Source organism: Girardinichthys multiradiatus, chromosome 19 (genome assembly GCF_021462225.1).
Source record: "Girardinichthys multiradiatus isolate DD_20200921_A chromosome 19, DD_fGirMul_XY1, whole genome shotgun sequence".
Taxonomy (NCBI): domain Eukaryota; kingdom Metazoa; phylum Chordata; class Actinopteri; order Cyprinodontiformes; family Goodeidae; genus Girardinichthys; species Girardinichthys multiradiatus.
Window position 1 is genome coordinate 981470 of NC_061811.1, and position 57801 is coordinate 1039270.

Genomic DNA, 57801 nt, shown 5'->3' on the forward strand with positions numbered 1-57801 from the left:
ATGCAAAATTGGAGAGTAGTATGAGAATGTAGCAAAGAAGGTGAAAGTGGTCATTATGTCCTCCAGCAGCCTAAGCCTATAGCAGCATAACTACAGAGATAACTCAGGATAAACTAAGCCACTCTAACTATAAGCTTTATCAAAAAGTAAAGTTTTAAGCCTAGCCTTAAAAGTAGACAGGGTGTCTGCCTCACGGACTAAAACTGGGAGCTGGTTCCACAGGAGAGGAGCCTGATAACTAAAGGATCTGCCTCCCATTCTACTTAACAGAAGATAAACCAGGAAAGATCGCAGAGACAAATCCTTAATATCTGGGTTGTTTCAAATGATAATTTGTTAAAACAATGCCACTCTTTAACATAAAGTAAAACACTCTAACCTGACAGTGAAGTCTCAGAAACGTCCTCCTGTTACACCCTGAGCCTCAGACAACGAAAACACTGACTAAGCTCCAGAAGCAGCAGAGGAAGCCTACCTGACTTCAGGAAGTTTCTGCAGGGCAGCCTGAGGAACCTGGATGGTGTAGTCCAGAGTGATCATATGGGGCTTACTGTTGACCCACAGAACCGAGGTGGTGATGTCCTGAGTTAAGTCGCTCTGCAACACCATAACAGATTGAGTCAGTGCAGCAGGAATCAGAAACAGGCTGGCTGCAAACAGCAAGAGGTTCTGTTTCAACCAGTTTCTGTGCAGTTAAAGTTAATCAGACTAATTAAACTAGTTCATCCAAATAAATAAGAGGCTGTAAGAAGTTTATGCAGAAGGACAATAATAACTGAATCTGACAAAGGTTACGGTCAGCTAACTTAAAATCCAACCAGATCTTTTCCTGTTTGGTAAATGCTGATTTTCTGCAGGAATCTGTACGTTTGCATTTTAAACTGTAAATTTGGAAAATGATATCATCTCTCTCAGTATGGATCAGTTGGTGCCACATACATTAACAGGTCGGGTCCGTTTCTAAGAAAATGTATATTACATCAGACTAATCACATGAATTGCTATGAATCAAAATTAATAAACCAAATATAACAAAATAACTAAAAAAAACTAAATAAATAAATCAAATTTGGTGGAAAAATTAAAGTAAGATTTATTACAGAAATAAAAAATCTGTAAAGATGCAAATAGAGAAAAACGAGTAGCAGTGTAAAATATTTACGGACTGTATAACAATTTAAAAGATAACTATTAAATAAACAATAAAAATATGAATATAAATAGCAATTCAATCCTGTAGAGACAATAAGAAACACAAAATGCGATTAGAGAAGTTACACGATGGATGTTTAATTGTTTGGCGCTCAGACACCAGAGGAAGACATGAATGCTGATAATGAATGAACTGATGAACGTCTTAGAATTAGAATTATCTTCCCCCCGGATCTGGTACCGGTGATGGAGAGGAAGCCTGATAATGGTAATGGAAATGAGAATCCGATGGAGGCGATGTGGTGGAGGAGGGTCGAAGCTCGGCTGATAGCTGAGAGATCCATGAATGGGAGACTTGAAATGTGGAGCCTTGAAGGATCATTGGCTGAGGATTACTGCAGACTTGAAGCTGATTGGTTGACGTGGAGATGCACAGAGAAGCCATTGGATGAAGCTGGAGGAGGGGTGAGTCTCCCAGATTGAATTTTCGTCTTTACTCCATTAAATAAAAATGAAATTATAATACTACATAGAAATAAAAACAGAATTTAACATTTTTGTTAAATTTTATCCATTTATTCTAATTTCTAAAACATTTAGCATAAATGTATTCCTTAAATGCTGATTAACAAGAATGACAAAATTATCCAATAAATTTGGTCTTAATAATAATTCTTTTAATAATCTCCTTTATTGTCAAAAAATAGCTATACAGATTTATTAAAAGTACAAGTGGACTAGAGATGAAAACACTTCCTGCTTGCCTCTTCGTCGGCATCCTTCTCTGATAATAAGTGAAAATGTGAAAAAATGTCCATCAGAGACTATTTTTCTCACACGGATTAGATTTATTAGGTTGATGGAGTGTTTTGTTCCCATCTCCTGAAGCTTGATGAGATGTGATGCATGAACCAGGTGGTTGAGGCGGTTCTGCTGAGCAGGAACAGACTCTGGACTTACAGCTTGTTTACATACTTCTTATATTTAGGCCCTCCAGATGGAGATTTCTGGCTTTAGCTGAATTAGAGAATATGAAGTGCTTTGATTTTTAGGTAAATATGTCTCAGAGCTCTTGGCTCCTGCTGTTGCATCCTAAACATATTTTATTGAAATATGTGTATTTTAATGCATATTTATGAGTAGAAATTCAACTTTAAAACTCCTAAATGTCCATGAAGACTCACTTTATGATTTTCTCAAAATGCTTTTAATCTTTAATCTACTGCGATGGACTGGTGACCTGTCCAGGGTGACCCCGTCTCTCGCCCTTAGACTGCTGAAATAGGTACCAGCTGCCCCGCGACCCATTATGGAAGAAGCAATAGAAAATGACTGACTGGCTTTTAATCTTTGCTTCTGTCTATTTTGCAAAAGCAGCCTGGAAATCTGGAATCTCGGATGGTTCTGCAGAACCATTTCCCACTCAAAATCTCACAATATCCGTCCGGCTCTGCGGAGATTAAGGTCTTACACTGAGCTGCTGCGAGAGATGGAGCGAGTAAAGCATTTCTAAACACCACTGTCTGCCTTTCCACCCAGCAGATGGTTTTCTGTAGAGTTCACGCCGATCGAAGTAGAAATAAAACTTAGGTCTCTGTCTGTGCTAAATGATGCATAAATACTGGCAATAAGATAAAAAGAACTCAAATAAATGCAGAGTTTGGAAGAAAAAGAAAATAGTCTTATATTTACAACAGAAATAAAATAAATAAAAAGTAGTTTAAAATCAACTTCTATGTTAAACAATAGAAAATAAATTAGATGATCTGCACTTAGGAAACAAAATAAGTGTTGAAAATGTTAATATATATAGAGTTTTAATAACAAACAATTGTGTTACTGCTGTACTTCATATTTTTAATGATGGGAAACCTGATATTAATCATCATACTATATGGTTTAACAGTAACCACTCGCATTAAATAGAAAGCACATTTATGTTTATCACAGCCTGCATTTTACAGAAATGACTAAATGAATGCAGGAAAGGTGAAAAAACATGTCAAACCAAAGGACAGATGGCTTGTTATGTTGCAGTTTAAAACTTTGTTTGACAAGAAAATGGTTTAAAGTCCTGCATCAGCACTTATTTATATAATCTCTAAAATCCAGCAGCTCACATTTATGGAGAATTATTATGCTGCATTTTCTTAGAGTCAGTTATTAACTGTTGCTGTTGATGTTACAATAATATTAAGGTTAGGTTACTACCACTAACCTCACAGCCTAAAGAAAGTCAGCCGGCTAACAGGTTAGGTTAATAACAACTAATACACCTACGATGAGATGGAGCTGATCCAATGCTGGAGTATCTCATCATCTTTGCTGTTTGATGGGCTTATTTGTCAGGTAAAACAACTGAGTAAAAATAAAAATTCTGTATTGAATCATTACACAACAAACTGTTTTATTCAAAGAAATCCTTTGCTTGTCTGGATTTCCTGTCAATAACCTTCCAGTTATTAATATTGCTGAAAAGCCATGTTTCTGTGGAGCTGGAATACCTTGTAGTAAATATTTTTGCCCTGCGGCACTCGTCCGGATTCCAAGATGTAGTCATAATTGCGGTGGTCAATGATAAGGATCCCACCGGGGCGCACCATACTGGCAATGTTGCAAAGAGCCAACTTTTGCTCACTCTGGTCCCCTACGAGGAACAAAGCAGGGAAGCAAACACCAGAATGTCAGACATGCATCTGTTTCCAGTTTTTACCACTATTATGGCTGCAAAGTATTAATAATGCAAAGGACTGTTTAAACTTAGGCTGTGCAATAAATCACATTTTAGTTTGGTACCAAACATCACATCAGCAACTTAATTGTCAAAAAAATGCTGCAGCTCCATCATCTGTGGGCAGCAGATGCAGCTGCAGCATTCAGGTCCAGTCAGATCATCTCCGTGGAAACATTTTGGTTTCTGGATCAAAAACACATGATGATGTGAAGATGTGCTGCTTGGTGCAGATCTCAGCAACAGAACTCTGTTTAACCTGCTGAAATATAAATCTCTCAACAGATAATACAGAAGCTGACTGGAAGTTACTAAACATATTTTCTCCAATTGTAAATACATATTTCAGTACCTCAATGCACTAAAATATGAGCAAATATATTTACTTAGTTTTCCTAGCTTATTACTTTATGCTGTGCCCAGCCATGAGACAAAGTGACATCATGACATCAGCGTATAAAACTCTGGTACACTTTTTATCCCGCTGACTAGAGCAGCATAAGAGGAGACATCGCAGGTGAGGCTCAGAAACTCGTGGCAGAGTTAGACTCTACTTCAAGAATCCTTGGATCCAACATAAAGTACAGTTAGTCGCCTGCGTACCCAGCAGCTCTATAGCGGCCAAAAACAAGACAAAGCTCCAGCAGGATAAAATTTGAAGGATTACAGATTCTCCAAAAAGATGTTGACAACCGGTTTTCTTTCTACTGCCCTGAGAGAAGACGGCGCAGGAACCGAAACCCTGCTCGCCTGCTGCGTGCGTCAGGTCTCCGCCCACCAAGCCAGGTCCCCGCCCACCAAGCCAGGTCCCCGCCCACCAAGCCAGGTCCCCGCCCACCAAGCCAGGTCCCCGCCCACCAAGTGGCTACACTGAACGCCGCCGTGTCCCCGCCCACCAAGCCAGGTCCCCGCCCACCAAACCAGGTCCCCGCCCACCAAACCAGGTCCCCGCCCACCAAGCCAGGTCCCCGCCCACCAAACCAGGTCCCCGCCCACCAAGCCAGGTCCCCGCCCACCAAGTGGCTACACTGAACGCCGCCGTGTCCCCGCCCACCAAGCCAGGTCCCCGCCCACCAAGCCAGGTCCCCGCCCACCAAGCCAGGTCCCCGCCCACCAAGCCAGGTCCCCGCCCACCAAGTGGCTACACTGAACGCCGCCGTGTCCCCGCCCACCAAGCCAGGTCCCCGCCCACCAAACCAGGTCCCCGCCCACCAAACCAGGTCCCCGCCCACCAAGCCAGGTCCCCGCCCACCAAACCAGGTCCCCGCCCACCAAGCCAGGTCCCCGCCCACCAAGTGGCTACACTGAACGCCGCCGTGTCCCCGCCCACCAAGCCAGGTCCCCGCCCACCAAGCCAGGTCCCCGCCCACCAAGCCAGGTCCCCGCCCACCAAGCCAGGTCCCCGCCCACCAAGTGGCTATACTGAACGCCGCCGTGTCCCCGCCCACCAAGCCAGGTCCCCGCCCACCAAACCAGGTCCCCGCCCACCAAACCAGGTCCCCGCCCACCAAGCCAGGTCCCCGCCCACCAAACCAGGTCCCCGCCCACCAAGCCAGGTCCCCGCCCACCAAGTGGCTACACTGAACGCCGCCGTGTCCCCGCCCACCAAGCCAGGTCCCCGCCCACCAACCCAGGTCCCCGCCCACCAAGCCAGGTCCCCGCCCACCAAGCCAGGTCCCCGCCCACCAAGTGGCTACACTGAACGCCGCCGTGTCCCCGCCCACCAAGCCAGGTCCCCGCCCACCAAACCAGGTCCCCGCCCACCAAACCAGGTCCCCGCCCACCAAGCCAGGTCCCCGCCCACCAAACCAGGTCCCCGCCCACCAAGCCAGGTCCCCGCCCACCAAGTGGCTACACTGAACGCCGCCGTGTCCCCGCCCACCAAGCCAGGTCCCCGCCCACCAAGCCAGGTCCCCGCCCACCAAGCCAGGTCCCCGCCCACCAAGTGGCTACACTGAATGCCGCCGTGTCCCCGCCCACCAAGCCAGGTCCCCGCCCACCAAGCCAGGTCCCCGCCCACCAAACCAGGTCCCCGCCCACCAAACCAGGTCCCCGCCCACCAAGCCAGGTCCCCGCCCACCAAGTGGCTACACTGAATGCCGCCGTGTCCCCGCCCACCAAGCCAGGTCCCCGCCCACCAAGCCAGGTCCCCGCCCACCAAACCAGGTCCCCGCCCACCAAACCAGGTCCCCGCCCACCAAGCCAGGTCCCCGCCCACCAAGCCAGGTCCCCGCCCACCAAACCAGGTCCCCGCCCTCCAATCCAGGTCCCCGCCCACCAAGCCAGGTCCCCGCCCACCAAGCCAGGTCCCCGCCCACCAAACCAGGTCCCCGCCCACCAAACCAGGTCCCCGCCCACCAAGCCAGGTCCCCGCCCACCAAACCAGGTCCCCGCCCACCAAACCAGGTCCCCGCCCACCAAACCAGGTCCCCGCCCACCAAGCCAGGTCCCCGCCCACCAAACCAGGTCCCCGCCCACCAAACCAGGTCCCCGCCCACCAAGCCGGGTCCCCGCCCACCAAGTGGCTACACTGAACGCCACCCAACCAAGCAGGCAGACCGAGACGCCTCCTTCACCAAACAAACTTTACTTCATTGAGTGGTTTAAGCACAGATCGGCCTAACACGCTGCCGGCACTCATTCATATTTTTTTATTAAAAGGTAGCTAAAGGTACATGTGTGACTAAAATGAGTGGTGAATAAGCTACGAGCTTTCCTTTCTAACCCGATGTGATGTCATCAAGCCTGCCAACAGGAAGATCATATATTTATATCCAGTGTGAGTGTCAGCCGATCCAAAATCACCCACTGAGGGCCGATCAACACTGAATTAAGAACCAGTTGTCTAAAACATTACAGATTTCCAATTCAGCAAATCATTCTTTAAAATATTTGATGAAATGCTTTATTTAGCCTCTGATTTGCATTGTGACTGATTGTTTGAACACATACCAATAATTGTCCTAAATTAGTTTTAAAACTAAATTCTCATTTCCAAATTCCTTTTAAATAAACCCTGGTTCTCAAACATAAATATACATAATTATTGGTTTTCTTGTTTATTTATTTGTATATAGTTCATTAGTTTGCTTTAGTCCTTCATTTTGTTTAGTAGTTTTAATTGAATTGTTTCCAGCCTAGTTAAAGAGTTGACTGAAATATGTTTAACATGGAGTTGGATTATTTTTGTTAATAAATTCTTATATTTTGGAGAGAACTTGTTTGTGTTTATTCCATATGTGTGCAAAGCTTCCTGTTTGAGAAAGCCAGAGTCTAATCACTCTCTGCTTAATAACTTTATTAATATTATTTGAATTATTGCTACAAATAATTAATAGTTGCTAATAGCTAAAAACACTATACTGCACATTTGTTTTTATTGTTTAAATTCAAACATATATGAATATGATTTGAAAACTTAATAAAATGATATATTTTGACATTTTTTTCCCCAGATTGTTGAAGTAGAATATGCTGCTGGTTTCATTTGTGTTCACTGTATATTTTCCAACATTTGAGTAAATACTGTCAGTTATTTTAGGGCAGGTTTCCCAGCGAAGTACACAGGAACATTTCAGGATCTAAGGTACGTCACTGCTCTCCAGGTGAGTTATCGCTTTAAATATTGTGATGAGATTTATTTCCATATCTGTTTGGACTGAGTCTCACTACAGCAGATGCCCACACCTGACATACAGCAGGTGGTAGAGGCAGAAAGGTTAAAGGTCACAGAGGGAGTGAAGAAACTGCTATCATCATCAGAATATTCATCACACCTGCAGTCCTGAGCCACACAGATTAAACCAGAACGAGGTGGACATGTCCAAACCTTTAAAGTCCGGCAGGTGGGCGAATGAATTTCCGAGGCAGATGACGGCGTCGTAGCCATCTCCAGGTTTAGGGATATCTTCAGGCAACGTCAGCCAGTTGGCCTCTTCGATCACTGACGGTCAAACAGAGGAACATGAGAACATGTGGAAACATCCATGTTGGAAGGAGAAAGGACTGAAGTCATACCCCACTGATCGAAAGCTGCTTCTTTTCTTCTGTCCCAGCGGGCCTTCAGAGCGTACTTCAGCATTTTATCACTGGCGTCCACGCTGACCATGCTAAAGCCCTCCTCCACCAACATGATGGAGTCAACTCTGCAGAACAAAAACAACATCAGCCGAATAGCACTGGAAGAGGTGTAAACGTCTTCATCCACAGGTTTTAGCCATGCTGATCATCAGCACAGAGAGGAGAAGAGACACCTTCATGGTGTCCAGGTAAAAATACACATTTGAAACATTTGAGACTCCTCGTTCCTTGAAAGCTTGGCAGAGTAACATGAACTGAGGCCAAACTGCAGCCTGGATGGACTGAGACCTCACCAACATCTGGAGCTGCTACAGAAGAAGATACAACTGACCTTAGAATCATGCTGGATCCAGCTAAAACTAAGAAAGCCAGAATCTGGATCTGCACATGCATGGTCAGGGTAACTCAGAAATCCACTCATTATTGGCATAAATCTCATAGTTTGGGTTTTATTGACACATTTCAAGCATTCTTGTTTCAGGGAGGAATAATTACAGAGAAAATACAGTACCTGCAATGACTTTTAATAACAAGACCTGGTAGGAAAAGCTCTAATTTATCATGGACACCATGGATCCACAGCTAAATGGTTGGACCCTAAACACAGTTGGGTTCTCCCGGTTTAAACCAGTTGGGCTTTAATGGATAAAACAGGAGGAAACCAAGCTTCTAGAGCAATCTTCCTAAAGTTCTCACCTGAACCCTGTTGATTATCTGAGGACTAAAAGCCAGAAAAGCAGAAAAGTCAAATGAACTCTACCATTTCTGCCAAGAAGAGCAGTGAAATAATCAGGGAGAACGATGCCAGAAGCTTGTTGACGGCTGCAGAAGAAGTGTGGTCAAGGTGCAACTTGATAAGAGACCTTTAAAAAAAGTTCAGTTTAGTGGGAAAAATATTCAAACTTGTCCACCCAATCCCTGTTTTTACATCCTTGTGGTTTTCTGTTAAATTAATTTTCTATACCGAAAAAAGGAGCAGTTCAAATAAATCATTCAAACAGTAAGAGATAAAAGAGGGATTAATGCTGATGATGAGTGTGCTGAAGCTTCCAGTTGGAGCAGAGAGGTCCATTGATGACAGGACAGCTGGAGACACGAGGATCAATCATGAATCCTTCAGGTGGTCCAACATGAGTGTGTTGATCACCTGGTTCACCTCCACTGAGCATGTGCAGACATGTGCAGATAAGCAGCTGCATATTGTTGATGTTTCAGGAGAGTGCTCATAATAATTGACAGAATAAAACTGAAGAATAAAAACTGAGGTATCTGAGGTGACATAAAAGGAAAGAACGTAAGATCCTGATTCCCAGCAGTGGCCCTAATGTTGTCCCACAGCACTGATAGGATATCAGCCTGCTGGGAACCAGTCAAAACTCCCAGAAACAACCTGAGTGTGGTCCCAGCTGCACCGTCGCACCACAACAAGTCCACATCATAAAGTCCAGCAACGGCCCACCTCTGACCTCAGCTGCAGCTCTGCACTTTCATTCATCCTTTTTCAGCATAATCTGGATTTTGTCTGGAATTACAAAAGCTCAGCGAGCAGGAATTCCATGTAGGTGAAACTACATTTAACTTTTCTATGAAACGATCCGACTCAACGCGTCCTTTCAGGGTCCAACTTGCAATATCCCTCCGGCAGAGACAAACAGGAACTAAACAGGAGCATTGATTGTTTAACTCCACTGCTTTTACAAATGGTGAAAAACAGAGAAAACTTTAAATCCTAACTTTTCTCTCTGCAGATTATCTAGAGAGGCTCAAACTGTAATCCTGTGAGACGACGCTCAGGGAACCAATCATCTGACTGCTTAATGATGCAAATCAGATTTTAATTGAATATATTTCCCTCAGTTAGAGACGGATTCTGGGAAGCAGGGATGTTTCATCCAGTGGGTGATAGATCCATGTGGAGGTGGCTTTCTGGTCACTTTTCAGGCTGGGCCCGGTTTCGCCTCATGGACCACAAGATACCGGTCCAGCATGTGAAAATGGATATATTTTTTAAAAGGCATCTGATGAGATGCCTCCTTGTGAGATTTTCTGAGCATGACCTACTGGGCGGAGATCTCAGGGTAAACCCAGAACTCTCTGGAAGGACTACAGACAGGCCCGCAGAATTTCTTCATTACCTTCAGACCAATAAACATGGTTTCTCTCATCTTCTTCTGAACAAAAGCCCACATATTCTCTGGCGTTACCATGGTGATTAGGGCAAGCATCGGTACCAAGTCCTGCTGGAAAATGAAACCAGCATCTTCATAAAGCTTGTCAGCAGAAAGAATCATGAAAGGTTAAAAAACGTCCTGGACCCGATAGAAGACCTGGACCAGATCCAGCAGATGACATGGCTCCAGATGATCATCACTCACTGTGGAAACTTCACATTGGACCTCCAGCAGCTCTGATTCTGGGCCTCTCCGCTCTTCCCCCAGTCTCTGGGACCTTGATGTCCAAGTGAAAGGAAAACTTCACTTTGATCTGAAAAGAGGACTTTGGACCACTGAACAGTCCAGTCTTAGCCCATGTGAGATGGTTCTGATGTTGTCTTTGGTTCAGCAGTCTTCACCATGACTGTGTAGGTCAGGACAGAACATTTTTGGGTTCTTATTTGCTGTAAACCAGAATCTCTTTTTAAATCGGTTTATTGAAATAAAAGAACTTTTAGATGATTGGGATGCAGCTGTCTCTAGTTCTCTGAGAATGCTCTGGGATCTCCATGAAGGAGATGTAGGTAAGGATCCCTGGGTGTCCCTCCTGGACCAGATCCAAGATAGAGCAGCAGATGGATTTATGCAGATGAATGATCTGTCTAGATGTAAATAATGAATTGATCTGTCTGCTCTGAATAAAACAGGATTATCTCTCAGAATGTTGTTTAGCCTGATCAGTCGGTGACGAAGCTCCTGCCTCGCCCCGGCAGCCTTACCCGGTACCGCAGGCCACATCCAGAACCCTCCGGGCGCCGTGCCGGTTCAGCAAGGACAACACCCAGCTCTTGTACTCCTGGGTCCGGCTCTGGATGTCTCCGATGTAAAGCTCCCAGACTTTGGCCGCTTTTCCGTCGGCGTACTGATCAGGAAGCCCCTCGGCGGCCACACCGAGAGACCGGGTCCGGAACACGCTGTCGACCGACATGCTGCCACTTTTTGCCCGCTGCCGGAGGGAGTCCTGCGGGTGAAAGGATGAGGTGTGGCGGCAGGTTGTTTGCATTAAAAACAGAACCTCAGGAACACAAACTTTCAGCCAATGGCGTCCTGCTGCGGAAGGACGCCTACTGTCTGATTGGATGGCTTTCAGAGACTCCGCCCCTTTTGTTCTGCACATCAATGCTGGCTGTCTTTGCCCTGAGTTTAGTCTCGCAGGTCCGCTTTGCCCCATCTTTTTCATACGAGGTGAAGTAAAATGAACTGATATAGGATTTAGGAGCTTTTCGGCTCATGCTGGATGTTCAGAAAGTCCTGCTTCAGGCTCCGGGTTAGTTCCCCCTTTTCAGTTCATACCTTCATTTTTGTACCCAAACACCTGTTGTTCACAACCTCTACTTCTGTTTGAACATTTGGAACCAATTTTCTCAACCATATGAGTTTTGTGGTGAATTAGGGAGATTGTTAAAATAATGTTCAGATCTAATTATTAAAGAAGTTAGTTATTTTATGATCAGACCTCTGACCTGGAAGCTACATTATTTATTCTGCAGACAGGAGTGTGTACAAGTTATTAATATGCTGTCAGGCTTTAGGGAGATAACATGTGGAGTACATGATCAGTATTACAGATTTTACAGATCACAGCAGTTTATAATCTTTGCAGATGACACATCTTTAGTTGGTTCTGATTAATACTTAAAGGAACTTGTAAATGGAGCTGAAAGGAAGCTGGACCTCTTCAGAACTTAGTTTGATGGAAATAAACTGTTCAAATATTAAGGAAGCTAATTTAAAGGTTTGGGATGTTAATAACAAAAAAATAATGAAATACAAATGTCCAACTCTGGTATTATACACTTGTGTAGTGATGCATCATGAACTCTGATGGTAACAAGATACTGACCGACTGAAGGGAACATTTTTAATAATCCTGCAAGACGACCACTCTTCTCATGATATCAAGTGTGATGATTCCAAACAGTTTTCCTAATGAGGGATAATAATCTGGGGCTTAATGTATAAAAAGCTGAAAGTTGACAACATGAGATGCTTTTCAGTTATTAAAGTAAAATAGCTGAACAGATCAATGACTTATTCAAAAATGAATAATAAAGCTATTATTAAAGATTCCAACTGAAATTGATGTTTTTTTGCCGTTATCGATGAGCTAATAGGTTGGTTCTGCCTCAGTCATCACAAGCATGTCTATATGAGGTCCAGACTGCAACGAATAATCAGGAAGGCAGAGAGAATAATCAGAGCTGACCTTCCCTCCATCCAGGACTTATACAGGTCAAGGGTCAGGAAAAGAGCTGCTAAAATCTCTGCAGACCCCACACACCCTGCACATAAACTGTTCCGAGTTTTACCTTCAGGTGGCGCTACAGAGCACTGTTCACTAAAACCAGCCGCCACAGAGACAGTTTCTTCCTCCAGGCTGTTTCTCTGATGAACATTTAATAGAGTACAAAACAACAGCATACAGATGTTGCAAATGTACCTTTTTATTATATATTTGTATATTGTATATTGTAAATATGTTTATTCTGTAATACAAAAATAGAACAAAAGAGCAAAGTGTACTGGAGTCAAATTCCTTTTTTGTATGTACGAACTTGGCAATAAAGCTGATTCTGATTCTGATTCTGATGTATTTATTATAACTACTACCAGCACTAGTAAAACATGTAATTAGTTTAATATTCCCTCATATTCTATCCAAACTGATCCCCTTCGGCCCAGTTGACTCCTTCAAACATGTGATTCTTAGCCAAACAAGAATAGCTCCAAATCATCTGCTGCTGCCAGTGAGAAGTTGCTAGACTCTACAGCAGACTAGGAGAAGAATATAGAAAATTGTTTTAAACCATCAGTTTTTAAAAGGTAAAAAATTGTGAGAGGTTGAAATGATCAGTTGGAAAATGCCGCTGTGGTGAATATGACTTGATGCATGGTTGGTATTTTATGACTTCCTTTTCATACCAGAACAAGTTGGACCCAAAACGCCCAAACGGAAAAGGTAGAAAATGGTGAAGTGTAATACTTCTGCTCTGAGGGTCAGGGTCAAAGGTCTCTTCCTCTGTTTTTCTTATTTGTGGCTCAGAATGATTAAGGGTTAGGGTTCAGCTGCTTCCTCATTTCAATGCATGCTGGATTTTCAGAACCTGGTGCTGAAGGAGAAGATCCATCACATGTAAACAAAAGGTAAGAGTTGCCCCTGGAAACCATTAAACTCATAATATGTGAAGAAATGCAGTTTGTAACTCCTCACCCAGCAAACCTTCCAGAGAGCCGCTGTAAGCTTGAACTTGGCCACTTTTTACTCACTGTACATAAATACAGTGAAGATATTTTCCATCCAGAAGTGATCTGATTACTGTTGAATGAACACTTAGATGTTCCCATCTAATAAGGAAGTTCTGGAAAGATGATGAATTCCCCGTGACCCAGAATGGAGCAGAATCCGTTCAACAATAACAGAACTCAGTTATGGCTAACATGTTTTTATAAAACTGTAAATCATTTGATTACATTAGGAGCACAAGCTACAGTCTTGTGTGTAGAGCCAATCTCTGACAGGCGAACCTCCTCCTGCTGTGATTGGCTCACAGAGGGGCCTTGTGTCAGCGACAGCCGGTGCCGTCCAGGTTAGGTTTGTAAGAGCCAGCCTTATCAGCACTGAGCTGCAGTCCTGCTCACTGTATGCACACAGAGACCCAGTTTACTCTTTGGATAACGTGAACAAAGGTCATCCAGCAGCCCGCAGCTCTCCTGATCAAGTTCAACCCAAAGTGTTTGTGTTAGACAGAGTTAAGTTGATCTTTCTGAACCAACCCAGTGGAAGAGAAGGTGATGTAGGTGCAGGGAGGTGCTCCACAGTCTGCAGGAACAGATTCAATACTGAAAATGTCATGTTGTCTTCATTAAAACTGAGCAATAATTGTGTCTGATGAGCAATAAGCTGCAGCATCTGGTCTCTATAGAGGCGTCTCTTACCTCATGTGTTTCAGTAAAGATGTTACAGTGAACACTGCTTCACTGGCTGCGTGAAGTTAAATCAACTAAACTAACAAGCTGCTCTTAGCTCCACCTACTGGTCAACACTGCAGCGAAACATTGCTGATAAGATACAGATCCCCTCTGTGTAACGTTACCATGACAACCAGTCATTTGTTTACACTACAGTATTTCAGATAGGACAATATTCATTCACGTGTTAGTCTGATTTCTATAAGCCCATGAGATGTTTAATATTGATAGGTTTCTCTGTGATTGACTGTGATTATATAAGCAGAAATATACTTTTATCACAAAGCACCACCCCACAAGACCTCTATGAAGGTAATTTTGGGGCAAAACTATTTGTGCATTGTAACTATGAATTTGAAGTCACAGAGAAAAATGTTATATTATGTTTTTTAATTGTTGATTTTTTTTCTCAGTCTTTCACAAATACAAAACAAGAGTTATTCCTCTTAAGTTTCTTAAAGGGGACCTATTATGTCAAACACACTTTTTGATCTTTTTTATACTTCCATTTGGGTCTCTATCTTAATGATGACTACTATGGGGTGCCACCAGGGACATAAATCACAATTAACTTCCATATACACATATGAAATTAAACTGTTCCACATACTATACTCAAAACCTTGCACAAACACCAGTGAAAACCTCTCACATAAACTAGTGAAAACATTTACCTCTAAAAAGTAGTGAGAACTCTTCATATAAACTGGTGAAAAGCGTTCATACACACTACTTCTATGAAGAGTTCTCAATACTTTGTATAAGAGCTTTTGAGTAGGTTATATAAGAGGTAAATGTTTTCAGTAGTTTATGTGAGAGGTTTTCACTGGTGTTTGTGCAAGGTTTTGAGTATAGTATGTGGAACAGTTTAATTTCATATGTGTATATGGAAGTTAATTGTGATTTATGTCCCTGGTGGGACCCCATAGACTACTCTCTGTTTTCATCAGACAGTAGTCAGCATTAACCCCAGCACACAAAAACTGTAGGAGTTGTATTCTTGAACTGATTGTGAAGCAGGCTTTTGAATTAGACTACCTATAGCAAACCATGTGATCATTACATATAAGGTGGACAGTTATTTATGACAATATGGTCTTTTTTTCTGAAATGCAACCTGCTTGACAACATTGTAGTATATTGGAAGCTGTGCGAAGCTTAAGTAGAAGTCATTCCAAATTCCCACCATTTCCTCCACTTCCTGTATGTTTCACCTCAAATCTAAACACAAGGAAGAACAATTATTATTTCTGTCCAAAAAAAACCTCGTCTGTTTTGTTGCACTTGAACTCAAAGATAATCTTATTGCAGACTCACTTAGACTGTTACACATCACACAATGTTGAAAGTAAAGACTTAGAATTTGCAATATGCCACGGTATGATTGTTCAAATAAAAAAGAAAATTGCACGTGTTGGTTAAAAAACAGTCTGGGCATCAGTGATTATGATACTCTTCATACCTAACGGTAAATTATTTTGGCTAATGTGAACACTTGATAGGGCTATTTTGAAAGAAGGTGGTCTACTTGTGTCTGTCTTCCATTGGTGACAGAGGTTCAGCTGGGCTTGACGAGTTTTGTTTTTTTACATAATTATTTTCACTTCAGTGGATTCATCACTGGTGCCTGCAATGGAAGCCAGCATACACAGTAACACAGGAAATATGAGATTTGTTGCAATAATTAAATGCAGTTATATGCAAAGAATTCAGTCCCAAGCCTGGTGCCAGTGCATTTGGTGATAACACACCAAATAGTTTAAGGCACATGTCTAGCAATACATACAATTATGTTTACCTTTGCACAGTAAACATTGCCTTAAGTGTGATAGTTTTTTTTTAATCACCACTTCCAGTAAAAACGTTGCATTCATCTTGATCTTAAAAACGCAAAACATGCTCTCCTGGAAACTACGTTGTTTGTTCCCCCAACGCTAGCGCGTTAGCTTCTGGTAACACGTCAACCACCTGCCACCTGCTTGTGGTTTTCTTTAACGAACCAAAATGAGCAAGACTGAGAAGAGAAAGTCCGAACCCAAAAAGTCGCTAGCTAACACCAGCTCCGTTAGCAAGTCTGCTAACGTTAAACAACCAGCGCAACCAACCCCCACTCCCGATAAGCTTGCCAATGCAACAAACCCTCTTATTCACTCCATGCATGACTATTTGGAAGCGATTCCCAAACCTTCACAATATATCCTGATGGAAGAAGATTTTCCTCCACTCCATGTGCCTCTCCTGCCAGTAAGCTAAGAAAAGTTGTGGACACGGAGACATCTACTGTCCTCTCCCAGCTTTTGTCACTTACCAAGCTGATACTATCCAAAAAATGGTCAGCGGCAACTCCATAGTGATCTCCGAGGTGAGAAAGGCTGTTCAAGAGATCACTAAACATAAGACATCTGTGAGAGAATCTTTTGATGCTATCTGTAGCAAAATAAATGATGTGGAGGATAGACTTAATGTTGAAACACAACTTGAAAAGTACAAACCAAACTCTGAAACACAGGAGAAGCACATCTCTAATCTGGAGAACTTCTCGTGCCGTTGGAATCTGAAACTGTACAGCTTGGCCGAGAGGGAGAAGCAAGACGTGCAGCAAGAAGTTATCCAGGTTTGCCAGTCTGTTCTACCGGTGGCGAAGGATACATTACCAGACGCCGTGGATACAGTAGACCGCCTCAGTCCCCAGAAACCTAGCAACAACCAACCCAGAGGAATCATTATGCAATTTACATCCAGGATCTACTGTGATGCTGTCTGGTGCACCGCCAAGAAGTCAGCCTTCCTGAAAGACAACAACTTGAAGTTGGTGAAGTCTTGTCAGCTGACCTGTCAGCTGTTTCTCCATGTCTGGAGAAGTAGTCCAGAGAAACTGAAGAGGTGTAACTGCTGTTTTGTATTTGTGAAAGACAAGAAAAAAGAAAAAAAAAATCTACAATTAAAAAAACTCCTAAAGCATTCCTTTTTTGGTCTTTAAATTCACAGTTACAATGCATGAATAATTTTGCCCCAAAATGACCTTCATAGACCTGTGTCCTCTTGCAACACTAATTATTTTTTTGGATCCGCTCCTGAACGGAACTCACAGTTTAATTGTGAAATATTTCTGTATTTTACAACCGTATAAACACAGTGAGAACAGCAGTATTCTAATTAAACTGTTAAAAACAAAGATATGTAGTTAATGTTTAACAGTTTCAGCAGCTAATATTTAAGACCTTACAAAGGGTTGGTGTTAAACAAATATTTTTGTGGTTCTTGTGAAACAAATCATGACAGAAAAGTTGTGAAAATATGTAAACCTGGCATTGAGCCTTTAACACTGCAATAAAACACAAATAAAAAGACACAAATTTGGGTAAAATGCACCTTTTTAATCCGAATAAAAATGTATTTATTGATTACCACAGTAACATTTGAACTCCTCATCTCTAGTTTGTTAGGTTAGTTGCTTAAGTGAGTCTCTCATTATTTTCTATATAACCAAGAACTTAGAATTTTATTCATGAACTCTTTAAATATCTGAGGTTTGTCCCTCTAAATGGAAATGTATTTTTGCCCTGTAGGAGGCGCTTTTTCTGAGGTCAAACAGACAAACGGTTACTCAGAGTGTAATTAGTGCTTTAATATCTGCATCAAGAGAGAGAAAGTTATTTTACATCCCCGAATGCTGACTGTCAGGTTCTCTTCACCACCGTCTTTCATCCCCCAGCGGTTTTAAGTCATGAAATGTGACAGAGGTCACAGAAAACAAGCTGATCCAAAGATCTGATTTAACTGTCCGGATGGTCTGCAGGAGCAGCGCGTTGTTGGTTGGAGCTTTGTTCTCTGCGTTTCTGACGTCGAACAACATAAAGTCTGATCAGTAACACGGACGCCACCAGAGTCACTGCAGCTACGATCCAGATCCAAAGGAAAGGCACTGCAGGCACAGAGGAGACCCTCAGTGTGGTGTTTTTATATGTTGGTATCATTAACTCAGCAGAATGTTCATTTTTTGTTTCTGCGATGCAGTTCATCTCGTCTTTAAGGAGAAAACCCATCTTGCAGAAGCACAGAAAACTCCCAAAAGTGTTCATGCAGCCTTGTTGACATCTGCCCATCTCACATTCATCTATGTCCTCACACATTCTCTCATTTTTCACAAAGCCATCAGCACAGAAGCATGCATCTCCAGAGCTTCCATGACAGATGGCAGAACATTTTTTCTGTGGACAGTGAAGCCTGCAGCGCCTCGGGTCGCTGCTGTCTGGGATGTATCCTTTAAAACAAGAACATTTAAATCCTCCCTTTGTATTCTTACACGTCTGCTCACAGGGAGCACTTTTACATGTTGTGGAGCTCTTGAAGAATATCTCTGGCTCCCAGCATGCATTTTTCTCTTCTGTTCTGCACAGAAACCCGTCGGGCTTGTCAGAACACGGCCTCTCAGTCCATATCTGATGCTCTGACAGTGAGATGCAGTGTAGGGAGCAGACTTTAAGGCTATCTTCCCAGATCATGAGAGACGAGTTAAATGTCCTGTTTGTGCTACCAGAGGTCCACATGTATCCTCTAAGTGGTTCTGAAAGGCTGCTGCAGGACCCAGCTGGTAAACGCAGTCCGATCCAGAAACTTTCTTGCAAAGCTTCAGCCATTGTTTTAAAGATTCGCTGATGAGTCTCAGACTGAAGAGTCAGGAGCTCCCCGTTCCTCCTACGGCAAGCTTCCTCTGCCGTGTCAAAATCCACCTTGGCCCAGTTCATGGTGATGCAGTCACCTTCAGAACACACTGGCAAACAGGTCTGTTTCAGCCCGAATCCTGATTCCACGAACAGCAAGAATAAGACTGACAACAGAACAACCATTTTAAAAGCTGTGTGCTCCAAGCTGGCCGTGAAGAGTTCTGAGGGAGTCCAACTCCGGAAAACCAGGTCCCCAAGGACCAGGAAGGAAACCCTATAAAGGCCGAGGATTTTTCCAAGCAGCCGGCTGCAGTCTAGAACACACACCCACACACCATTTCATGTTCACATAACTCGTTAGTTATTCTGTTACCTGAACAGTCATTTCAGCCACTAGATGTCGCTAGATTATTATGGTCAAAACTTTATTGCCACACAACAAAAATGGTCATGATTCAAAGCAAAGTTTCTTTACATTTTCCACAATGCATTCATACAGCATTCGCTGCCATGCCGATGAAGAGCTGCTTGAACAGTACCACTAATATGCAGATTCATAACTGATGATGATCCAGTCAAATAAACAGACAGAGAATGAATGAAATGTGGCAGTTTCTTTGGTAAATGAATACGTTTGATCGTGAAGTATAACATGTTCATATTTTATACCTTCATCATATTTTCTGCCAACAGAAAACAAAAAACAAGGATTTTCACCACATCCTGCATAAACCTGTATAAACAATCTAATGGATGTTAACTGGGTCTGGGCCCATTGTGTGGACTGGGTTAGGACTGGGAACCACCCCAGCCCACACCCACAGTAAGAGGAAGCAAACACGGAAATTAGCTCATTATCGCAGGTTTTTCTGGTCCAAATGCTTGTATTATATCTTTGTCTGCAGATATCTAAGCTTATCTTGATATAAGAACAGTTTATTTATCTTCCTGTCTGAATTCATGGGATCTTGTTTTATTAACATTAACATTATTAAAGCTTTTTGTCCTAAAGGTTTAAATCCTGAGATAAAGTTTTTTTCATCTCAATGATTTAAAAATCTTATCATCCTGAGATAATAAAAATGATAATTATACTGCTGACATCAGTAAAATTATCATATTATCTCAGTTTATTAAAACCTGTCCCAATGGTTTAACTACATCATTATCTAGAGATTATAACGTATATTTTGTCATGATGAGGATTTAATTAACAGACCATAAAACTAATTCAACCTTTTAAAAGCAGCAGCTATGAATTATTGATATATTACTGTGATTTTTAACCCCTGATGTAAAAATCAATCTGGGTGTAAGATGAAAACTAATAATTATTTAGAACAATTTTGAGAAAAACAGAGCTTGTTTTCCTGAGATATTCATCTACTCACATAAATAAAAATACAGAAAATACAGTCCCTGCTGTCCCTGTCGGGTCAAAGGTCATCGGTCAGGATGGACTCATACAGCTTCTCCAGACGTGGATCCAAACCTGAGGACACCCAGCAGTAGCCATCAGCTGTGCTCTTCTTCACCTCTTGTTTGGAGCGACTGCAGCGAAAGATTGCGATGAACAGAGTCAAAGCGATCAAGGCGAGCAGAGGGACGACCGAGCCGAGGACGCAGATCATCATCCTGCTCTGGGCTGATGTGGTCACACCAAATACTGAGGACTGGTTGGTGTGCTGGTCACTATCTGTGGCGTTGACCAGTTCAGACAGCGGGGCGTCAGTGTGGGGGAACTGGTGCTGCAGCTCCACAGTGGTTCTGGTCAGAGACTCCAGGAAGTGTGTTTTTCTGTCCTCTGAGTCCTCTGAGGGGGCGGTTGAAGTGATGGTCTCCTGTGATGAAGCAGCTGTGATGGTCTCCAGCAGCTTTATGCACATGAAGCTGCCGACAGCATTGATGCATGTGAGCTCAGCAGAGCAGGGATCTCCGACACATTCATTCACATCGACGCATTCACCATCGATCAGTTCGTAGCCCTCCTTACACACACATTTGTAACTGCCGTGTGTGTTTATGCAGCTGTGCTCCTCGCAGGCCTGCGACTGGCACTCGTCGATGTCAGAGCAGTTGCGCTGGTTTTCACTCAGTTCGAACCCACTGGGACATTTGCAGGAAAAGCCTGTTTTCCCCATCATGCAGCGGTGCTCACAGGTGTTAGGATGACACAGATTTTTCATCCTGCAGGAGAACCTGTCCTTGTCCAGCTCATAATCTTCTCTGCAGAAGCACTGAACAGCTTCTCCTCCCTGTTGGCATTCGTGTTCACAGCCACCATTGTTTTTTTCACAGATTTGGGTTTCTAGATTGCAGAAGGGTCCTGGTTTGGTCCAGCTGTAAGTACCGTCCTTTGCTAAGCACATAGACGAAGTCAACTCCTGGCCACCGCAAATAATCCTTGCTCTCGTCCCAAATGGAAGCAGCTTCAGCTCACTTTTTAGGGGATATTTTGAGAAAATTGCCTCATAGATAATTTTTCCGGGACCCAGCAGAGTCAAAGATTCACACATCCCCTGAAAAGAAAACTTACATGCATAAAAAGCCTCTTTTCTACAACCTCCTGGGGTCCATTTTAGCTGATCCTGGCCTGAAAAAGTGTAATCAACCTTTACACATCTCTCCCCAGTGCACGTGTTAACAGGCTCTTGTTTCCAGTTAGAGTACTGGGAATCTTTCTCCCCAGAGACCCATTTGAACCCTTTGAGCGTCCTGCCAGGCAGCACGCAGTCCTTCTTGTGCAGTTTTAATCCGATCCAAAGTTTTAACACTTGGTCATGATGTTTTTTTTCAATCAGCGAAAGAAGTGAGCGCAGATCTTCCTCTTCATTTCTGTCTCTGAGAGTCATCAGGTACCCTCCGTCATGCTCACACTGGTTCTGGGCCTTGTGAAAATGGACCGGCTCCATGTGCAGGATGAAGCAGGCGTTAGGGGCGCAAAGCATCTCATGTTGGGCTCCTGGTGACCCCTCTAAGCTGCTGATGAGCGTCAGGAGGAAGATCAGCATCAAGCCTGCCATAAAGAGCAATAAATCAGGTGCTGTCCAGTAAGTTTTAGGGAAAATAGAGACCAGTCTGTGGTTATCCATTCGTGGCTGAAGAAGAAATTATGTGAGCCTGTTAAGAAATTCATGGCCCAGTATCCTGTTTTGGAGCTAAACTAAAGACGGAAATCATGTTTTGCAGCAGTAAGGGCTCCTTTCTTTCTCCTGTGCCGACTGGTTCCGTTCTGATGCAGAAAACAATGACGGGCTGTGCCGTGTTTTGACTGCTCCTCCAGATGTCTCCGGCTGCTGAGGACTCCAGAGGCTTGAAACAGACCCCTGTTATTGTGGTGCCTCACAATGCATGAGCATGCAGGGGTCAGAGCCTCATGAACACTCTGACATCAGGAAAGCTGTTGCTGGGAATTACCCTTTGACCTTTTTACTGTTTGCTGCAGGAAGTCAGCTGTGCACCACTTTATTATCTACGGTCTGATGGTGGAGCTCTAAAATGAACACAACAATAATGCTGAGTGATCTATCACCTCACTAACTAGTCCTTCTGAACTCAGCAATCCTTTCAACAAGTCCTGTTATGACTTGGCAGATATTTTCAGGATCAAAGTTCAGAGAAGAAGAGGAGCAGCTTGTCATTCCTCCTCTGGTTATGTCTCAGGAGCCTCCAGAAGCATCAGTACATCCAGATTAATGGAGTCCACTGCAGACCCAGAGTGGCTGATCTGGAGAATTTCCAGTGGGCCAGGGGCCAGGTTTTGGGGCCATGTGGCACGGTGTAAAGTCCCATCAGTGTGTGGGGATCCTGGCTTCTAGATGCTCATACAGCCAACAATCACTCTGCAGCAGAGTTTGATGAATGCAGTGAGATCACAGGCAGTCTTCAACACAGCGCTTAGGTGCAGAGAGGTGCCTGATGTATTACTGGAAAGAAAAGAAAGCATAATGAAGAACAAAAACACAACCACAGCAATTTACCAAACAGTGGTCGGCCCATCCAACTTACCATAGCTTAAGCAAACAGCTAGTTGTCATGGTAACCCCAAAGCTACAGAGTAACATGTCTGTAAAGCATGATACAAACAGTCTGATGGTGCAGCTCTGAACCTTGCTCTGAACACAGCCGGATCGACTTCAGCCCCCCTGCTGAATCAATCCTTCCACTAAACACATGGAGCCTGGTTTTAGCGGTCGAGGAGGGAGCCCTAACAGCCCACGGAGAAGGAAGGCCTGCAACCAAGAAGCAGCCTCAGGACCTTCATCTCAAACTGGACAGAGTGGGCAACAGTCGTACCCACTGCACCAAAATGCACCAGCTTTGTTAGAACGTGCTGCAAACTCAGAATGAGTGAATATTTGCAAAAAACAATAAAGATAATCAGTTTGAACATTAAAGATCTTGTCTTTGTGGTGGATTCAGCTGCAGAAGGGCTAAACAGGATTTGAAGATCATTGTGTTCTGTTATTATTTATGTTTTAAACAACGTCCTGACTTCATTGGAATATGAGGTTGTATGTGAGCAGATATACTGTAACTAGAAACAAAAACAAAACGCTGAGATTTGTCCAATCAGGCAGATGAACATCATTCATAACAACTTGTTTTTTCAGCTGAATGTTCTCTGCTAGATGGTAACAACCAAGGGTGTTGTTGTGATCCGTAATTTTCCTGTTTAAATGCACGAAGTGCCCAGGAACAATGGCAGGAAACCATGCGTGGGTCCTCCACCCAGTGAGTCCACAGTGTCTGCTTCAAGGAAATATCTGTCCAACAAACTGCAGCGATCAGGATGTCAGGCTCTTCCACACAACCCATGCAACATTATTCCTACATCAGAGTCTTTTAAACAGAAAATACAAAACTGACCTCTGAAGATCCTTAAAGACAATTAAATGAGTCTTGACACTTAGCCAACCTTACACAATTCAACAAACCGTTCAGAGTCAATGCTGGGGCTCCTGGGGGCTGGGGCTCCGACCTGTCAGAGTCTGGACCTTAGTTATAGTCCAGCCACTGTGAAAACAAGGCCAACAGTCATGCAGTTCATTACCCACTTTACATGTTTCAATCAGGTCAATGGAAAACAGACTGAACTCATATCACACTTATAGTATAGTTGACTGATCAGACATCAGTATCAGCCACACATCCATGCAACAACACACGGATCGGTTGGCAACTGAAGGTTCTGTGTCTTGCCTGCAGAATCAAACTCACAACCTTCTGATTCTCTTCCTTTCTCCTTCTGATGCTCAACTGTGTTAGCAGGATGTCCCTTTTTCATATGTGGAGCTGCGACTGAGCAGGAGTCCTGGGTACAGATATTCTTTGTTGACTAATTTAGATTTTCCAATTACATTTCCTATTGAAAACTGTTGATTTTGACTTTTTGGTATCATATTTCCAACACAACCCCACATGTGTGAATTTTCTGTTAAATTTTCATTTTGACAAACTGTAGTGACATACTGGACCTTCAATCACACAAAAACATAAAATCAGTGTGGGAAAAAGTAGTAGTGAACAAGTAGTTTCTTACTGTAAAACCTCTCACTCGTATAAGAAATCCTTTTAATATCCAAGATGGTGCTGTGGATAGTAATGGTTTTCTTTATTTCATCTAAAGTTCCTATATTTTATACTTCATGTGGTTTGTGTTTGCTGTAAGCGCATGAAAGTCAAATTCCTTGCTTGTGCACAATCTTGGCCAATAAAGCTGATTCTTCGTTTTTCTAAATGAATGTAGGTTGATCCACATTTATAGTAATAACACTGTTATATGAAATTATTTACAATAAAATCCTTATTCTATTGTTGTGCAAATATTTACAAAAACAAGTCCCAACAAGATGCCGAAAAATTTTTGTGCCAAATAAACTAATATGGTTTATTAACTTATTTACATTAAAATGCAGACAACTTCTTATCTGTCTTTGTACAAACTCTTTACAGATGAATTAAACTGAACCAGACATGAGCCTGAAACCTCCAGGGTGTGTCGTTCTTATTTTGTCCACCAGGGGGCAATGTTTACTCTTTCCATTTCAATTCGCCATTGGTGGTTTTCAGTTTTTCTTTCACTATTTTTCTTTGTCTAAAACATGAGGAAATTCCAGAAGAACCTGGTGTAAATAATTGATCCTAAAGAAACAACAAGACATAAAGCTGCCTAAACACTGTCTCCTGTCTTGCTATGTGTGCTGGCGTATAGAAAAGAACCTTAAATGTGAGCAAATGAAGTGGATCTTGTAAAACATCATTTCTATATATTTTTTTAAAACTGGAAGAAATAAAAGCTTCCATGTGTGTTCATTCACAGGTTTGTTGTCTCTGGTGAGAATCTACAATATAAATAGTCATGAAGATCCATTAAGTGAGAAAGGCGTTCTAAAACCTTTGACCGGTAGTGTACCAAAGGAACAAGAGCAGTCCCAGAATTGATCTCTAGGGAACAGATTTGGCAACATGAAGGAAGCTAGGTGAGATGCTTTCAACTTTCACACATTGGATTCTATTGATAAGATCCTTTTTAATTAATCCAACGCTATTCGACTCTTGGTTTAAAAGCTTAATGAACTACTGTGTGAAAATACTGCAAGAGGTCAATGAAATGGCAGCACCATGCTGCTTAAGCCTTAACACAATTATTTGTTACTTGTAAGGCTTCTGTAGTTGGATTATGTACCTTTTCCAAAACCAGGCTGAAGTTTAGATAAAATATGAGTAGTTAAATACTCCTTCAGTTGCTCATGTAAGTGACAACTTTCATTGTCTGATGAGCTAACCCCTCCCTCCTACTTCCCCATGTCTAAGGGGATTGCTCAATCCAGCTCTCCATCCAACAGGTTCGGTCTTCCCTAAACCTGAAAGATCTTACTAAGCAGGTTTACTGAAAGTTTTGTTTAAGCTGGTGTCGGGAAATGACTCACCTAGCCTCTGACAGCCTTCATACAAAAGTCTCACCCTTCTTCAGCTGGAGGTCTGGACGACTGAGTAGCCTATCACAGTCATCCACACCTTCAACAGTCACTTTTGTTCACGGCTGCTCATTCCCTAATTTTACAACTGGCTCTTGGTATATGGGCTAGGTTAATTTTAGTAGCTCAGCACGAGCCCCAAGGCGCTGATTTAACAAACTTGGCTAAGGCAACCTATAAAAACCTCCTAAAATATCTTAGAACCAGGCAACAAGACTTTTTACCACCAATGAAAAACCAAACAAATACGGTGACTCAAATAATTGAATGTCCACGAATTAACTAGAATTTTATATGCTTTCTTTAATTAGTAACACTTTTGCAGGGGTCAGTAACAGCTTAAATTCAGCAACACAAAATAATTTCAATAATAGAAATGAATCAATCAACTCAACCTGTCTTTGAAGACGGAGGCTCATCCATGCACCTGATGGAGATGTTTCTTCTGGTAACAACGAGTGATTTCTTGAAGGGAATACGACTTAATCTTCAGTCTTCTTCCTTTAAGTGGCAGGAACTGATGCTCCAGGCTTTGATGGTTAAACAGGATCTTTGTCGTCATATGTCTCAGAAGACAGTAGTTTCTAGAGGCTGAAGAGTTGAAGGAAACCCGGAGACATAAATGAGGTTGAATCAGGACTTCCAGAAGCCTGAAACTTAGAGCAGTCAGCTGTTCACCGATCAAGTTCACTTCTGTTGTCTGGATAAAAAGGCTTTAGATGAAATCAGATTCTTAATCTTGAGGCACAGTCCTTCTAAGGCAAACGGGTTGATCCTCTTTTTTAATGCAGTTGATCAGCTGGGCTGTGTCTCTGTTCCTCTGCTTCATCTGTAACGTCTTTCTCCGTCCGATCTTGTTCGCTGGTCTTTTGCGAGGAAAAACCAACCAGAGCATTTCCACCAAACTCTTTGACAACATGCGTTCACCGATGTCCGGCCTCATAAAACCTCAAATATGACAACATGCACTGTGACAACACTGTGCCTGGCTAACAGTCTCGGTTAGCATCTATCTCAGAGCTTCCTGTCATTAAGAAACTAAGGGGCTGTTCCACAGGTTTTTAAGAATCTGTATTGCAGTTGTGTTCCTCTAGTTTAACATCTAAATTAATGAGACTAAACTCAACAGAGGTTCTTGAAAACAGTTCCAATAAAAACAATTGGGTTCTTGACTTCAAAATATTGTGAAAATCTCATCTCCTCCTCTTTTTAAGCCAATATTGTGTGTCCCTTTGTCAAGTGAGCAGGATCATATTTCTCCTATTTTAGCTTCCCTTTAGGCTCCCTGTTAAATCCAGAATAGAATTTAAAATTCTCCTCCTCACATATAAAGCCCTTAATGATCTAGCTCCATCATACATCAGAGATCTGATTGGTCCATATGTTCCTAACAGAGCACTTTGTTCTCAGACTGCAGGTTTACTGGTGGTTCCTAGAGTCTCTAGAAGTAGAATGGGAGGCAGATCCTTTAGTTATCAGGCTCCTCTCCTGTGGAACCAGCTCCCAGTTTTAGTCCGTGAGGCAGACACCCTGTCTACTTTTAAGACTAGGCTTAAAACTTTCCTTTTTGATAAAGCTTATAGTTAGAGTGGCTTAGGTTATCCTGAGCTATCTGTGTAGTTATGCTGCTATAGGCGTAGGCTGCTGGAGGACATAATGACCACCTTCACCCTCTTTGCTACATTCTCATACTACTCTCCAATTTTGCACCATTTGCTGTTATTTCAGCTTTTAACTTTGTTCTTTCTTTTCTCTTCCTAGAAGTTACACCTGGCCTGTCTCTGTGTCTACCTGTGACACCTTTCTGGAGAGGGGCATCGTCCGAGCTTCTGCTGGCAACAACTTAATGCTCACCCTCTACAGATGATCCAGATGGCCCTGTCTTTCAGTGTTTAACCCTATTTTTCTAGACATAGACATAGTTACTGACAGAGATTCTACTGCAACTAACTCTATGTGCTCTCTTTCAGACTCTAGAGTTGAAAACTGGTTCAGGGTTCATCTGCTTAGCTGTCTTTCTCTGCTAGATGAAGCCTCTAAAGGAACTATTTAATGTTTTACTTTTCTTTTCCATAGAAAGTACTCCTACATCAGCGCTTCTGTATTCTTTTTCTGTCTCTGCTCTGTTCAGTGACGGTCCACTGTCTCTACATGCTCATCCAGGAAGAGGGAATCTGCTGGGTTTCCTCAGATAGAAAAACTTTTAACCAGTTTGAATAATAAACTGAATCTGACTGTTTGATAGTTAGGATTAATTGGAATGTATGTACCTGACTTGAAACGTGTAAAAAAAAGAGTCATGAATCTTGCATTACTGCAGATATTTTTAGAAGGATCAACATAAGAGTAAATTTCTGGCCTGTTTAAACAATATAACAACCAGGTGTCAAACCAAAATGTGTTATAATCTGAAAATCCTTGTATTACAGTAATTTCATACTGTGGATGTTTTAATTTGTTAATAAATGAACCATGTTCATACATTGGTATACCCAACTCCAACCACATCTAATTTCCATTCATGGAGAACTCCCCAACCTCATGAACAAGTTGAACTGTCTCACTCAATGCACGAGAAGGCCCTGTAGACTCACTACAGCTTGGGAACCACAGGATTTCATCTTTGCTCTTCACAGACAATGTGGTTCTTGTTGGCTTCTTCAGGCCATAATCTCCAGTGTGCCCTAGAGTGGTTCACTGCCAAGTGGGAATTGGCTAGGATGAAAGTCAGCTCCTCTAAGTCCGAGGCCAAGGTTCTCAACCGCAAAAAGGTGGACTGTCCACTCTGGGTTGGGGTTTAGTCTCTTTCTCAAGTGAAGGAGTTTAAGTATCTTGGTGTCTTTTCCACCAGTGATAATGGATGGAGAGGGAGATGGACAGACAGTTTGGGCAGTGCATTGTTGAGAATTAAAATCATGTAATTTCATGTTATTAGTTTAGTTTGCATGTGAGAACATTAAACTGAGATTTAACATGAATAAGCCTTGGGGAGAGAGTCAGTAAGCGCAGGGGTCAGGGTGAAACAGGGGTTAGAAGGTTCTCGGCAGCTGCAAGCCGTAAAAGCTGGTTGTAGGGACAATAAAGCAATAAATGTCAACTTTTGGCCGTGGTATAGATGCTACAAGGAAGCTTGGCTGATTTACAACACCTGACGGAAAAAGGGAAGGCAGTCAGTAAGCTTTGAAGTCCACAGTATAAAGATGTACCTGGAACTTGTAATGACAGAAACATCTGGGTAAAGACAGCCATGCATTGCTGAAAATCCATCTCTCTCTGTAAGGGCCCTTATGTAAATTCTCTCTTCTTTATGTAATTTTCTTTTATTGTGTTATTTTGTATATTCATTTTCCTTTCTGCTCTCGATGGAGGAGGATGCTTTTTCTCTGTCTCCCGCACCCTCCCATATCTGCCCTGCTTCAGCTCTGTGTCTTGTCTTCTTTTTGGAGCCTCTTTCCAAATTCTGAGTTATGGATTTGGTCAGCTGGACTCTCAATGCAATTGATCAAATTTTCTTGACGAGAAGACAGGGTGAAGGAGAGCCCAACTTGTCCAGACGGGACGTCTTTTTCCGGATACACGATGGACTCCTGGCAGAGGTGGAGGATTGTGTGTCGATAATGTCAGTCGAGGACGTGGAAGATGTGTATATAATTGGATGTTTGATATCAGGATTTCTGCTTTTTGGAGTCAGCGGTTACCTGGCATATCGAGAAATTTGGAGAATGTCAGCAGCTGTTCTGGCCATTATGAGGCTGCCTGGCATGTATGATGGGATCTTCTGAGCGATCAACACTCAGACTGAGATGTTACGTGAGCTGAATCGCAGACTGGATGTGATCCTTAGGATCGCAGGCAGGTTGCGGTTCCTGGACTCAGGGGTGAAATGGGATAAATCTTGGAGAAAGTTGTTCGCTCGGATCTGGCAGAAAGACCAGGAATTTGGCTGTTTGGATTCGCCTTTGAGAAGAACCAGCGAGACTCTCAAGGCTGACGGAAAATTAAGAGTCAGTTTAACCCAAATAATTATTGTTTTTCTGAATCTGGCTCCCCTACACGGCCTTGATGGCTGGTTATCTTCAACTTCTCCTGGAAGTTATGTAACCATGACGCTCTGCTCCCTCTGCCCCCTCCCTTCACTGAGGACATCTGTGGACCTGCTCAGAACTTTGTGGCCGGTTGATGTACATTCCAACGAACCATCAAGGACAATGGTCTCTGTGACAGTGCTTCATGGACTTACTTGCACACACACACTTACACACACACACATGCTCAAGATAAACATATGCACCCCTCACACCACCTTCACCGTTCCCAGCATGATGTTGTTTTGTCAACTTGTTGCTTCTTTGTTCTGAGGTTTTTTACAATCTCAAACTGTATCCTGCTAAGGATAAAGTGTGAAATATTATTTTTCCCTCTACTTACCTAATGTGGCCTCTTTTCTCATCTAGCAAGGGCAGCGCCTGTGAGTGGGCAGCAAAGCCTCGGTGACCCGTCCCCCCTTGTCTTGTGTCATGATGTATGTTTGGATGGGTTGTACTGGAATTATAATTTCCCCTCGGGGATCAATAAAGTATCTTTGAATTGAATTGAATTGAATTTGAAATCATTGGACTTATTATCTTTGTTAGGTATTAATTAGTCAACTCAGAGGCAAGAATGATACAGAGTCAGTTTTACTTGCAGCAACGGTAGCTCACTTTGCAGCACTGACTACAAAGTGTTGGCACCCCTCTCTTTTTATTTATACATGCTGGTTCACACACAGTTTAACAAACATTCAGGGTGTGTGTGTGCGTGGGGTCAAAAAGGCTAGGATTCATGTGTCTTGATTTTAAACAGAGAGGGAGTGAGGACTGGTACCAGTCCCTAGATGCTGCTGATAAAAGCATAACTCACTCTTGTCCCCATCTCCCTTCCTGTGGCAGGTAGGAGGGAAAAGCACTTTGTCCAGACATGAGTGATAAACAATACAAAAGTTTTCAAACCCTAACAATCTTCCAAATTAAACTTGCGTTAATCTTAATTTCCTGCTCTTCATCTGTTCTTTCTCACGACATCCGGACTGGGAGAGGTTGAGGCCGCAAGAATATCAGTGATAGCATTATTTTACCTCAACAGCATCTACATTCCAATCCTCACAGATGGGAATGAGATGTGGATTCAGACCGAAAGAACGTGACTCCGGATACAAGCAGTTGGAATAAGCTTCCTCCAGAGGGTGGCTAGACTCAGCCTTAGCGATAGGGTGAGGAACTCTGTCATCCCAGGTGAGCTCAAAGTAGAGCTGCTGCTTCTTTGCATTGAAAGGAGTCAGTTGAGGTTGTTTGAGCATCTGATCATATAGCCCCCTGGGTGCCTCCCTTTGGACGTTGTCCAGACATGTCCCACTGGGAGGAAACCCTGGGACAGACCCAGAAGTCACTGGAGGGACTGTATATTTCGTCTGGCCTGGGAACACCTTGGGCTGGCTCAGAATGAGCTGGAGAATTTCACTGGAGAGAGGGATGTATGGGGTTCCCTCCTGGACCTTTTGCCCCCGTGACCCGGTCTTGGATAAGCGAACAACATTGGTTGGTTTAAAAATGAAAACAATTCAACAAAATCTCCATAAAACCCGTTTTGTTATTGCTACCAATGGGTAAAAAGCAGTGAACAAAAAACCTTTTTCATACAGGCTTTGGGATAAAATTAATCAGCAACTGAAACTTGCTGGATGACTCAGTCGGCATGTTGTTCCTCTCACGTAATACAGTGAAAATCTGCCAAAAATACTTACATGACTTGATCTGAAATGTTATGAAATTTAGCTGAATTCAGCAAATCCAAGGCAGCCTGCTAAAGGTTAAAGGTCAAAGTAGAGACAAAAGTAGACACAATAATGCACAGAACCATGATGGAGGAAACCAAACACAGGATCTCAGCACAAACACCTCATCATCAGTCAAGCACAGTGGTGAAGATAAATGATCTGGGCTGGTTTAGCAGCAACAGGACCTGGGCAGGTCTCCATCTGTCCAACAGTTGAAGCTTGGTCCAAACTGGGTCATCCACAGTCAACAGAACCATGATCCTAAACACTGGAAGCCGATTTACAACAGAATGGCCTAGTCAAAGTCTGCACTTAAATTTGATTGAAATATATTTTCAAGCTTGTTTAATGCTGTATGAACAGAAAAAAAACCATGTGCGCCCTCTTCTGGATGAAAGTAGTGATGACACTTTCTTTTACCTAATTGCAGCTGATAGTGATGTCTTTAGAGTGTGGATTTGAGAAGAATAAATGTTCGGTTGTATCTCCTCTTGTTGTGACTGCCTGTTTACTGTTTTTAACGTTTCCAGCAGAGTAGCCCTCTGTGCTGTGGTGTTGTCAGCCTAGACACAGCACTGACCAGCTGCACCAGTGGCACACAGCTCCACCCCCCAGCACAATGGCCTGTAATCTATCATTCTGACTGAAGGTGAAACAGTCTGTGCCTCACTGGGTCCATCAGGACCGCAAACATAACATATCTGCTAGCACAGCAACCTAAAATTTAGCATTCTTCACAATTATGCACTCAAAGGTGGCCAGCGCAAATGAACAGAGGGTGAAATAATCTCATCAGGGCAGAGGCTGTGATGGCAAACCTGCTTCTGTCAATAGTGACGAGAAATGTTAACAAACTGTAACAGTCCAGGAAAGCAGGAGCAGAACGGAGGAAAACATCAGCGACTGCATCATTTATAATAATGCAGCACAAGAACCCCTGCACGTTTCAAGCAACTCAGCTTTTGTTCACTTTTCCTCTTGTTCCACTGGGGGCAGTAGCAGCCACCCAGTAGCACAAGCAATTTCCTCATTTAAATAGGGTGGTCTGCACCTCTTATGCACCTGTTATCCATTTCATGCACAATCTTTGAAGATCGTGGATAACACGGTCACTAATTGCACATGCAATTTGTTTTTTGCACAAGATCTCTTATTTGGCATCCTCGAAGAATAGGCCTTCAGGGTGGTGTTTACTATCAGTATGGATCTTTTAAAGATCACATGGGACCCAAACTGTTTTCACCACAAACGTAAGAGCACAGTGTTGCTTAAAATGCTGAGGAGCCTCAAAAGTTTGGCATCTGTTGCAGAGTGAAGAGACTTTAAACTTGGAGCTGTTTTGGGGAATGATTTGACAGGCCTCCAGCCTGGGAACATATGGATGTTGTTGTTGTTTAATCCCTTTAAGCCTCAGAAGGTCCTGAACCTAAATGCAGAGTACTGAAGTAACAATAAACCGAAAATGAAGAGGTGTTTGCAGGCTCCCATGAGAACAGGTAAAAACAGGTACAAACATGCAGCATAACAACAGTTTGCTTTCACTTCTCTGGTGGTTCATACAACCTGCTGATGTGTAACTCTGAAGCTTCACAGGATTTCTTCAGCTGGTGTCTGTAATTATGAGGAAATCAAAAGGATCTCAGTAAATTAGCCTCAGAGGGTTTTTCTTTTTAGCAATTTTAAGCTGAGGGCCTCCCTCACACCAAACCAAAATGGTTAAAAATCAGCCAGAACATGGATAACCTTTGCAGATCTTTCAGGGACTTTTTCAGTGCTGTGTAAAAGTATCTATACCCCTTAAACTAGTTTGTTGGGATTTTATGTTATAGACTGACAGTCGGTAGCAACAGTCCCATGATTTTAAACAATAAAAAAAATCTGAAAAGTGTGCTGTGCATTTGTGTTCACACATTGTTACTCTGATACCCCTAAATAAAATCGAGTGCAGTCTACTGCATTCAGAAGCAATCAGAGTCCATCTGTGTGTGAATAATCTGGGTCTGCATGCAGATGTCCTGTTTCTGACATCACTTTGTTAGAGAACATTGGGGAACAACCGCCATCACAAAGACCAAGGAACACAGCAGCCAGGTCAGGATAAAAGTTCTGGTTCAGTTTAAAGCAGGGTTAGGTTCTACAACAACATCCCAAGCTTTGAACATCTCCCAGAGCTCTGCTCAATCCATCATCTAGACATGACAAGAGGATGGACCAACTGCAGACCTATTAAGACATGGATGTCCACCCAAACATGCTGGACATCATAAACAGCCAAGAGGCCCATGGTAACTTTGGAGGAGCTGTAGAGATTCACAGCTCAACTGGGAAAATCTGTCCACAAGGCAGCTATTAGTCATGGACTCCACAAATCTGGACTGTATGGGAGAGTGGCCAGAAGAAAGTCATTAATGAAGGATAACCATAGAAAGTCCTATTTGCAATTTTAATGTGGGAGTCATAAAAATGAGGATGACAGCTCTTCCTGGTTCGGAGGACGATTTATACAATGAACTGCAGAGGACAAAAACAACTGAGAGATAAAGGACATCAGATGGCACCAACAACCAGGCTAAAAGATCCTAAATTTTTCTTTCCGACATTTATATCATGGAACGTTCTTCCATATGGACAGAGAAGACAGTTTTCACCCAACGGTTCCTCAGATCCTTCAGCATTTGGCCCCTTTCACCACACACTTTAAGGTCTGGTCCGAGACTCTGTAAGGCCAGAGACTGTTTGAAGGTTTGAAGCCCGTTACTCTCTAAGGAGTAGTTATAAAGCAGTTAGTCATCGATGCAGATGGTTGTAAGGCAACACTAATCCTCATCATCATCAGTTTTCCTCATCCTGAGATTTAGAAACAACTTTAGTTTTGGTGACAGTCACCAGATGGTCCAAAACAGTGACCCCTAATTATGTTATAGCAACCCCCTCAAAGTCTCATCAGAACCACTGATGTGAGCCCTCAGGTTCAAAAACTGTGTAGTGGAGAATCAATCTCCCAGGAGCCCCTCAGTAACTTCACCCTAGTTAAAGACCTGCTCCACGTTACACAATCTGGAAGATACCTTGGTGGACTAAGTAACACCTCCAACATGTCAGAATCTGTCTGTTAGGTTTCTGTTCATTTACTTTTTGCTCAGCTAGGTGTGAGAACCTGAGATGGTCCTCACACTTAGACACTGTTCAGAAGAAGGTCCAGCAGAAACTGTACCTCCTGAGGCAACTCAAGAAGTTCAACCTTCCACAGGAGCTGCTGGTCATCTTCTCCACTGCCATCATTCAATCTGTCCTGTCTTCATCCATCTCAGTGTGGTTTGGATCATCCACAGAACAGGACAGGTCCAGACTGCAACGAATAATCAGGAATGCAGAGAGAATAATCAGGTCTGACCTTCCCTCCATCCAGGACTTATACAGGTCCTTCTTCTTTTCCTGCTCTCGGTGGAGGTGGATGCTTTTTCTCTGTCTCCCGCACCCCTCCCATATCTGCCCTGCTTCAGCTCTGTGTCTTGTGTTTTTTTGGAGCCTCTTTTTTGCATATCTTCCAAATTCTTCCAAAATATGGATTTGGTCAGCTGGACTCTCAATGTAATTGATCAAATTTTCTCGACGAGAAGACAGGGGTCGGGAGAGCCCACTAGCCAGGACGGGACATTTTTCTCTGGATACACGATGGACTCCTGGCAGAAGTGGAGGATTGTGTGTTTGTCGATAATGTCAGTCGAGGACGTGGAAGATGTGTATATAATTGGATGTTTGATATCAGGATTTCTGCTTTTTGGAGTCAGCGGTTACCTGGCATATCGAGAAATTTGGAGAATGTCAGCAGCTGTTCTGGCCATTATGAGGCTGCCTGGCATGTATGATGGGATCTTCAGAGCGATCAACACTCAGACTGAGATGTTACGTGAGCTGAATCGCAGACTGGATGCGATCCTTAGGATCGCAGGCAGGTTGCGGTTCCTGGACTCAGGGGTGAAATGGGATAAATCTTGGAGAAAGTTGTTCGCTCGGATCTGGCAGAAAGACCAGGAATTTGGCTGTTTGGATTCGCCTTTGAGAAGAACCAGCGAGACTCTCAAGGCTGACGGAAAATTAAGAGTCAGCCTAACCCAAATAATTATTGTTTTTCTGAATCTGGCTCCCCTACACGGCCTTGATGGCTGGTTATCTTCAACTTCTCCTGGAAGTTATGTAACCATGACGCTCTGCTCCCTCTGCCCCCTCCCTTCACTGAGGACATCTGTGGACCTGCTCAGAACTTTGTGGCCGGTTGATGTACATTCCAACGAACCATCAAGGACAATGGCCTCTGTGACAGTGCTTCATGGACTTACTTGCACACACACACTTACACACACACACACACATGCTCAAGATAAACATATGCACCCCCTCACACCACCTTCACCGTTCCCAGCATGATGTTGTTTTGTCAACTTGTTGCTTCTTTGTTCTGAGGTTTTTTACAATCTCAAACTGTATCCTGCTGAGGATAAAGTGTGAAATATGATTTTTATTTCCTCTACTTACCTAATGTGGCCTCTTTTCTCATCTAGCAAGGGCAGCGCCTGTGAGTGGGCAGCAAAGCCTCGGTGACCCGTCCCCCCTTGTCTTGTGTCATGATGTCTGTTTGGATGGGTTGTACTGGAATTATAATTTCCCCTCGGGGATCAATAAAGTATCTTTGAATTGAATTGAATTGAAGGTCTAGGGTCAGGAAAAGAGCTGCTAAAATCTCTGCAGACCCCACACACCCTGCACATAAACTGTTCAGAGCTTTACCTTCAGGTGGCGCTACAGAGCACTGTTTACTAAAACCAGCCGCCACAGAGACAGTTTCTTCCCCCAGGCTGTTTCTCTGTTGAACATTCAATAAGAGTACCAAACATCAGCATACAGATGTTGCAAATGCACCTTTTTATTTATATATGTGTATATTGTACATTGTAAATATGTATATTCTGTAATGCAAAAACAAAACCAAAGAGCAAAGTGTACCAGAGTCAAATTCCTTGTTTGTATGTTTGTATGTACAAACTTGGCAATAAAGCTGATTCTGATTCTGAAAATCTATAAGAGCTCCCCTCCAGCACAGCCTCCATCTCCACTCCTTCCACCATCGCCAGGTCTCTAGATCGTTGCTGCACAGCTTACACCAAGTCTCCAGAGCACTGCGGTACAGCCAGCAGCCTCTTCCACACTCCGCAGACGACGTTGTAAACCTAAAGCTTCAGATCCAGTCTCCGCTGTAGATCGGCTCAACGTCTCAGCTCCAGCTCCTGCTTCAGTCTCCACTGAGGGTTCTGCTGGCGCTTCAGCTCCTGTCTCCACCGGAGGTCAGCCAGATGCCTCAGCTTCTCCACCAGCTCAGTCTTCAGTTGTTGCTGTTCCGGAGGGGTTCGAGGACGAACAGCCTCTCCTTCCCGTTCCATAGGGGTTTGAGGACTAATGGCCTCTCCTTGCTGTTCCGGAGGGGTTCGAAAATGGTTTCACTATCCTTAGAGATAAAACAGATTTTCAGCAAAAAATTCATGAAACTAAAATCTAAGGTATTTATGCCTTTTAGCATCAAAAAATCCTTCCCAGCAGAAATACCTTCAGATGACTTGTTCTAACAAGAAAAGATGTGCACTTTGATCCACATGCCACTGTCAACCTGTATCTACTTGGCACCAAAACCACATTCTTCCTTTTCTTTTGCTTTTCATGTACAAACAGTTCCAGGCTCCAGCCACAAATGGTCCAGGTCCCGCTGCCACACAATCATCTGAGGTTTAATGCCTAAAGGCTCTCAGACTGCAGCAGAGTCATTTAAAATGACTCATTAAGATTACAGAGGCTGGTATTTGTCTTTAACATGCTGAGATTGTGGATGTATCACCTCAGTGCATGTGCATTGTGCAGATCTTATAGGCCAGTTTATTAAAAAAGTTATATATAGGTCCAATACAACAATTCATGGCCTTAAAATCGTGTTCTTTTAATTGATACGGAGAAAGTGTTGCGGAAAAAGTGATTATTGGTGCATGATGTGTAGATGAGACCTGCTTCCTGGCAGCTGTGTTACATCTCTCTCCTGTTGCTGTATACTTGGCGCTCATACAGACTACACCAACAGGTGCAGAACATGTTTACACCTGGTGCAGGTTGAGGCAAATTGCAAGACTATTCCAGTAAGGTCACAAAAGTCTCTCCAGTGAAAAGAAAACCACGAGGAGGAGGGGACTGTGGTTTGCTGGATTTAAAAGGACTACTTCCCAACCCTGAAGAGACAGAACCTCTAGTGGAGCAGCTGCTGGTCGCATCTCTGTCCGATCTGAACCTTTTCTCCAGACAGTCAGGTAAATCTTTTTTGTCTTTAATATCAGTTTTGTGTTTGAATCATGCTGAATATTTCAGTAGGAACAATATGTGTATAATATTAATTATATTAGTATTTACAGAAATATATCAAATGATACCAAACAAAACAGGTGAGTAAGTTGTAGAGTAGCACTTGGCTGAGACGAACGGTCCTTTTATGTGCTGTGATGTCCACTTAGGTTCAACATATAACCAATAAATATTGACAATAAAATGATTACAATTTAAATTCTTTACAGTAAAGGTAACTGAATGTATTGGCAAAGTCATTATTAGGCTGATATGAATGAATTAAGGTCCTGGGTTCGACTCCTGGCTGAGGGTCTTTCTGCTGTGCATGCATGGGTTCTCACCGGGTACACCGGCTTCCTCCCACAGTCCATGCCTGGCCTGTTAAGCCTGTTAGGTTAATTGGTCTCTCTGAATGAATCTCTGTGAATGAGTGTGTGCATGGTTGCACCCCCCCCAAAAAATGTTTCAGATCCAACAAACGTTAACATCAGACAAAGATTACCTGAGTAAAAACAAAATATGTTTTCAAATTATGTTTTTATTCCTTAAGGAAAAAATCTATCCAAACCAACTGGTCCTATATGAAAAAGTAATTACCCCCTACTGGCTTTCCCACCCTTAGCAGTAACAGCTGCCATGTCAGTCACTTTGCATCTCATCTGTTCTTGACTCTCTCTAGATCGGAGCCTGATATGTTGCTTTTTGAGATCTTTGAGCCTACTTCAGGTTGTCAGTCAGGTTCTGTTTAAGTAATTTCAAGATTTTATGTGACAGGCAGTACTCAGGCCTGGTGTGGCAGGTGAAGCGGGCCAAAAAACTGTGGTTTATGATTTAACAGCAGGCATGGTTACACGACACCCCAAAACTGTAAGAGGGTGTGCTTTCTTTTTACTGTGACAAACAATATAATAATACTAACAATAAGGTCAACAGATATATTGAAGCTGAACAGCTCTAGTTTGTCAGTAAAACCAGTGTTGAGGAGACAGATCTTCACCACAGAGCAGAGTTACACGGAGGAACAAAAATATCAGCCTAAAAACACCTTTAACTATGAGTTTAGTCGAATCTACAGAGACATGCTGGGAAAATAATTGGACCTACCTTTGTGTGTGAAACTCTTGCAGTCAGACCCTGAAAACAGCAACGATGCCTCTTCGGGGTGTTTGTCAGAACATCATGAATGCTCGTCAAAAGGATGGCGGTTATGGGACCTTCAACAACCCAGAGATGCTCTTCCAGCAGAACTACCAGCATCTGAAAGAGTACTGTCTAATCAAAAACATCACATACATCGATGAGATGTTCCCCCCGGACAACATGTCCATCGGGCTGGGGAAACTGGACCCAGATTACTTGGCCCAAGTGAAGTGGCTGAGACCGTCGGTGAGAACCAGATGAAATGTTTCTGTTTCATGTGGATCAAGATTAGATGTAAGGTCCGCATTTGATCTCCATGTCTGCTCAGTGTTTGAATAATTAGAATAATCTGTTCATGGGTGCTACTCCCTTTGCCTGAAACAAACTGCACAGTGGCACAGTTGGTAGCACTGTTGCCTTGCAGCAAGAAGGTCCTGGGTTCGATTTCTGGCCGGAGGTCTTTCTGCATGGAGTTTGCATGTTCTCCCCGTGCATGCGTGGGTTCTCACCAGGTACTCCAGCTTCCTTCCACATTCCAAAGACATGCCTGTTAGGTTAATTGGTCACTCTAAATTGCCCTTAGGTGTATGAATGAGTGTGTGCATGGTTGTTTGTGTGTTGCCCTGCGATGGACTGGCGACCTGTCCAGGATGTACCCTCCTGCACATAGACTGCTGGAGATAGGCACCAGCTTCCTGGCGACCCACTATGGAATAAGTGGTAGAAAATGACTGACTTGGACTCAGACACATCTGTTAGCAGATGTTCTGCCTGATTTTCAGAGCTGAATTTCACATATCAGTCAGTTTGCCTATATATTCTGATATATGTTCACTCTTGCGAACGAGAGCTTTAATCTCTGTCAGGCTTCCTGGTTAAATAAAGGTGAAATTAAATCAATGAAGAGCTGGTAATTATATTTCTATGATAAAAATCATTTGTTTACACAGAGCTGACAGGTTCAGGCAGGTTGGATTCTGGTAGCATGGTGTCTTGTTCACCTTTACTGCTTACAAAGCAAACTTTTCTGTAGAGGAACAAATAATTAATTTTTGTAATTAATTTCAGAAAATTGTGGACAATCCATTCTTTGTGCTTGATGGTGTCTCCAGGTTTGACTTTGGTCAAGGAACAGTTGGTAAGTTATTGTCTTTAGACCAGATATTTTCAGCCCTCTGATTCATTCATTCAACCATTTTCTTTTCTCAGGAAATTGCTGGTTTCTTGCGTCTCTTGGAGCTCTGACTTTCCACAAAGACATCTTCAAGCTGGTTGTTCCTCTGGACCAGACATGCATTGGAAAGGACTACTGTGGACTGTTTCATTTCAGGGTAAATAATGACACGTGTGGAACTTTTGCTTCTTTCGGGGGTCAGCACAGCGGATCACCTGACTCCATCTCACCCTGTCATTTGCCTTTTCAACTATCACACCAATCATCTCTATGTCCTCCTTCACTATGTCCATGCATCTTCTCTGGGGTCCTTCTCTTTTCCTGGTAGCTCCATTTCCGAGATCCTCTTTCCAATGCATCCACTATATCTTCTCAGAACATGCCCAGAATGTCTCAACCTTGCCTCTCTAACTTTATCTCCAAAGTGCCCAACCTTAGCTGTTACTCTGATCTGCTCATTTCTGACGCTGTCCATCCTGGTTACTCCTAATGAAAATCTCAGCATCCTCAACTCTGCCATCTCCAACTCAGTTTGAAACCACCAACACAGCTGATCTGAGATCAGAACTGTAACCTTTTACATGGTGTCCCAGATCACATCAGACCGACAGGAATCATGCACCAAATATTCAGTGAAATGATAAAATAATTAAATGTTTGGGAGAGTGACCGGACTGAAACCCCTCCTAGTAATAATACTCTCCGCCTCCCCTTTCACATTCATTAAATCATAGTTGATCATCGTGACCTTGGGGGCTCCACACTTCCCAGGAATCCACTCTGAACTCCTCGTTCTCCATCCTACCTCTCACTCTTAGGGATGGTATGCACAAACAAAACAACTTACATACCGATGACTGTCTGACTAACTCTATGATCCTTTAAATTACGCTCTTTCAGGAAGTCTTTAAGCACCCTGAAGGAATAATCCGATTAGACAGAACTCCATCCACATTTGGACCAGCAATGGTTAAATGGTTCGGTTCACAAGGAGCTGTAACATCTGCAATGGAAACATGGCTGATAAGTGATGGTGGTCAGTCAGGCAGTGAGTGGAGGTCAGATGACAGAAGATACCCGATACTGGGCAACTGCATTGTGCAACCTCCTCCCCTCGTGCAACCTCCACTCCATCAGCTGCAGGTAATGCTGTCCAGGGCATCGATTCAGCGTCCTCTGCATCTGCTCACCTTCCCTGTCCTGACTGACTGTTGGATGTTCTGGTAACTGCCTGATAACTCACCATCTAGATGAACAAGCTGCTTTGAAGCTGAATTATCTCTGTCTCTGCACACATGGAAGATCTTGTCCAAGTCACACCATCCAGTCCGGGTGCTGACGTGTTTAACTTTTCATCAGTAGTTTTACTTAAAATCAGTCTGGTGGCTTAATCAGACTTTAAAAAAAGCACAGAAATAAATCTACACTCATTGGCCACTACATTAGGTACATCTGTTAAACTACTTGTTAGCACCAATGGCCAATCAGCCAATCTTGTGGCTGCAACTCAATGTTTTTTGGTATGCATTCATAGTGAGGACAACGTGCTGAAGTTCAAATTGAGCGTCTCAGTGGGGAAAGCACCTTGTTGAGGTCAGAGGTCAAAGTTGAATGGGCAGACTGGTTCCAGATGATAGAAAGGCAACAGAAGCTGAAAAAAACACTGGTTCTTGCAAAGGTCTGAAGGACATCTCTTAATGCAGGAACCTTGAGGCAGATGGTCTACAGCAGCAGAAGACCACACCAGGTAACACTGCTGTCAGCTACGAACAGGAAACTGAGGCTGCAACTCACACAGACCCACCAGAACTGAAGTACAACAGACTGGAAGAGCGCTGTCTGGTCTGATGAGTCTCTGTTTCAGCTGCATCACTCAGATGGGTCAGAGATTAGGGGCTTTGTATCAGAGGTTCAGGTTGGTGGTGATGGTCTCATGGTGTCACGGTGTGGGGGATGTTTGCTCTACACACTTTGGATCCCTCAGTACCAACCGAGCCTCATTAAACCACCACAGCCAACCTGAGTATTGTTGTTGACCATCTCCATCCCTTTATGACCTCAATGGACCTATCTTCAGAGGAATAATGTCAGCAGGATGGTGCTTCATGTCTAAAAGCTCAGATCATCTCAATCTGGTTCCTTGAACATGACGATGAGTTCACTGACCTCCAGTGGTCTCCACACTAACAGGAATAGATGAAAAGGTTCCTGAAGGCTGATGGTTTACTCCTGTTTGCTTTGTCTTGTTTTAGTCTGAGATGTTAATCCTCCAGTAGAACATCAAAATGACCTCTTCATCACAGAAACTAATAATCTGTGGGCTAGTTCCAAGAAGACAAAACATTTGACTCTATAAATTATTTCTTTTCCTTCAACCATGTAGTTCTGGAGATTTGGGAAATGGGTCGATGTGATAATTGATGACAAGCTGCCAACGGTCAATGGGAAACCCATCTTTGCTCGTTCCAGAGATGAGTGTGAGTTCTGGCCCGCTTTGCTTGAGAAAGCCTACGCCAAGTACGTAAAAACTTCTGATTTGTATCTCGGACATGAGATCAGTTACATTTTTGTTGCAAAACATAACAATATACTTGAATATGTCAGGGTTTGTGGATCTTATGCGGACATGAGTTCTGGGACTCCAGCAGAGGCCATGAGGGACTTCACTGGTGGAGTCCACATCTGTATCCAGCTGTTAGAACCTTCTTCAGATCTCTGGAAGCTGTTGTGCAGAGCCGGCCACTCCAAGACATTCATGAGCTGTTGCACTATACCAAAAGAGGTGAAGTAAAGTTTGCACATGGACAAATAACAGGTCAGACATGCAGAATAAAATGGCTGCTGCATGTTCTAAACTATGTTAAAAATGACACATGGAGGACATTAATAAACACCTTGAACATACACTACCAGTCAATAGTTTTAATATGTTATTTAAAATTTTACCTCCGTCTCTCCATGGACCTCTGGGAAGTTCTCTCAACACTCTTTGGAAAACCATTTCAGGTGACCACCTCATGAAGCTCATGGAGAGAACGCCATGAGAGCAAAGCAGTCATCAGAGCAAAGGGAGGCTATTTGGAGAATCTAAAATTTAAAAATGTTATTTCACACCTTTAGTTTACTACATTATTAAGTGAGAAATTGTATCCAAAACCTTTAACCAGGAGTGTACATGTGGAGAATCTGTCACCATCACCAATAATGTTGACATTATTTCTTTATGGTTCCATATGAATCATCATCAGATCTTTATAACAGGACATGAAACACTGTATGCAGCCTGTTCCTCAGTGGAACACGGTCCTGGCTTTTCAACAATGCTCCCATAATGATTCCTAATGTTGGAGAGAAACTTAAAAGGACAAAAGTATGATTCCTAACTTTTGGTTGTGGGTAAATACCCATATTCAAAAACTCTCGAAGCATCACAGAGTTCCTGACATCAGTTATCCTGACATACTAATACCTCCTTGCTGATGAGAACATAACCAAAATGGGTATTTTGGTTTTGTTACATGAAGCACCCCAACTATGGGGTCCATTAGACTGGCTATCATCAGAGTCACCTCTTTCAGAAAGCACCATCTGTTCTAAGACCTGGGCTTTGTGATGGTACGGATTCCTCAGCAATCCACACACAGGAAGGTTAAACGTTCCTTAAAATGTTCCAAATGTTCCTCTCTGAGAGGGACAGAGACTATGCAACAAACTGTTGGGAAGACCTGTGTTAGTTTTCACCTTTACGCGTGTTTTAGTTTGAGGTCTAGCTGACAGATGTCTTTTCATCATATTCACCATCCTCAGGAAGCTACTACTGGCACCACGTTTCCAAACGGACTGGTCCCGGGCCATGCCTATACTGTGACAGGCCTGAAAGAGGTGATCGATTTTGAAGCAGCTTCCACAGATGGAAGGATTGAGAATCAGCACCTAATGTTTTCCTTAAACACACCTTTAATTCATGAAACAGTTCATTCTAATGAATAAAAAGCTTTCATTCAGTCTAATTATGGTAGTTTTTACTTCAATTCAATTTCTCAAGGTTCTTCACAACAGTCAGGTTCATACGTTCAAATTAATCGTAACCATTGAACAGTTCAGTCAGATTCAGTTATTTATTCAAATTGGATAAAAAGTTTTTCTATCTAAGGAAACCCAGCAGATTGCATCCAGTCAGTGACTTGCAGCATTCACTCCTCCTGGATGAGCATGTAGAGACAGTGGACAGTCACTGGCGTTGACTTTGCAGCAATCCCTCATACTGAGCATGCATGTAGCGACAGTGGAGAGGAAAAACTCCCTTTTAACAGGAAGAAACCTCCAGCAGAACCAGAACCAGGCTCAGTGTGAGCGGCCATCTGCCACGACCGACTGGGGGTTTGAGAGAACAGAGCAGAGACACAAAGAGAACAAAGAAGCACTGATCCAGGAGTACTTTCTATAGGAAGGAAAAGTAAATGTTAATGGATGTAGCTCCTTTAGTCGTTTCATCTAGAAAGAAAGAACAGATAAACTCTGAGCCAGTTTTCAAAGTTAGAGTCTGAAAGAGAGAACATAGAGTTAGTCACAGTAGAAGCTCAGTCAGTAGCCATGTCTAGGAGAGAGAAAGGGTTAAACACTGAAAGACAGGACCATGTGGGTCATCTGTAGAAGGTGAGCATTAAGTTGTTGCCAGCAGAAGCTCGGACGATGCCCCTCTCCAGAAAGGTGTCACAGGTAGACACAGAGTCAGACCAGGTGTAGCTTCTAGGAAGAGAAAAGAGAGAACAAAGTTAAAAGCTGAAATAACAGCAAATAATGCAAAATTGGAGAATAGTGTAAGAATGAAGCAAAGAGGGTGAAAGTGGTCATTATGTCCTCCAGCAGCCTAAGCCTATAGCAGCATAACTACAGAGATAGTTCAGGATAACCTAAGCCACTCTAACTATAAGCTTTATCAAAAAGGAAAGTTTTAAGCCTAGCCTTAAAAGTAGACAGGGTGTCTGCCTCACGAACTAAAACTGGGAGCTGGTTCCACAGGAGAGGAGCCTGATAACTAAAGGATCTGCCTCCCATTCTACTTCTAGAGACTCTAGGAACCACCAGTAAACCTGCAGTCTGAGAACAAAGTGCTCTGTTAGGAACATATGGACCAATCAGATCTCTGATGTATGATGGAGCTAGATCATTAAGGGCTTTATATGTGAGGAGGAGAATTTTAAATTCTATTCTGGATTTAACAGGGAGCCAATGAAGGGAAGCTAAAATAGGAGAAATATGATCTCTCTTTTTAATTTTCATCAGAACTCTTGATGCAGCATTTTGAATCAGCTGAAGGCTTTTAACTGCATTTTGTGGACATCCTGATAGTAAAGAATTACAATAGTCCAGCCTTTTACTGGAGTTTAGACACATTTTCCATTCATATGCATCCCAAATCTGTCAGAGTTACGCCAGAGGCTTGAACACATGAAATAGGGAAACCATGGCAACTAACACAAGATTTCAGGACAAACTTAGAGAAACGTGATTTTATGTGAGTGAAACTTAATGTCTTATGGACCGATTTGTATCATGATATTTGTTGTGTCTCTGGGTGGTTGCTGTTCAGCTAATAAACCAAGGAAAGGTTGTTAACTTGGTGCGTCTGTGGAACCCCTGGGGACATGGAGAGTGGACTGGAGACTGGAGTGATCTGTGAGAACTCACCACAGCAGCATTTTCTAATTGCAATATAAATAAAAGATCACTAGTTTGTGTTTTTTCCTAAAATGAATGAAATAAATGTCCATTTTCTTTCCACTAGGTCTCCTCTGTGGAAAACTGTAAGTACAGAAGATCGTGAAGCGTGCCTCTCTGTGGAAAATGATGGAGAGTTTTGGTAAACAAACTCAGTCTATGTTAGAATATTATAACCTATGTGTTATTACTGTGTTATACTAGATTTCTATTTATTGACCAAACTGTCATCCTGACATGTGTGGGTCTAAATTGTATTGCACACATTACAGTCAAAGTGTGAAAATGTGTTCAGGATGAACATGGAAGATTGCTGTAAATATTACACCAACATTGAAATCTGTGGCATGAGTCCTGACTTCCTTGATGAAAACCCGGGTGGCCACTGGAAGACCTCCATGTATGAGAACCGCTGGGTTGCAGGAACCACAGCTGGAGGCTGCATTAAATACACAGGTAATTATTCAAACAAGTCATTCTTCATTAGAACCAAGTCTTTAATAAACCGTTAATTGTCTTGGAGAGAACATTTAAAGATTTAACCCTTTCTTTAAGGATAAACATCTGTTTGTTATTGATGCCCCTGAATCATTGGAAATCAGCAGAAAAAGGTCAGGGGTCAGTCTCTGCTTCAAGCAGAGGAGGTCAAGTATCTTGGTGTCTTGTTCACAAGTGATGGCAGGATGGAGCAGGAGGTGGATAGAAGGATTTAGGAATCATCTGAGCTGAGTCAAAAACCAAAGCTCTGGATTTACTGGCCCATCTATGTTCTGACCATCACAGATGGTTCCTCTATGTAAGGCAGCCAGGTTCTGCTTCAGAGACATGGGTGAGGAGCTCAGAGGAGAGTTGCTGCTGGATAGTGTCTGTGGGGTGAGGGAGGTCTAGGATTCCCTTCTGGACCTGTTACCTCCATGGCCTGATGTCAAATAAGTGGTAGACCTCTTTGAACAGCAGAATCTTTCAGTAGTGGCTTTCTGTCCATCTCTTACATTTCTGTGGCAGAACCTCCCTCTCTAAAACATTCCTTTAATTTGTTGAATCTGCTGATGGACTGCAGCTGGTTTTAAGTAGCCTCATAATTGTTCCCGGATCTGAAGAACTCTAAGTGGCTCATTTATCCTTTTATTTCAGAGACCTTCTGGACCAATCCCCAGTATCGGATCAAGGTTAATGGAAAACCAGACTCTACTCAAACTAAAAACATCCTGGTGTCTCTCATGCAAAAGCCTGACAAGAGGAACAGACGCATGGTGCAAAACCTTTACATTGGGTTGACCATCTTTGAGGTAAATATTTTTGAGAGGGAATATGGAAATATAATTTCCTAACTTTTCCTACTTTGGGATTTTAGTGCTGAGGGGCAGCTTCAACAAACCAGTGATTCCAATTTTTCCAAAGTTTAAAAACATTTAATTAAGTATTTGACATTTATTATTCTCTCTTTTTTTGTCTCAAACATGAACAAATTTCCATTGATTTGCCTTCAAGGTCCCAGAAAAAGTAAGTATGTGATCTTCATTACGACCCCCTGTTAGCGTACCCCAGAAGCTCTTCCAGAATATTATTTTCCTGCAGGATGGGACACATACTGGAAAGTTCCCGGGATCGTTTTTCAGCAGCCAAAAACTTGTTGCCCAAACTAGAAGGTTCATGAAGTCCCGTGAAGTGATGGAGTTCCTCACACTGCAGCCTGGAGAATATCTCATTGTGCCGTCCACCGTAAACCCCAATGAGACGGCATCCTTCCTCCTGACCATCTTCTCCCGGGAGGAGACCCAGTGCTAGTAGGTTCAAACAGTTGGTCTGATTTTACATCGCACATCTCCAGTGAATTTTCCAAGAATTAAAATCTAAGGTTTGAATTTAATGTGGATTTGTAATAATTCATACAGGGTCAAATTGATACCCTGCTGACATTTGGTTCAATGTCCTGGAACAAGTTTTCAGAAATGTTTCCGAGGAACTGGCTGGTTTCTATGCTTGGGCCTGGTCTTTAAGCATAGCCTAGGTTTGGATCTTTGTCCTGTTGGACCAACCAGAAGATCCCAAGTTTAAACTATCTTATTGCTGTATTGAGGTGAAGTTCAATTCAATTCAATTCAGTTTATTTATATAGCTCCAATTCACAACACATGTCGTCTCAAGGCTCTTCACAACAGTCAGGTTCATACGTTCAAATTAATCGTAACCATTGAACAGTTCAGTCAGATTCAGTTATTTATTCAAATTGGATAAAACGTTTTTCTATCTAAGGAAACCCAGCAGATTGCATCCAGTCAGTGACTTGCAGCATTCACTCCTCCTGGATGAGCATGTAGAGACAGTGGACAGTCACTGGTGTTGACTTTGCAGCAATCCCTCATACTGAGCATGCATGTAGCGACAGTGGAGAGGAAAAACTCCCTTTTAACAGGAAGAAACCTCCAGCAGAACCAGAACCAGGCTCAGTGTGAGCGGCCATCTGCCACGACCGACTGAAGGTTTGAGAGAACAGAGCAGAGACACAAAAAGAGAACAAAGAAGCACTGATCCAAGTTGAAGAATATAGAGCTTGTTATTTTTTATTATTTAATTCACCTTGTGAAAAACATATACACTAGTCATAGCAAAACAGCCCACAGCATTAGACCTCCACCACCATGCTTTACAGTTGATACAGTGTTCTTAGGTTCCTCACCTGGATTTATTCAAAGAAAACCTCTTGGCCAAAGAACCTGAGCTTTGATAATCAGAGTTGTCTACCAATTTGGAACAGGAGCTTCCATTCTGGCAACGATCCAGGACTTTTCCATAGTTCTGTGGGTCAGTCCATTGGGTGCTATTGTAGCAGTGGCAGAACTATTTCATGTGGGTTCAATAGTAATCGTCCCACCAGGGATACATGATCTGGTTTATTTCTACAACACAATAGCATGGGAAACACTTAATTTGTAGGCAGTGACATGCTCCCAGCCTGATGGTCACACAGCGTTTGCAGCTACGTTCCCCCAAACACCCTTTGTGCTGCACTAACTAAGGTCTCACCAGGTACAACATTTAAAATCAAAGATAACACTGTAAAATGCAAATAGACCTGCTGGAACACAGAATAATACCAGAGACTTGGAAATGCAACAAAAACATTTGAGAACGTTAATTAAAATAAATCATAGATAGAAACAAAACTAACTCAGCTGCACCATCAAATAAATCTTCTCTATGCTGACAAAGGGAACTACCAGCAGCACTCACACATGTTCACTAAGCAGAAGTTATCAGGTCTTCTTTAATCATGCATTCTTAGACCTCCAGAACCAAGCATGACACAGCTGAGGTGAGTGTGTGTACTTGGGCCTGTATGAATATTTTTGACCTTGACAGAATTTGTGTTTCTAGTCACTTCTATGTTTTATTGTCTTCCCACCCTGAAATAAAAGAACAGTTGAAATAAATCTTTTCTCCAGAGCTTTATTTCGGCAACCCAAGGTGACTGAATCCCCTCCTTTCTGGGCTTTTCTTTTCAGTGAAAACTCTGGACACAGTCGTAATGATCCAGTTGAAAAGGTTGGATTCTGCAGACACATTTCACCTTTAGATTTATGAACCAAACTCTAAACTCTTTCATTAACAGGTGAAAAAGGAGAAGAATGGACTGGATGCTGAAAATAAAAAACAGTTCTTCCGTCAGCACTCTGACAAGGTAATCTAGTTGATAAAAATCTAGCTGGGATTTAGTTTACTATATTCATATAGTGGAAATATTAAGATTAGATATTTTGCATCAACTGTTGTAAAGTAAACTTTCTGTAAAAAATGTGGATACCACAAACACTATAAACTAAAAACTCAGAAAACAGTTTTCATACAACAATCCTCTGAAATCCAAATTTTTCTTCCTCTTGAGATCAAATCAGTTTTATTGGTTCATTAATGCCTTGTGATGGACTGGCGACCTGTCCAGGGTGGACCCCGCCTCCCGCCCGTAGACTGCTGGACATAGGCACCGGCTGGATGGATGGATGGTTCATTAATCAACACGTTTTTATGGTGTTTAGAGCAGATTTCAGCCACATTCAGTGAAAAGATGAGAGACTGGTGACAAATTTCTACTTAATTATCCTGAATTAATTTTGATTAATAAATCATATTTCAAACATGTTTTTAGTTACCAGAAGCTGTTGACCCGATTCATTAAAACCTGACATTTACTTGTGTGAAAAGCTGCCGCAGGAGGAACCATAAGTTACATTTAAAACTGGCCGGGGTCCATCAGTCTCCTCCATTCTGTATCTTTTTGGTCGTCTTGTACCTGATGAAGCTGTCTGTCGTCATGCTGACCTCCCATGGCCAAACTCCCAGATTTATCTGTAATTTGTTCTAAATCTAAACTTCCACATTTTCAGTATGAAGAAGTTGATGCTGAGCAGCTCCAGAGGCTTCTGAATGAGAGGATTCTGAAAGGTCTGAACATTAACGATATTAATTTACAGCTGAGAAACATGTGGGTAAAATATATTTCTGCTGTTTTTCTCCATGCAGGTGACCTGAAATCAGGAGGCTTCAGTATTGATGCATGTCGCAGCATGGTTGCTCTGATGGATGTATCCTGTTGTGGTGTAATGCATTTCACTGATTGCAGATTCAACAAGCACTTCATGCAGCTGAGTTACCTTAACAGTTCACTTAAAAGGCATCTGTTACTGGGAAGCTGAACAGTCAGGAGTTTGTGCATCTGTGGAACAAGGTTATGAAATATAAGGTAGGAGAACCAAGCAAAGGTTAAATCAGGGCATTTTTGGATCTGCATTAGATATAAAAACATATCCTGTTTACTTTTGTCAGGAAGTTTTCTCCAAAATGGATGTTTCACAAACAGGAACACTGTCTCTGAGAGAGTTGAGGAATGCATTCAGAGCTTCAGGTATATATCCACTAAAAAATTATCAGTTTATTCAGCATTTAACGTCAGATTAGGAACCATACACTTTACTCTGTAGAGGACACCATTTGGTCTTAGCAGAGAGCTACATGGATTTTATTAACCCCAAAGTCTGGGCTGACTGAAAGTTTAGCATTTTATTAATATCATATATGATTAAACTGATTGTTTAACATGCTAACTAAGTCTAAGGACTGACTTAAAGTCCTGAGCTGTTGGGTTTTCCAGGTATGAGTGTCAGTGATGAAATGCTCAACTTGATGGCTGTTCGTTACGGCGCCTCCTCTGGACACATGAGCTTGGAGAACTTCATCAGCCTCGCCATTCGCCTGGGCTGCATGAACAGTGAGTGACGTTAAATAGTGAGCAGAATGGTGACTGGGTGTGCCTTGTATCAAAGCAACCCAGTTTGAGGGTAATTGTAGACCAGTTGTTGGTCTTTTTATTGAGGATTTCTGTTTGTTTTGCTCACCAGAAATCTTTGAAAAGCTGTCAGATGGAAAAAGTGTCAAGTTTTTCAAGTCTGAGGTAGTAAAACCAACTTATCAGGTTCTCTCCAGTACATACATTGTTTTCAGATTAAAGCTTTATATTTCTGACATACGGGTTTACGATCTGCATCCATGTTGGTTAATAGGCTGCTTCTGTGTGTAATTTTAGTGGATGGTCGTCTCCATGTACACCTGAACCCGCAGGGAAGAGGTCCACATCCCATCTGACCATTCAAGACAGAAGATTTTCAGAGAAATATTTTTTCTCCTTTGCAAATAAAAGATTAATCATTCTGTGACTAAGCCGTAATCTAACACCTAAAGCTAACTACAAATGGAAAGGAAACTTGCTGTTTTTTTAAATACGAACTTTCTGAGGGGATTTTTTTGGTGGGTTTACTTCAACTTGTGCTGTTTCAAATTGTCTTTTCAAATGCAGAGATGTGAATGGCAGGAGTGGTGGGAATAAAGATGATTTTGACGAACATAACTTAGGAGAGAGTATTTATACTGGGGAGTCTGATTACTGAAAGCAACACAGGTGGTGCACAGGTGAGGTGCAGATGTGCTAGTGTAGCGGCACTGAGAGAAAGTATTAAGGAAACCAGGCAATGCAGAAAAACAGAATACATGAAATGTATTGTAAACATAGGAAAATCATTAAAAAACAAATCTTAAATGGAACAAAACTGCTAAACCAAACTCCAAGTCCAACGGACAGGGACACAGAGCTGATTCAGTAAAGCTGAAACTGGTCAGACATGGGCTGTTTACCTCTCACTAACCCAGTTCAGCCATAATCTCTGTTTAGGGTGGAGGCTGAGATGACAGACCTCCTGTTGTGACCAGGAAGCTGCCTTGCAAATGTCCTCCACTGTCATTCCTCCATGCAGAGCTGTGGGGGCTGGAATTACCCCTGGTGGAGTGAACCTTTGCCCCTTTTCCACTGGCTTGATTTGGCCCGACTTGGCTCCACTCAGCTCGCTTTGCGAGCATTTCTATTAAGAAGGAGGTACCTTCTTAGCAGGGCTAAGCGAGGCCGAGTCGGTACTGTACCTGACGTGAACAAACGGCTGTTCACCGATCAGCCGTGGGCGCCGCTAGCTGTAAGAGTCGACCAGCGTAACAAAAACAACCGCAATTTTCAAACATGCATTCAAGCGAGTGAGAGAAACATATGATGGAGTCTGCACAGTTATCCGGATGTTACGTTGATTCGCGTTTCCCCATCAGATACGGTTTCCCCTGTTTATTACAGGAGGAACGCTATCTGATGGAGATTAGAGGGCCATCAGATAGCGTTTTCCCTGTTTTATGCATGGGGAATCTGACGGGGTTTATAGTACATTTATAGGACCATATAGGATCACAACAGTATATATATCTGTAGTCTCTCTCTCTCTCTCTCTATATATATATATATATATATATATCTATATATATATATATATATATATATATATCTATATATAGATATCTATCTATCTATCTATCTATCTATCTATCTATCTATCTATCTATCTATCTATCTATCTATCTATCTATCTATCTATCTATCTATCTATCTATCTATCTATCTATCTATCTATCTATCTATCTATCTATCTATCTATCTATCTATCTATCTATCTATCTATCTATCTATCTATCTATCTATCTATCTATCTATCTATCTATCTATCTATCTATCTATCTATCTATCTATCTATCTATCTATCTATCTATCTATCTATCTATCTATCTATCTATCTATCTATCTATCTATCTATCTATCTATCTATTCTGGTGAAAGTTCTGCTCACCTTTGCTCACGCAGTGAAACGCCAGAAGAGAGGGAAACGGGCTGGGGTTCTGGTACGTCTTCACCAGCGTGGACTACGAACACCGTTACCTGGAATATTTCTCTCTAACGTGCGCTCACTTCCCAACAAAATGGAGGAACTACAACTGCTGTTGGGGAAAAACAGGGACTTTTATTCATCGGCAGTTTTGTGCTTCACGGAGACGTGGCTGTGTGGATTAATACCGGACTCTGCGCTGCAGCTGGCAGGATTCCAGCTCTACAGAGCGGACAGAGACACGGAACTCTCCGGCAAAGCGAAAGGTGGAGGAATCTGTTTCTACCTCAACAGTGGTTGGTGCAACGACGTGACAGTGATTCAGCAGCACTGTTCTCCAGACCTGGAAGCCTTCATCATAAACTGTAAGCCTTTCTATTCCCCCCGTGAGTTCGCTTCGTTCATCCTGGTCGGTGTTTACATCCCGCCACAAGCTAACGTGCAGGTCGCACAGCGCATGCTCGCCGACCAGATACTGAGTGTGGAGCGGACCAACCCGGACTCCTTAGTTATCGTCGTTGGTGACTTTAACAAAGGTAATCTCACCCACGAACTCCCCAAATATAGACAGTTTATAAAATGTCCAACCAGAGAGGACAACATTCTGGATCACTGTTACACCACCATCAGAGACGCTTATCACGCCGTCCCACGTGCTGCACTGGGCCAATCCGACCACATCATGGTCCACCTGATTCCTGCATACAGGCAGAAACTAAAGCTCTGCAAACCTGTTGTGAGGACGACAAGGAAGTGGAGCAGTGAGGCTGTGGAGAATCTCCAGGCGTGTTTAGGCTGTACAGACTGGGATGTGTTCAGGACTACTACCAACAGTCTGGACGAGTACACAGAGGCTGTGACTTCCTACATCAGCTTCTGTGAGGACAGCTGTGTACCATCATGCACCAGGGTGAGTTACAACAACGACAAACCCTGGTTCACAGCTAAACTCAGAAGGTTAAGACTGGATAAGGAAAAGGCCTTCAAGAGTGGGGACAAAGACATATACAGAGAGGCTAAGTACAAGTTTGGCAAGGCAGTGAAAGAGGCCAAACGACTGTACTCTGAGAAGCTCCAAAACCAGTTCTCAGCCAACGACTCTGCGTCTGTCTGGAAAGGGCTCAAGCAAATCACCAACTACAAGCCGAAAGCCCCCCACTCCATCAACGACCGACGCCTCGCCAACGACCTGAACGAGTTCTACTGCCGCTTTGAAAGACAAAGGGACAGTCCTGCAAGAGAAGATGATTGGCTGCAGTCTACTGTCGCTCCAGGAACTGTACACCTCCAGGACCCTGAAGCGGGCAGGGAAGATTCTGGCTGATCCCTCCCACCCTGGTCACAGACTCTTTGAGACTCTCCCCTCTGGCAGGAGGCTGCGGTCCATCCGGACCAAAACCTCACGCCACAAGAACAGTTTTTTCCCATCTGCCACCAGCCTGGTTAACAAAGCCCGGAAACCACCCTGACACTCTCCCTTTCCCCCACACCCCCCCTTTTTTTGCTGACAGGACACCTGTAACCTGTAACTCTATGAGTTACATTAACGCTCAGCTTGGACTCCTGCTTTACTTGCACAATGATCACCTGCACTGTTGTATTGCTCTTGCATCTTATACTGCTCTACATTTACTCTCACTCACTTAAAACTGTGCACATATATTTATATTATATTGTAGATATGTTTATACTGTTTAATTTGTATTGTATTGCACCGACTACGCCAAAACAAATTCCTTGCACTACAAGGAATGAAAAGGTGTTTGCTGATGTGGCTGATCAAAAGGCCAGCCAAGGTTTTCACCGCACATCGCTTTAAAGCCGCGCCTCCAGGAGGTGTTTGCTTCAGCGGAGTGAAAGCGGGTCTATGGAAATGCAACACACAACATGCAGAACCGGGCTCACCAAATCGAGCTAATGGAAAAGGGGCATTTGAGCTTCTCTGGAGGATCCGGTCCAGAAAAGTATCAGCATGTGAAACAGCCTCACATGACCAGTGTGAAAATCGCAGAGCAGAGCAGACAGCAGCAGCAGCTTCTTCAATACAAGAACAAACGTTTTTTGTAGCCGTGTGCGCCGCATAACATGAAAGCATGCGCACTGAACAGCGACGATGAGACGTGACTTCCTACTCCGAGTTATGAGGAGGGTGATGGAAGCCATTCAGAGTTATCACTGGACCTGAATGAGCTTGTGATGCTTTTGGGTGTAAAAGCAGGATTAGGACACAGTTCAGCTGAGCTGCCGTTGCCTGCTGAGACAGAAAGGAACAACAGAGAGAGCAGATAATCGCTCACTCCATTTGCAGATGTCAGAGCTAACAGCAGAGCTGTTTTAAATGACAGAAATTTAATTGAAGCCTGGACCAGCTGAGAAATCCCACTGAGGAACCAATGGGCGTGGCACTGGTCTGTGTCTATGTACACCTTCTAAGAACCAGTTTCATCAGTGGGTGGTTAAAGGCTGTTCTGTCGCCAGAAACAGCTGCATCATACGTTTTAACTCTGCTGAAAGTGAAATTCCTCTCCATCAGCTGCTGGAGAAACGAGAACATCAACATTTCCCACCGAAAGAACTCTCGTTCTTGAACTGGTTTGGTTCAGGTGCCTTCAAACTTTGGTATTATGTTGAGCACCAATGCATGTTTCCACCAGTTTGATGAACCAAGCATGAGTAAACAACAGTGGATGTTACACAGCGTGGGGGGAACACATGGTAGTGAGACAGAGGAGCTGCAGGCAATGTTCCATGAATATGAGGTACAGTTAATACAGAAAAGGAGACGGCAAGAACAACAGTATGTACAGTGTTTTTACCTGCATATGTTCAGCATCACGAGTCTAAATAAACCAGTAGTTATACAACGAGTGTTTAGTATGTTTTTGCAAACATTTAAATGATGTTTATACGGTTCATTCTTCATCCTCGGCACCTTAATCATTGCTCCTATTTCTGCAGCTTCGATCCATTCATGGGTGACGTTGCGGTTTAGGCAGAAAAGCGAAGTATTCTGTGGTGTCCGGGTTGAACCGGAGTTTGCTCCCTGGAACCTCATTTCTTTGGTGGAAACACGTCACACACAGCTGACACCGCAAAGAGGTTCAGGATGGTGTTGGCAAAATTGCAGAAGTCCTCTGCATCTTCTGGTGGGAGATTCATTTCCATAGCCTTCTTAAGATGGCATAGACATGGAAGCGATGTTGTTGATTGCTGCCACAGCCATAGTGGCACGCTAGTAGAAGCGATCAGTGAGCTGATCGGATTGAAGCGGCTGAAATTAGTTTCAGCCTGTAGGGTGGCTGAGGACTCCCTAAGAGATACGGTGAGCAGCTCAGCCATGTGGGAGGAGCTCGGAGTAGAGCTGCTGCTCCCCTACATCGAGAGGAGCTAGTCGAGGTGGCTCGTGCATCTGTATCGGATGCCTCGTGGATGCCTTCCTCGGGAGGTGTTTCAGGTATGTCCCACCGGGAGGAGGCACCGGACACGCTGGAGGGACTATGTTTCTCGGCTGGCCTGGGAACGCCTTGGGCTCCCCACGGAGGATCTGGAGGAGGTGTCTGGAGAGAGGGACATCTGGGTGTCTCTGCTGAGTCTGCTGCCCCTGCAACCCAGTCCTGGGTAAAGTGGAGATGACAACGATGTATACACAATGGACTTTACAATAGAATTTAATGTGAAATCAGTTCAAATATACATGTTGTTGTTCTGGAGCTCTGACTGTCAAGTGTTCATCAGAGAAACAAATCAAAGAAACTCTCTGTGGCAGCTGGTTTTAGCAGACAGTGCTCTGTAGCACAACCTGAAGGTAAATGTCTAAACAGTTTGTATTCAGGGTGTGTGGGGTCTGCAGAGATTTTAGCTGCCCTTTTCCTGAAGGTCAGGAAGGTTTGCATGCAGACTCATCACTGTCCTGGATCAGTCTAATAGTGGTGACATCTGCAAAGCTCAAGAGTTTCACAGACGGGTCCGTTGAGGTGCAGTCATTTGTGTAGAGGGAGAAGACGAGTGGCGAGAGAGCACACACCTGGGGGGCGCCGGTGCTGATGGTTCTTGTGCGGGAGAAGATGTTCCCCAGTCTCACCTGCTGCTGCCAGTCCTTCAGGAAGCTGTTGATCCACTGAGAGGTGGAGGCTGGTACTTTGAGCTAGGTGAGCTTCAGGTGGAGGATGTCTGGGTTGATGGTGTTGAAGGCCGAGCTGAAGTCCACAAACAGGATCTTGGCGTACATCCCTGGGGGGTTGAGGTGTTGCAGGATGAAGTGTAGACCTAAGTTAACAGCATCATCTGCTGACCTGTTTGCCCGGTAGGGGGCCTGTGATGTCGATCAGGTGCTTTAACACCAGTTGCTTAAAGGATTTCATGACCACAGATGTCAGGGCTACAGGCCTGTAGTCATTGAAGCAGGAGGAAACCTCACACAGCTCCAGTGACTTGAAGATCTCAGTGTAGATTGGGGCCAGTAGGTCAGCGCAGGCTCTCAGGCATGATGGGGAGACATAATCAGGTCCTGAGACCTTCTTTGTTTTTA

General features: G+C 43.1%; 4 protein-coding genes across 5 annotated transcripts in view; 1 reads left to right on the forward strand and 3 right to left on the reverse strand.

Moving 5' to 3' along the window:
• Positions 1-11204, reverse strand: part of gnmt (glycine N-methyltransferase) — a 13520-nt gene extending 2316 nt beyond the window's left edge. Inside the window, exons 1-5 of the mRNA XM_047346062.1 lie at positions 10896-11204; positions 7901-8028; positions 7713-7826; positions 3657-3799; positions 476-597 (exon numbers count right to left, since the gene is read on the reverse strand). Of these exons, the coding sequence (XP_047202018.1) occupies positions 476-597; positions 3657-3799; positions 7713-7826; positions 7901-8028; positions 10896-11179 (791 nt within the window). The 5' untranslated portion in view covers positions 11180-11204. The remainder of the gene's footprint in view (positions 1-475; positions 598-3656; positions 3800-7712; positions 7827-7900; positions 8029-10895) is intronic.
• A 6548-nt stretch (positions 11205-17752) lies between these two features.
• Positions 17753-19086, reverse strand: LOC124855984 (complement component C1q receptor). The gene has a single exon (XM_047346157.1). The coding sequence runs from the start codon at positions 18993-18995 to the stop codon at positions 17922-17924; it is 1074 nt and encodes a 357-aa protein (XP_047202113.1). The 5' UTR covers positions 18996-19086; the 3' UTR covers positions 17753-17921.
• Positions 19087-19216: 130 nt separating this feature from the next.
• Positions 19217-22303, reverse strand: LOC124855983 (complement component C1q receptor). Its single transcript, XM_047346156.1, has one exon. It carries the CDS (start codon positions 21902-21904, stop codon positions 20249-20251), a length of 1656 nt encoding a protein of 551 aa, XP_047202112.1. The 5' UTR covers positions 21905-22303; the 3' UTR covers positions 19217-20248.
• A 15495-nt stretch (positions 22304-37798) lies between these two features.
• On the forward strand, positions 37799-51925 carry LOC124855104 (calpain-1 catalytic subunit-like). Of its 2 annotated transcripts, XM_047344662.1 has the most exons (22): positions 37799-37954; positions 39116-39374; positions 40197-40266; positions 40338-40459; positions 42686-42819; positions 42907-43084; positions 44110-44184; positions 45896-45981; positions 46091-46165; positions 46319-46479; positions 47158-47312; positions 47515-47526; positions 47602-47810; positions 49530-49569; positions 49637-49705; positions 50409-50466; positions 50545-50606; positions 50696-50764; positions 50848-50926; positions 51173-51289; positions 51420-51472; positions 51605-51925. In XM_047344662.1, exons 2-22 carry the CDS (start codon positions 39138-39140, stop codon positions 51629-51631), a joined length of 2088 nt encoding a protein of 695 aa, XP_047200618.1. In that variant the 5' UTR covers positions 37799-37954; positions 39116-39137; the 3' UTR covers positions 51632-51925. The 2 variants fall into 2 exon arrangements, with proteins under 2 accessions (XP_047200618.1, XP_047200617.1); XM_047344661.1 differs by having other exon boundaries at positions 50409-50606.
• The last annotated feature ends 5876 nt before the right edge of the window (positions 51926-57801 follow it).

Coding starts and splice junctions, on each gene's coding strand:
- LOC124855984 (XM_047346157.1), bottom strand. CDS start 18,995: ATGGTTGTTCTGTTGTCAGTCTTATTCTTGCTGTTCGTGGAATCAGGA.
- LOC124855983 (XM_047346156.1), bottom strand. CDS start 21,904: ATGGATAACCACAGACTGGTCTCTATTTTCCCTAAAACTTACTGGACA.
- LOC124855104 (XM_047344661.1), top strand. CDS start 39,138: ATGCCTCTTCGGGGTGTTTGTCAGAACATCATGAATGCTCGTCAAAAG. Junction 42,820..42,906: donor CTTGAGAAAGCCTACGCCAA/GTACGTAAAAAC, acceptor TGAATATGTCAG/GGTTTGTGGATCTTATGCGG. Junction 51,290..51,419: donor TCGCCTGGGCTGCATGAACA/GTGAGTGACGTT, acceptor TTTGCTCACCAG/AAATCTTTGAAAAGCTGTCA.